This window comes from Nyctereutes procyonoides, unplaced genomic scaffold, assembly GCF_905146905.1.
Source record: "Nyctereutes procyonoides isolate TBG_1078 unplaced genomic scaffold, NYPRO_anot_genome, whole genome shotgun sequence".
Taxonomy (NCBI): Eukaryota; Metazoa; Chordata; class Mammalia; order Carnivora; family Canidae; genus Nyctereutes; species Nyctereutes procyonoides.
The window spans coordinates 32,597,767-32,659,169 of NW_026575133.1; the positions used below are offsets into that span (position 1 = coordinate 32,597,767).

The 61,403-nt window shown below is 64.0% G+C and overlaps 1 protein-coding gene across 1 annotated transcript; it reads left to right on the top strand.

Annotated features, from left to right (window-relative positions):
• The first annotated feature begins 10,011 nt into the window (after positions 1 to 10,011).
• On the top strand, positions 10,012 to 47,736 carry JAKMIP3 (Janus kinase and microtubule interacting protein 3). The gene is made up of 22 exons (XM_055346288.1): positions 10,012 to 10,146; positions 17,482 to 17,979; positions 20,390 to 20,605; positions 22,010 to 22,129; positions 22,670 to 22,816; positions 23,518 to 23,649; positions 25,662 to 25,697; positions 26,423 to 26,482; positions 27,734 to 27,862; positions 28,901 to 29,029; positions 30,704 to 30,787; positions 31,921 to 31,983; positions 34,379 to 34,477; positions 34,588 to 34,686; positions 34,937 to 34,990; positions 38,980 to 39,045; positions 39,680 to 39,748; positions 39,834 to 39,911; positions 43,456 to 43,659; positions 44,879 to 44,944; positions 47,054 to 47,123; positions 47,662 to 47,736. The coding sequence occupies exons 1-21, from the start codon at positions 10,012 to 10,014 to the stop codon at positions 47,102 to 47,104; spliced, it is 2,535 nt and encodes an 844-aa protein (XP_055202263.1). The 3' UTR covers positions 47,105 to 47,123; positions 47,662 to 47,736.
• Positions 47,737 to 61,403: the final 13,667 nt, after the last annotated feature.

Sequence of the window (61,403 nt, forward strand, 5' to 3'; positions counted from 1 at the left end):
TTTTCTTGTGATTTAAACTCACTTTTTTTCTTTCTTTGTAAATTATCTGAGTACTTACCCACTTCTCTTGTGAGATCTTAGTTTTTATCAGTGAGTTTCATGATCTCCTGATATAGTTATTAACTTTTTAATTGAATTTCCTGCAAATACTGCTTCAGCTTGTTTTTAGCTCCTTAATTGCACGACATCTGTGATGAGGAGATGTAAATTTTTAATGTAGTGGAATCTGTTGGCTTTTCCTGTTACAAATTCCTTTTATCTCCTCTAAGCCGAGGAAGGCCTCTCTCTCCCGAGATTTGAGAAATGTTCATTTCTACTTTCCCTGCTTTGATTTTCATCCTCAGTTCTCTTCAATCCACTTAGAGTTTCATTAGGAAGACAGTATCCGTAGATCTATTTTTCTTTGACAACTAGCCAACTAATCTAGTGTTTTTGAGTGAAGTCCTTCCCCTTCTTGTGGAACATCACAAGTGTGGACTATAATGTGGGGCCTGTTTCTGAACCATGTGATCTTTCTCATTCATGGGCATTCGCGAGATTGGGGTTTATCCTGCTTAGCAACATGGCATGACTTTGACTAGAGCAACCAAAAGTTATATTTCTGCAAGTCCCTAGTGCTGTCTCTGGGCACCTCGGTCACGAGGGTCTCAGGGTGTCACCGAGTGGGTCCATCTTCCTTCATGGCTGCAGCTGTGTGGCCGGCCGCTGTCCTTTCTGGGGGTTGAGGGTGGGGACTAGGGGGTCTGTGTCCTTGCTCCCTGGTGTTAGCAGAGCTCAGCTCTGTACCATGGGACCTTGGGGTCCATGTCCCTGTGCTGTGTGACCTGAAGGCTCTGTGCCCAGCGGTGGTGTCGACCCCTGACTCACCATCTCAGGCCAGTGGTGACGGCCACATCTTCCTCAGGCCGTGCCCCTCAGGCCTTCCCTGGGAAAGGGCCTCTGCCTTTAGGACTTGTGTGATTGGATCGGGGGCCACAGACCCCCTCTCAGAGTCTCAACCTGAACACGCCTGTGAAATCTCCGTTGTCTCATCAAGTCCCATGTTCACACGTTCCAGGGTTAGGATGCAGACAGTATTGGGGGACTAGTATACACCCCCCTCGCTGAGGGTTCCCTGTGTGTTCACAGGCTAACTACTGACCCTCTTTCCTAAATCAACACAGTAGTTCTGCTGGATGGAATTAGTCATGTTTCTAAGAAATCTTGTTTTATTTTTTAAAAAAATCTAAAAAAAAAAATTGTTTCCATGGATAAAATGGCAAGGAGCTGAAAATTTCAGGTTTATACTAACAATGTAAATATTCTGAAAAAAAACACTAATAAAGGTACTTTATGGGTGTATTTTTATTTTATTTTTATTTTTAAAAGATTTTATTTTTTCATGAGAGAGAGAGAACAAGCAGGGTGGGGTAGGGCAGAGGGAGAAGGAGAAGCAGACTCCCTGCCAAGCAGAAGCCCAACACGGGGCTCGATCCCAGGATCCGAGATCATGACCTGAGCTGAAGGCAGATGCTTCACCCACGGAGCCCCCCGGTGCCCAGTGAGCATATTCTCAGGTGACAGATACGCAGTATATATTGGTTAATCAAGGTAGACAAAATCTCACTTAAATGTGAGCCATGTCAGTAGCAGGAAGTTCTGGGACCTTCCAGGGAAGTGCAGGTGCCTTTACAAGCGGTGGAAGCGGCCGGCCGGCCCCTGCTGAGCCCTCCACGCACCCAACAGCTCATCTGCCTGGCGTCTGCGCCACACGCCGCGCCGTCTCAGGGACACCGTTCTCAGGACGGGAGCTCCTAGCGCCAGCGGTGGCCCGCCCGCGGCATCCCCACCACGACTCCCACCAGAGCACAGAGGTTTCTGGATGCTTCCCTGAGGAACTTCCCTTTTACCCAAAAGAGCCATTTCTGGAGTAAAGCCCCCGCGGATTCAGGGCGGAGCTGACCTGTGCGCCCGCTCGGGTCCTTGTCCGCTGCTGCGCGGCCTCTTCCCCCCTCATTTCTCGGCTTCCATCAGACCCCCCACCCCACCCCCACGATCATATACAAGCTAACAGCCCTCAGTCGATCTGTTCTTCCACCCGTGACGGATGCCAGCAACCACTGCAGCGTTTCCCCCTAAATTATATCTGCAAAACCCTCGTTCTGAGGCCTTTTCCGTGAGCGACGTGCTTCCTGAATTTCTCTTCTGGCTGCGACAGGCGGACTGGCGCTGAACCGGTCAGGTTCTCCACGCGCGAGGGGGTAGGTGACAGGGCAGCCCCGTCGTCAGGCACAACTGCGAGCCCGCGAAGGGAGGAGCGTGCGAGGGAGCCCGTGGTGACGCCCTGGCCGCTGCAGGGATGGACATGGGCTCAGACGCAGGTGCCAGCCTGTCGTGGGGCAGGGACCGGGGCGGGGCGGGGGTGAGGGCCACTCAGGGGGAGCCTGGGAGTCTGGGTGAGGTTCCCGGGGGCCCGGCAGGGTCGCCTAATGCAGGACAAGGGGGCCCCCATCGTCCCAGGCTTGTGCCCGACCAGTGTCCTCTGGTGTGAAGCGCTCGTTGGACTCGTGTGTCCGTGTCCCACTGGCTTGTCTGCCTTCCCCCGGCCTCCCAGCATTCTCCGTGTGTCCTGGGCACTGTCCCTCGTGCAGGTGCATCCTGGACGCCTCTGCCAATGCTGACACGAGCCTGTTCGCGCCCCTCGGTCCCTCGGGCGGTGGGATTTCTTCTTGTCGCGTGGCCGCGGTGCTCCTTCCCGGGGACTGTGCTCACGTCCTGTTCAAGGCCTCGGCCATCCCCGGGCTCTGGACCTCTGGCTCTTCCCCTGAGGCCTGCTGCCCCACCTTCCACGGTTACGGCCGGAGCCCCTGCACAGCGACTCGTCCGCGGTGCGTTTTCCCTTGTGGACACGCGGTTACTGAGCGCTGGGTAGGCAGCCGACCGTCCCCGCACTCGGCGCTGACCCTGGATCACGCGTCCACAGCCACACACGGGCCCCCCTGCTCTGGGCTGGCCGGCCCGGTCATGCTCTGCTGTCCTTCTGGCCCCTGTGGCCCTGGACAGGCGCCAACGCCGACGAGTGCAGCCCCCAGGTCCCCTTGGCTGCCCTCCAGGCGCTGTGCAGGACTCCCGGGACCAGCCAGGCCCCGTTGGGACTCGCAGTCCTGGCCGCTGACTGCAGCCCTTCGGAGCCTCCGTGGACCGTGTGACCTTTACTGGCGCCGGGGACACACGCGGGCAGGGGCGCAGCAGGACTCAGAGCCAGGGCGCGGGCTCGTATGCGCTTTTCCACAAGAAAACGCAAACCTCTTTGGAAACGCTGGGTGGCCCCCCCCCCCCCCCGACCGCCAGGGCCCTCCAGCCGCGGTAGGAAGCCTCGTTGCTGGGAAGGAGAAGGAACGCTGACTGTCCCTCTGTGTGACCACCTTCTCCTGCACCTGCCCGTCTAGCGTCTACCTAGTTACCTGCTGCATCCGCGGCCTTCGTCCCTGTGCCCGGAGTGTGGGGGGAGCGAGCCTGAGCCTCAGTTTCTATGGCTGTTTCTCTGACTGTAAGGATCAACTGCCCTGTTTGGGGGTCACTGTGGTCTTGGTCTCAGGCTTGGACTGGGGGCTCAGAGGCTGGGTCCCGTCCTGGGCCGATGCCACCCCTGGGGCCCCGAGCCAAGCAGTGGCCACCAGCCTCCACCGGGCTCGGGCGCTAACACGCCGGCGGACACCCCCCGCCCCGCCCCCGACACTGTGCTTTGAAAACCTGACACTTCAGTTCAGTGGCTGCCGGGTTTCAGAGCCAGAGAAGCTGTAAACGAGCACAAAGATTGGAAAACATTTAATTTTTTCATTTAAACTCTTTCTGTATTTGGGGCAATAATGCAAGAAGCCGGTGTGATGAGGACAGATGCCACAGGCCGACGGGAGTGGCATCCCCAACCCACTGGGGAGAGCCAGGCTTCGGGGTGGCCTCCGGGGCTTCTGGGAGCAGGCCCCCGGGGCTACAGACCACGTTCCGGACCCGCCGACCCACCAGGACCACCAGGCTCCCGAGAGAGGACGTTCCTTGTCAACAAGCCCGGACCTTCCCGGGAACCAGTTCCGCGGGCTGAGGGGGCTCCTGGGGCAGGAGGGGCTCTGCGGGGAGCTGACCCCAGGGTGGCCCTTCCTCCTTGTCGCCCTGACTCCTTTGGCAGGGACGCAGCCTTCCCCTCGGGGTGCCTGGCCTGAGCTTGGGGACGCAGCCCCCGGGGACGCTCCCGCTCACCAGGCCTGACCGCCCTGCCCGGAGGGAGTGGGGCACACGGTGGGTTTGTTTTCTGCCCTGAAATCCCGTTTCTGGCCCATTTTACAGGGAACCCTGCGAGGTATGAGCTCAGCCTGAGGGCCCGTTACTCAGGAGGCCGGTGGTCTTCACACAGTGAGATCCGTCCTCACAGGGGATGGGGGGGACCTGGAAGGCTGTGGGGGGCGGGGGTCACGCCTCGTCTGGCGCCAGTCACAAGCTTCCTTGTAGTGGAGCCCGCCCGCCCACCAGGCCCTGCCCCGAGCCTCACCTACCCCTGCCCCCGGGACCCCTGGGCACCCGCACAGGGAAACCCCCGCGGTCCGACCAGATGACGCAGAGGTGCCTTTCAAATGCGACTTTACTTTTTATATCTGCCAATGGATCGGAGTTTGTGGCAGGTGCACAGCTGTAACCACTGCAGCGACCACTCAGTCTGCAAGACGTGATCGCAACCTCGGTTGCCGTAAAAACTTACATTTCCATTCATATGTATTTTGTCGTAAAGATGTAAGAAGAGTGATTAATTGAAGAGTTTAAAACAAGCGAAAAAGGGCAGCCCGGGTGGCTCAGCGGTTTAGCGCCACCTTGGGTCCAGGGCCTGATCCTGGGGGACCCGGGATCGAGTCCCACATCGGGCTCCCTGCATGGAGCCTGCTTCTCCCTCTGCCTGGGTCTCTGCCTCTCTCTTTCTCTGACTCTGTGTCTCATGAATAAATAAATAAAATAAAACAAGCAAAAAAGAAAAAAAGCTTAACGTTGGGGGTGGTCGATGAGAGAGGGGCGGACCGCGTGAGCTTCCACGGAGCAGGGTCGTCATCCTGTCTGGGCTGCGCTTCCTGCGGCCTCGGGCTCTCGGGCCCCCTCCGGGCTGTGGTTGTGCTGGTGGCCCTGGTTGGGCTCAGACACGCGCTCTCCTCTCCGAGCTCCTGGTCTGGATCTTTCCTCCTGTGCTCGTGCTTCCCGCCCCTGCCGGCCCGTGGGTGTTATTGGGGTGCTATCGGCTCGGTGCTCTCACGTCCGCGCCTGCGGGGCCTGCGGGGCCTGCGACCTGTGGCTGCGCTTGTTTAAAGTGTTGCTTGGTTTTCCCCGTCACTGGAGTCCTGCTGCCCCGAGTCTTTGCCGCGTGTTTTCTCCGCAGTTTAGTGATTGAGTGATAATTGACGGCCGGTCATTTTGATTGGACGCCCAACCTTGTGAGTTTTATATGGTTGGGGCTGAATTTTTTTTAAAATTCTTTAAATTTTTTAAAAAAGATTTTACTTGTTTTTTGTTTAGGGAGCACAAGCAGGGGAGGCGCAGAGGGAGAGGGAGCCGCAGGCCCCGAGCGGAGCGTGGAGCTGTGCTCGATCCCCGGGCCCCGAGGTCACGGCCTGGGCCGAAACCCAGTCGGAGGCTCAGCCCCCTGAGCCTCCCAGGCGGGCGCCCCTCCTGTAAATGTTTTGGGGTTTGGTGCTGGGCCGCGTGTGACGGGCGAGGCCGGCTGGGAGGCCCCGCACACAGCAGAGTCCGGCCGGGCTGCGAGCCCCGCAGCGAGGGCGTCCGCACTCACCGTCCTCGAGGCTCGCCAGGCCTGGGCTCTGTCGGGAGGCGGCGCCGGGCCCCCCAGGACGCGCTCCCGCCGGACCCCGGCTTCCTCACCCCGAAGAGCTGGCGTTGGGTGGGCGATCTGGAGGTTCCCTCGTGAGCTGGGGACCCGTGTTCATCTGTCTCCATCCTGAACGGTGGTCGGTCAGGTGGCGGCTCAGGGGTGGGTGTGTGGGGTCCTGCCCTCGGCCGTCGGGGACGCCCCCACCCCGTGACCCGGACTCCCGAGCTTCTAGAGATGCACTTCGAGTCGAGCTGAGGCCTCTTTGCCCCCCGCAGACCCTCCGTCTGTCCTGTGGCCGCCCCGTGGTCAGCGGTGGGACAGGCCCCGCGTGCTTGAGGGTCTGCCATGGTCCGGGGCTGTCCCAGGGTTCACGCTGATGGTGGGTGCGCCCCGGGCTCCTTCACCGCCGCCCACCCCCGGCCCAGACCCCAGGGCTGCTCCCCGCTCCCCGCCCCCCACCCCCACCCCCAGTGCCACTCGAGCCTCCAGGTCTCCAGGTGTGGACCAGACTTGCGTCTGCACATGCGGCTGGCGCCGCGTGGCCGCTGATCCCCTCTCCAGGGGTCTTCACATTTCCCGGGAAAAGTGAGTTCTGATGGGGGAGCTGGGTGTTGCGAGGTTACCCCAGGCCCTCACCCGGCCTCCCCCCGGCTCACCCTGGGGGCCCAGCCTGAGAGGGGGGCTCCCTGAGACGACTGCCCCGGGGCCGAGAGCCTGGCAGGGCCTGCTCCCGCGGGCGTTTGTCCCCGTAGGGTTGGACGGGGCCCTCGCGCCCTCCCGCCTCCTCGCCGCCTGCACCTCGCAGCCCGTGGACGTGATAAGGGCTGGAAGCGTCGGCACCTCCCTTCCTCTCTGTAGATAAAGGGTTTCACCGGGAAAGGACCCGAGTCCCACACCATGGGCTTCAGGAGGTCGAAGCCCCTTCGTGACGCAGGCCGCCGGCCGCGTGTGCACGCGGGAGGCTGTCCCGGGTCTGGGCTCCTCCGCCCACACGGTGTGGAGCGCGAACCGTGGGCTCCGCGTTGGGGAAATCCCGGAGGCCAGCCGGCGGCTTCCTCGTTAGCGGGTCGGCGGCTTGGAGGTTGTCGGGCGCGGGCAGGGAGCACTTGCTCGGAGAGCGGAGCTCCCCTATTTACTCCGTCCTCGGAGCCCCGCGCAGGTGGGCGGACGGTGTCAGTCTGACCACGTAACGACCTCCCGACAGAGGGTGACACACGTGCTGGCAGCGAATCAGCGTCAGTCTGTGCACGAGCCTGAGACGTGACCGTGACCTGCCCGCTTCTCCCGCTCAGCCGGGGTCCCCCAAGAAGGTTCGTGACTCTGACTGGGGGGGGGGGCTAGTCAGTCCAGCAAATATTGGGGATGCACAGCGTTGTCACGCGGATCCTGCCCCCATGGCCTGTGGCCGTGGGTTCCTGGGCGCCCCCTCGCCGCACCCCTGCAGCACCTGCCGGCTGAGCTCCGAGACATGACAGGGAGCCGGAGGCCTGAGGGGTCTGGGGTTCAAGCAGTGTTGGCTGGGCCCGCCCGTGACCGGGGTGGGGGGCTGGTGCAGCGCCCTGGGGTGACCTGCTCTGACCCCACCCTCCACCCCCAGCCCCTGCTTCCAGCGGTCGCTGAGTCTTCCAGGCAGGGCTGAGTGCTCAGCCCAGAGCACCCAGCAAAGGCCACCCTCCCAAGGTCCCGGTCTCCCTCCGGCCGCCCCTTCTGTCCCCCAGGGTGACAGGAACCATGGGGCATCCATGACCTGGACGTGCTCCTCACAGCTGGTGCTTTCCCGGGTGTGGGCACGGAGGGAGAGCTGGGGCGCACAGACGCGGCTGGCTCGGAGCAGGAGACCCGGCGCTTGCCTGGTGCCACCTCTGCCGTCCACGTGGGTCTGTCCCCGTAACACAGGCGGCCAGATGCTTCCTTCCACCAGACTCTCATCCCCTGAAGGCTTAACGCTGATTCATTAGCACAAATAGGATCTGGGGTCAGGCGTGAAAATCCCCTTCCCCTCGGGCAGTAATCCCATCAAGCGCTCCAGAGGAGGCCTCCAGAAACCCCCTGGGTGTGGACGATGAGGCCCGCCCCCCCCCCCACCCGGTGCCCTCAGAGGGGCCGGGGATTTATCTGGTTCCTACTCATCAACATAATAATAAAGTCAACATGTTTATCCTATTTGCCCCCAAATTGGTGTCAGGGAAAGATACTAAGTCTGTGTCTGGGGAGATGTCAGGGAGGGCTCAAGACCTCTTGGTGCATCGAAAATTCTCAGTGCAGGGTGCTCAGTACCAAGGCGGAGGCAACTCAGCTCCTGGGGATCCGGGTGGGGGTTGGGGGCAGGACCCTGAGTCCGGGCAGGAGCCTACCAGGTCTGTGCTGAGCCTCGCGGGAGCGTGTTCCTGACGGAGGAAAGGCGTGGAGGGTGTGGGGTGGGTGGGGGCAGACCCTTCGGCCACCATCCAGCCTGGGGGCCGATCCCAGGACCCTGAGATCATGACCTGAGCTGAAACTGAGAGTCAGACCTCAGCCCGCCGCACCTCCCGGGCGCCCCCCACCCCCGGGTTCCCCCGCCCAGGAGGTCTCGATGACCAAGGCAGGAACTGGGGAGCTTTTCCTCCGGTTGGGACAAGATTTCTAACTCTCTATGCCTCGCCCCACCCGAACCCGCGCTGCGCACCCCGACCCGCCGCAGGCGCAGTGGAGGCGGCCCGCGGACCGTGGGCACCAGCTCACCTGCCGGGCCAGAGCCGCTGGGACCCGTTAAAGCGGCGCTTCTTCCAGGGGCAGCGCAGGCCTTGCCTGGGGGGGCAGGAGCCCAGGGGTCTCTCCCGCCGCCCGTGAGGACTTGAAGGCAGGAGGGAAGCATTGCAAGCCGGCGGAGGACCCTTTTGAGCCGAGCTGGAAAATCTGCACGACAGTCCCCGGGGCGACCCAGAACGTGTACCCCAAACCGAGAGCCAGGCCTCGGGCCCCGTGCTCCGGGGAATGTGCTCTTCGTCTCCCGGGCAGGTGGCTGTGAGCAGAGGGCCTGGGTGCGGGCATCTCTTCTCAGGCCGGGGCCGCTGAGCTGCGTCTCCACGATCTCTTCCGGCCTCAGTCTCCCTCCTCCTTGGAAGACAGCTGCCTCCCGCGTCCCTCCCCTGGCTCCGCACCCCGGGCCGACCGGGAGCCCTCTTCCCGGCCTTCCCCGTGCACGTCCATCGGAGGCTTTGACCCCATTCTGTGTCCCGAGGCCTCAGGGACTGAGCCGGGAGGGAGGCCAGAGGCCGTGGGGACTCAGTTGGAGGGCCCCTCCCTACAGGTGACACCGTCCCAGCCTGCGTCCAGGCCCACCCTCTGAAAGCTGCACTTTGACCTGATACCCCAGGTCACAGAGGCACCTTCCCGACCTGTCAGCTGGGGCGGCGCGGGGCACAGGCCCCTCTGTGGCTCGGGTCCCTGTCCTGGTGTCTAAGCAAGAAGGAAGCCTTGGGGGCCAGGGACAGCCTTGTCCCCCCGTTCGTGCGGGAATGGAGCACAGGGTTCCTGGGTCGGAAGTGTGGAGCACGCCCCGAGCCCGCCTCCTGCTGTGGAACAGGCCCACACTGTCTACGCAGTCGGCTGGGGGGCCTGCTTCGCACACCCGGGGCGGGGACGTGGGGAAGGCAATGCAGCCTCCGGCCTGGGGGGCAGCGGGAGTCCCCCCGTGGTGCTGGGTGATGCTGCCCCGGGCAGGGTGCCCGCGCGCCGGGTGGGGAGGGTGTGCGTTCACCTCCTATGTTGGCTCAGGGTGAAGGTGCGCGTCCTCCAGGGGGACGATCTCGGGTCCCGGGAAGGGTCCGGAGGTCCCGGCCTCCACTCCACTGCCCCAGAGGCTCCTGGCTCACACCCACCACCACCTCCAGGGCCACACACCCACGTGTGAAATTCAGCCTCTGCGGTCTGGGGCTGGGGGCGCGGCGTGCAGTCCCCACGGCATCCCCAGGGCAGGAGACCCCAGCCGTGCCCCCGGCCCCGGCCGCACACAGCCCACCTCCCACCCAGGGCACAGGCCAACCTGCTCACCAGGTGTGCTTTCCCTCCAGGTGAGCGAGAAGATGTAGCGGAGCTGCTGCGAGGCGCTACCTGCCCCAGCTTGCTGTGGACAGCCGAGCACAGACGAGCGGCCCACCCCGGGCACCCCTTGGGCCACCCTCACCATGTCCAAGAAGGGCACGGGCGGCCGAGGCAAGGGGGACAAGGTGGAGGTCCTCGCGGCTCTGCAGGCCGCCAACGAGGAGCTGCGGGCCAAGCTCACCGACATCCAGATTGAGCTGCAGCAGGAGAAAAGCAAGGTGGGCCCCCCCCAGGCCCCCTGTCCCCTCCCTTGTCCCCACCCCTGCCCTCCCTGTGTCCCACACCTGCCCCTCCCTGCATCCCACCCCCGCCCCTCCCCGCATCCCACCTCCTACCCCCCACCGTCCCACAGCTTCCTGGGCCCCAGGGTCTGCCCAGGACAGGGCATTGTGGGGTCATTGCCCAGCTGGTCCCAGGGTGGCCAGGGGCTCTAGGGCAGCTGGGGGGACAGGCAGCTCTGGGAAGAGGCCATGTACGGGTGGTGACCGCCCTGCTCCAGTGCCTGGGCCAGAGGGACCTCGGCAGGTGGCACCTCCTGGGGAAGTGTCCCTCCCGCTGACGGGTCACAGAAACATCCCCACCTGCATGGCCCCTCTGCGTGGAGGAAACAGGCTGGCCTAGGGCCTCCAGGGGGTGTCAGGAGCCCCCGGGGCACAGCCGGGTGCAGCCCGGGTGAAGGTACAAACCTCGGAGTCCACCTCGTGCTCCTAGAGGTCGTCCCACCCGCGGCTGCAGGCCGGGCCTCACAGTGCTCGAGGGTCAGCACCGGCATAAGGACAACGGGCCCCTGGTCCCACTGGGTGAGCGTGTGGTCCGTCCAGCGCTCCGAAGTGCGGACGTGAGACTGTGGTGCTGGTCCCGCCTGCAGGCCCTGCCGGTGCCCCCGTGGCCTACACCTTCATGGTGCTTTTAGCAAAGCCCCCCAGTCCCGCAGCAGCCCGGGGGTGGGGGTGCGGGGAGCGTGTGTGCTCCCGTGGTCAGCCCCCGAGGTACACAGGCTCCAGGTCCGGCCCCTCGCTGCCGGGCCAGGGCCCTGGGGCTGCCTGCTGAGGGCCTCCAGCCCCAGCCCTGTTATTATTCATGTTTTGGAAATATGTACCCGTTGGTACAAAATTCAGAAGGAACGAAGGAAAGGCCCTGGTCCCCCCTCTGGAGGGTTTGTGTTCTGGGTCCTCAGTGCACCTGCCAGGGCACAGATGACAGCGGGCCACACGCCACGGCCTCTGGCCTCCCTTCGGGCCCGCACGCCGACTCGTGGGGGCTCCACGTGCAGCACGCGGATGTGCCCAGGGTCCGGCCTCTGCCCGCGGCATCCCGGCTGTTTCCAGGGTTCGGCCGACACCGCAGCCCTGCGGTGAGCACCCTTGTCTGCACTTGAGGCCGCCAGCAGGGAGGCTCGCAGACTCCGCTCCTGAGGGTGGGCGTGCGGGGCCCGGGTGTGTGTGCGTGTGTGTGCGTGTGCAGGGATCACACCCATGCTCCCCGGAGCACACGCTCCACACACATCGGTTGCCCTGGCTTGGGAGAGGCCTGAAATCCCGTCTCCACCGGCAGGGAGGCCTCTGAGGCTGCGGCTTCCAGACCTGGCCGCACGTCAGCCTCACCCGGACCTGGGGCGCCCGCCCTTTGGGCCTCACAGCTCGGCCCGTCCTCACGGTCCTGCCTGCTGCCCCTGCGCCTCGGGGCCGAGCTGCAGTGTCGGGTGCAGGGAGCAGCGCCCCATGGCCCCACCAAGGGGTGCCCGTTGCGGGCAGTGCTGCAGTTCCTACGGGGGCTCCAGCCTGTGCTCAGCTCTGGGTGCCGCTCAGCGCCCCTCGCAGGCCGGCAGGGCTCCGGGGCTTGTTTGTTCGCTCTTTTTATTTTTAGGATTTATTTATTTATTTTAGAGGGCGCTTGGAGGGGGGAGCAGAGGGAGACGAGAGACCAGCTGACTTCCCACTGAGCGTGGGGCCTGTCGTGGGCTCCATCCCACGACCCTGAACCCCAAAGTCGGCCCCTTAACCGGCGAGCCACCCAGGCCCCCAGGTTCACCGCATGCGTCCTGCATCTGTCCGGGCGCCGAGCTGGGAGCAGGACGTCCGGGGGGTTGGGCCTGTGCTCAGGCCTCTTCCCAGGTCCCGCCTGCGCTCTCCCGTCGCCCCCAGCAGCCAGTTTGGTAAATAAAACTCACATCGGATCCTGAGAAGGCATCTCCCGCCGACGCCCCGGCCCCTGGAGTCGAGGCCCCGGGAAGCCCAAGGTCTGTGCGCTGGGCCCGGCGCAGCGACCCTCGGAAATGCCGCCAGTGTTGGCCACGACGTGCGCGCCCTGGTCATGGGGGGCGGCGCGAATTCAGTCATCACGACTGTCAGCAGCTTTGTCCTTATCAGAGACCTCTACCCGCCCCCCTCCGCCCCCCGCAGTGCATGTCCCTGCTGTGGGCTCGGGAGGGATCCGCATAACCGACCCAGACTGCGGGGTTGGGGGATGCCGTGGAAGTGGCCGAGGAGCGGAGGGCCTGTCCCGACCTCACGGCAGAGGCAGGAGGCAGCGGGGGCGCCAGCAGGACCCTGGCCCCACCGCGAGCCAGGCAGGCCGTGAGGCGCTCCCCCCACCCCACCCCCAGCACCTGGCGCCCACCTTCCTCGGGAATTCCCAGCAGAATCCTGGACCCGCAGCCAGGCTGCAGCCCCCCCCCCCCCCAGAGCAGGTGCCTGTGAAGCATGGAAAGGCGCCAGGAACGTAGCTGCGAGCCCAGCGCCTCGGATTCGGCCCGATGGTTCCTTTATCAACAAGGGACACTTGAGTGAATGGAGACTTGACAGCAAGGAACGACGTGATTTAAATAAAAACCGGCCCGTCCCGCTGCGCACCCTCTGTCCGGAGACTGAAGTGGAGCCATCTCTGGTGAAGAACCTTCTGGAAGGAGGGAGCCGGCTCTGCAGGGAGGCCTCTGGGGAGCTGCGTGGAGATGAACTCAGTGGGGCCGGGTGCTGGGAGCACGGACGCGGACACCGAGGTGGACACGAGCTCCCACCAGGACGCGAGGCTCCGGCTCCCATCTGGGCACAGAGCCGCCCCTGCTGCCCATGCTCTCAGGGTCCCACCCACAGCCGGGCCCCAGCTTGTGAATAGCACCGGAGCCGGCGGGAGGAACGGACACGCCAGCCTCACGCCTGCTGTCAGGAAGTGGCTCCAGCCCACAGGATGCCACTTGGGAAGCGCCAGGCGCCTGCGTGACCCCCAGGCCTCGTCCCCGTGGAGGACACACCAAGGAACAGGAAGCAGGTGGTGGGACACATAGAGCCACATGACCGCCACGCTGGCTGTGGTGCCATCAGTCCACGTGGCAATCAGGAAGGGCCTCTCAGAAGAGGTGGCCCTGGACGGAGACCCTGATGCCTGGAAGGGCCGGCAAAGGCGGGTCTCTGTAAGGGCACCCGTGATGCAGCGGCAGGAAAGGCGGCCCGAGACCAGGCCATGGAGGGCCATGTGGGTGGGGTCGGAGAGGGCCAGGAAGCCGGGAGGGCAGGGGCTGTAGGCGGGGCCCGGGGGCAGGGTCGGCATCGGTGTTGCCCACGAAGGTGTGGGGTGGGTCATGGGGCTCACCCCAGACCTCCCGCAGGTAGTAGTCTTCTGTTCTGGGAGTCCCAGCACCGTGGGCGAGGGGCTCCCGGGGAAGCTGCGGGCCTGTCCTCGCTGGGCAAGACGCAGACGTAAACCTCACGCGCATAGAGCCTCCGGCCGTCATAGAAGTGAAGCAGGAAGGGCCCCCAGCTGAGCGGAATAGCGAGCCGGGGAAGGAGTGCCAGTGACTGAAAGAACAGGGACGACGACGGAGCATTCCGGAACCCGGCCCAGCCCAGGGAGAGGCCACAGCAGCTCACGGGAGCAGCGGGGTGTGTGGGGTGCGGTCCGCTACCGCATGTGTCCCTCGGGAGGGAGCGCCGGGCTGCTGGTGGCTGGGTGAGCGCCCGGGCCTCTGCGGACAAGGCGGGCGAGCGCACCTGCCCTGCTGCCGGCTTCGCCCAGGACCTCGACCGTCTCTAAGGATGACTCCGAATTACTTCCTGGAAATACAACCGGAGAGAAAAAGCTCCCTCCCTGCAGAAAACGAGCATGACCTGAGGTGCCCACAAGCCGGGGGGCCGGGTCCCAGCGGCGCCATTGGCCCATTTGAGTTAAAATTCCATAAACCTCCGAGCAAACCTTTGAGAGCCGTAAGGTTTTGTGGCGTCATAAAGGGTTATGGCTGCTTCGGTCCACGGACAGGTACGGGGCCGAGTGCGGAGGCCCCTGGCCTGAGCGCTGGCCCCCCGCGGGCCCGGGGCTACGCTGCCTGGCGTATTTTACACGGGCCTTTGCTCGGCAGTTCATTTGTTTATTTTTAAAGATTTTATTAATTTATTTGACAGCGTGAGCAGCGGGAGGAAGGGCAAGGGGAGAAGCAGGCTCCCCCTCGGAGCAGGGAGCCCGACGCAGGACTCGATCCCAGGACCCCGGGATCATGACCTGAGCCAAAGGCAGACGCCTCTCCCACGGAGCCCCCGGGCACCCCGTTTCTCTGCAATTTTAACCAGTAACACGATCTCAACCCCTAACGCACACCTTGGGTCGCCGGCCTACGTTCCTCGGCATGAGCTGCTAGACTGCAGGCGCCTCCCGTCCTGCTCTGGAGGAGACGGTCTCCTGGCGCCCCAGCCCGGCACCTGTGTGTCTGCAGCTCCAGCCTGTCATCCCTCTTAGGGGCCTCCCGTCAGAACTGCGGACGGCGGCCACCCCGTCCTGGGAGCGCCTGCCCGCCGCCAGGCCTGTGCCAGTCACGGGCAGGGGCCGTCCTCGGGGGCCGAGGTCTGGCGGTTGTGCCCATCACTGTGGGCCCTCTGTGTCCACAGCGGGTCTGGGCCACCTGGATGGCCGGCTGGGGGTGGGGGTCCTGCCGGTGTCCACGTCGTCCCCAGCTCCACGGTGCCTGCGAGGCCTGCGGGCCGCGCTGAACGTAGTTTCCTTCTGAACAAACCCCGAGGATGGCGAGGCTGCGGGAGCCGCCTGTGCTGTGGCCTTGTTGGGCGAAGCAGAGGGAGAAGGGGGAGACTCCCCGGAATTCCTCGAGGGAAGATCAAGCGCTCAGAGAGCGGGCTGGGGCCCCCACGGCTGCGGGAGGCGCCTCACAGACAACCGCTGGGAAAGGAAGAGGGAAACGTGGGGAGTCCTAACTGGGGGGGCCGTGAGTGCCGCGGCCCCTGTATGCCCCCGATGGCGTGTCTCCTGCAGGTAAAGGAGTAGTTAGGGGATGTGCCCGTCCTGTCCCTCGGTTTCCTTGACAACCAGATCCTCCGTGGGAGGGGACGGGGGCGCAGAAACTACACAGGGAAACTTGGACAGAAGCCCTGGTTTTGGGTCGGAAACACACTGGAAATTGGAAACGTCCACGGGAACCTAGAGGCGTGTCCTCTCACACGCGGGGAGGCAGATGCTGTGTCTCGTCCACGGGGAGGACCAGCTGGGACCCGGCACAGCCCTGGGCCCGCTGTGACCCCAAAATACTGCTCCCCATCGAAAGAAGTCAGGGCGCCTGGGGAGCAGTCGGGGCAGGAGGTGAGTGGACGGGCCGGTGAGGCCCAACCTGCCGGAGAGCAAGATAGCCAGGCTCACGGCGCGTCCGAAGGCCCCAGCCCCCTTGCTGGCCGCAGATGGACGCTCTGAGCCTCCGTGAGGGTGACACCAGCAGGCACTAAGCCCGCCACTCTGCTTAGACCCACACGTTCCTAATGAAACAAGTAACTGGGCTCCTGCCGGGCCGCCCGGGAGCCTGCTGGTCCCTTGAAAACTGGGTGAATGGAGGCGATGAAGAGGGACACCTGCCTGCCCTGCCCCCCCCCCCAGCAACCCGACGACCCCTGGTGCCGACGGAAGACCCACCCTGGATGCAGGAACCGCTCAGCCCTGCGACGTCCTGAAAGGCAAAGCCGCGGCCCCGCTGGTCAAGAGCCCGGCCCGCTGAGCCGCCAGCAGCGTGTGGCCACGTCAGCCAGACTTTCACGAGGTCCCCGGAGGCTGCGGTCCGTGGGGAGGCAGCTGGGCTCTCAGGGGGAATATTCCTAACCGCTTGTTACAAAGCTGCCGTGTGCTCCTGAAGCAGGGCTGAGGGATGCAGGGCAGCGGGGCTCTGCGTGCGGCCCCCTCACATCCTACTACTGTCGGCCTGTCTGGGGACAGGAGCCTGAGTCGCTCCTGCGGCTGCTGTGAGGCTTTCCGCCAGCCACCTCCCCACCACCTGCGAGCTCAGGGCCACAGGCCAGGCCCCATTCCCGCATCCCCCACCTGGGGAGCCTCGCGGTTCAGCCCACACCAAATGCGGAGGATGGCCCCGCTGTGCGTGCCTCCCGGGGATGCTTGCTCAGACGGGGCGGACACTACAGGCCCGGAGACAGGGATGAATAAGGCACCTGGGGGTGGGGGTTGCTGTGAGGAAGGGGCACGATATGGTGGGGTCAGCGTGTGGAGCAGGGCTGGGCATCTGGGGGCACCGGCCGGTCTGCGGGCACTTGGGCAGGGGGTGGGCAGTGGGCCTGCCCGGGGTCAGGGGTCCAAGCGATCACCCTTGGGAAAGGACCCCAGAGCTGCTAGCTGGGGTGCCAGCGGCCCTGGCAGGGAGGGTTGACACTTCCCCAGATGGCACAGCGGGTGTGGTCCATGGCGGTGACGCCCCTGGCTGGGCCTTTACTCTGAATGCGCCGGGTGCAGAGAGGAGGGCTGGGCAGGGCTTGACCCGCACAGACTTCCTCCCTGGAGAGTGGGTGGCGGCAGGTGAGTCGAGGTGGGGCTGCCCGCAGTGGGGAGCAGTGGGGCCCAGCTCTGGAGCTGGGTGTGAGGGTGGGATGGCTTTGCAGGGTGCATGAGGGGAGGACGGGATTGGGGATGGTGACCCCACACGAGGTGCTGTGGACGGCGACGGGGAGCCCAGAGGCAGGTGGGAGGCGAAGCGCCACCTGGAGTGCTGGACCGGGGGCAGGTGAGCCACGCTCTCACCCCGTATTAGGTTCTGAGCACCGACTCGGTGCCACGTGCAGGTGCTGGGGTCATTCCACCGAGGTGGAAGTTCTAGATGAAAACAAGAGATTCAGACCAAAATCTGAGTGTTTCCAAAGATCTAGACGTTACATGTCACCTAGGGAGCGAGTGCCTAGAGTGGCCTCCCCATGGCCCAGAACGTCACAGAAGGTGAGTGTGACAGCCTGTCATCCGTGCCCGAGGCACCCGCACCTTCTTCCCGGTGATTCGTTGGCGAGGCGGCCGGCGGGCGTTCCCGGCACGGTGGGTCCTGGTCGGGGGCGAGGCGCAGGGCAGATCTGCGTGGACCCCATGTCTGCGATCTCACCATCCCTGTGGATGCCTGGGCGCGCAGGTCCGTGCTCTCCACCCGCAGGGCTTGACTCAGTTTCCAGAAGGAGCCGCTCTCGGGGGAGGACGGCCCGCCTCGCGGAAGGAGCCCCGAGCTTGCCCACGCGGTCCCTCGGCGTCAGCAGGGGCCGAGGCGGTTCACCACCGACGGGCTGGCTCTTGTCTTCCAGGTGAGCCGGGTGGAGAGGGAGAAGAACCAGGAGCTGAGGCAGGTGCGGGAGCACGAGCAGCACAAGAACGCCGTCCTGCTCACCGAGCTCAAGACGAAGCTGCACGAGGAGAAGATGAAGGAGCTGCAGGCCGTGCGTGAGGCGCTGCTGCGGCAGCACGAGGCCGAGCTGCTGAGGGTCATTAAGATCAAGGACAACGAGAACCAGCGGCTGCAGGCGCTGCTGCACGCCCTGCGCGACGGCGCCCCCGACAAGGCCAAGATCGTGCTGCTGTCCGAGGCCAAGGAGGAGGCCAAGAAGGGGTTCGAGGCGGAGAAGATCAAAATGCAGCAGGAGATCTCGGAGCTCAAGGGGGCCAAGAAGCAGGTGGAGGAGGCGCTGACCATCGCGGTGCAGGCCGACAAGATCAAGGCCGCGGAGATCCGGAGCGTGTATCACCTCCACCAGGAGGAGATCTCCCGCATCAAGAAGGAGTGTGAGCGGGAGATCCGCAGGCTGGTACGTGCTGGGGGGCGCGGGGTGGGGGTGCGTGGGAGGGAGACCTGCAGGCTGGGATGTGCTCCGGGGGCTCCTGGGAGGGGCACTGGGGGTGGGGGCGCTGGGGGGCAGGGGGACATGGGGAGTGCGAGCAGGAGATCCACGGGCTGGGATGTGCTCTGGGCCGAGGGGTGCACAGGAGGGCGCTGGTGGGGACGTGGGGTGCGGGAGCTCCCAGGCGCAGCAAGGTGAGCCCAGGAGGCCCATGGGGGAAGGTCGGGGCCCCGAGGCCATCCTGATGTGGGGGCCACGTGGGAAGGCGCCCTCTCGGCCTGGACCGCAGGGAGTTGCCATCCTGTCAGGACAGGAATGGCCCCAGTGCCGCAGCTTCATCAGGGGCGTCAGGGTGGCTCAGGTCACCTGCTGCCGGGGGCTGTCACCACAGAGTCAATGTCCTCAGAGACCCGGAGCTAAGCCATTGAAGAGAACATTCCGGGTTTGTGGGGGGCCGTGCCTGGTTCTCCCTGTCCCTGGGAGCCTGGACCCCCTCGGTAGTTTGAGGCAATGGAGCTCTACCTTAGAGCCCCGTGTCCCCAGTCACGGCGTCACCAGGACCTCGCTGGCATTGCTGGTCATGCTCGGGGCCCCTGGGATCCCCTTAATGGGATGCAGTGATCTCCCCACCAGCAAGGCTGTGCCCCAAGTTGGAAGCAGGCCCCTGTAGGTGCGGTGGGGGCCCCACAGGACCGGACGAAGCTTTTTCTGCCCCCCAACAGGCACCTGTGTCGTGCACCTGCAGGCCTGCCCCCCTGCACAAATGGGCGATCCAGGTGGAAGCTGTAGGGTCGTGGTCTCCTGCGTGGACACTGGTGCCTGCAGAGCCCTGTGGTTTAGGAGGACCCCCTGGCAACACCCCCCCACCTTTACAGGATCCAATCCTGCCCCCGCGTGGAAGCCCCTTTCCCTGAATTTCCTCTGTGGGCGGGTCGCCTCCCTTGGCCGCAGGACAGGACACCTCCGCTGGTTCTTGGGGGGGGGAAGTCTGCCTTTTGGTCCAAACCAGCTGCTCAAAGAGCTCATTTTGGTGGGATCTTTGCGTAGAGACGCTCATCTTCTGGTTTCCCGGTGAAGGAATAGCGATGTTTCCGGAGCGTCTGCGTGTGAGCGTCAACGTTAGGCCCCGGAGCAGAGCTCCTTGGTGATACGACTGTATTTCCCCGGCCCCTTTGTTTTCCCTAATTCCGTGTTGTCTCTTCCGGCGTCTCTATGCGTGCGAGTAGTTGGGAATTTAGCAATTAAGGATTTCTTTTATTCTGTTCAGTTCACCACTGGCCTGTGAATTCTGTGATCCGGGCTAATTTCCACGCTGACTTCAGCACATGGCTGGTTTATTAGCTTATTTGACCCTTAAACAGCAGGGGAAGCACCAAGACATCCCGTCCTGTCCTGTTGTTTATGTTTTAAACAGAAGCGTCTCATAAACCTGGGGCCGTTCACCATAGTGAGGGCCCCCGGCCCACCCGACTGAAGAATGGGCGGAGAGGGTCTGTGTTGTCCCCGCTGGGTGGGGGGAGCCCAGATGTGGGGCTGGGAGGCAGCTGGCGGCTGGTGCAGAGGGCTCCTGGCCATCATCGGGGGCTGAGTGCTTCAGGGAGAGCGGGGAGGCCGTGGACCCGGTGGCCTGCAGGGGCCTGGGTGGCCCGGGTGCTCCTGTCCCCCACTCTGGAGCCGACTTGTCCAGAGACCCCCCTCCTCCAAGCCTTTGTTCAAACCAAGATTAACTAAAAACGTAGCTTTGCCTGCAAGCTGCGGGACGGCGCCTCTGCTGTCTGTCCACGTCCACATGTCCAGCAAGGAGAGGCAGGCTGCAGGACGCGAGCATTGGCTCCAGCTCCCTGGGCCGGTGCCCCTCGGAGAGGAGAGGAGGGCATCGAGAAACTTCTGCTTCTCTAACCCACAGCCTGCCTGTGGAGGGCGGACTTTGCTCCTCACACCGTCCCACGGTTGGGGCTCGGGGAACTCGGGGGACCCCTGCCCTGCCCAACACACGGGAAGGCAGGAGCTACAGATGGCCCCGTGGGCCTGCCCGCCAACGCCAGGTCCAGCGCTGGACGGGGTGGGCCCGCCGGGCGCCCAGGGACGCCGGGAGGGCTGCGCGGACTCCAGGAAGGAGCCTCGGTTGCTCCAGCTTGAACTGAAGCAGCAGAGCAGAGGCCAGCCGGGTGCAGGGGGCGGTGGGGGGGGTCGCTTCTGCTGCGGCCTGAGCCCTGGGGCTCCCGTCCTCGCCCTCGGCCGCAGGGCTGCTGCCATGGGGACCCTCTGTCACCATGGGGAACCGACGCGGGTTCCAGGGGTTGCTCCCTCTGTTTCTATGGTAACCGCAGATCTGTACTCTGCCTGCCTGTGTGATTGTGTTCTGTTCTCCTTGTAGATGGAGGAGATAAAATTTAAAGACAGAGCAGTCTTCGTGCTGGAGAGAGAGTTAGGGGTTCAAGCCGGGCATGCTCAGAGACTGCAGCTCCAAAAAGAGGCTCTAGATGAGCAGCTGTCCCAGGTCAAAGAGGCTGATCGGCACCTGGGCAGCCCCAGACGGGAACTTCCTTATGCAGGCGGTGCAGGAGACGCCTCAGACCACTCGGGAAGCCCTGTAAGCACCTCCCCATGCTTTGCCCGGTGACCCAGAGTCACAGACAGCGCTGCACGCGGCTATGTGGCCCCGCTCGGGCAGCTCCCCAGGGAGTTGAGAGCCTAGGTCCAGAGACCAGAACCAGAACCTCCTGCCCTGGGGATGCTGACCATGTCTGCAGCCCACCAGCCAGACCCCGGACCCCTCGGCTTATCTGGCTTGGCTGGGAGGGCAAGCAGGCTTCTGTCTCCTTCCCCCCTTGCTAACGGGGCACGGCACTGGCCTTCACTCCATCCACCCTCCCACGGCCCCCCGAGGCCTCGGGCTTCCAGCTGGAGCCCACCTGCAGCTGCCAGGCCCCCAGGGGGCTAAGGTTCCTTGCTTGCTGGTGCCGGTTCCTGCCGCGGGCTGGCGGGATGAGGCCGTACGGCCCCCATCTCCGTGTGCACGGGCTCCTGGCTCTCTGCTCGCCCACATCCCCACCAGTCGCCCCCACCTGCTTTTTGTGTGACCATGCCACCCTTCTGCTCCTCTTCAGGCTGCCGTGACAGCGTGGGGGCTGCCACCAGCCACAGGGCTGTGACATCCTTCATTCCTCATTGCTGCTCCTCATTCAGAGCCCTCTGGAGTGGTTCTGGGTAATCTGGGGTGGGGGGACTCTAAATTCCATGAACCCTCAACGCAGGTCCTGTGGGGCCCGCTCCCTAGCCTCTCCTGCACCTGCTGAATGAGGAACCCTCCCTCTGTCCTTCCTGGACGTGCATTGTTTGCTTTAAGGACAAAATGTCTGAGCTGAGCCAGCCCGAGGACAGTGACATTTCAAGAATAGAAAATGATTTTTACAATCTTATTATAAATGGCCTAACTGAATTAAATCTTGCTCTGGCGCTCGATAGATTGTGTTAACTCCAGAGAGATTCTGAAACTGGATCAGAATGTTTTCATTGATTTTTGAATGAGTTTCCAGAGGTTTCCAAAGTGACCTTATAGAACCCCAGTGCGAGGGAGCACACTTCTTGGGAAGTCACCTTTTGAAAAGTCTTAAGTTGAACATCTCTTCCCGTGCTCACAGGATCACACTAGGGAAACCGCGTCCCCACCTCTGGCACAGGGCAGACCCCTGCCCGACGCTGTACCAGCAGCACCCCGAGGGGGCCCGGAGCACCCACACCTGCGGTGCCTGCATTTGCACGCCCTTGCCTTCCACCTCCACACACTCATGGACATTTCTGCTCCTCTGTTCTGTCCCCATGTGCGGTTTGCTGTGCCCGTGGTGGCCAGCCGGCACTCACCCACCCACCCGCCATGTGCAATCACGGGCGATCACGACACAGAGCTGCTTTGTTTTCCACGGTGTGCTGGGATTTGCAGAGGTTTTTATGCCTGTGTCTACGAACAGTTATTTGCAGTTGATTTTTGTTTTAGGAACAGCAGTTGGATGAAAAGGATGCTCGGCGCTTCCAACTTAAAATTGCAGAGCTGAGTGCGATCATTCGGAAGCTGGAGGACCGAAACGCCTTGCTGTCGGAAGAAAGGAATGAGCTGGTGAGTGGCAATGGGGCAGGGGCACGGGGGATCTGGATCCTATGGGTCTGGGGTCGGGGCGGGAGGGCAGAGGCGCCCACCTCCAAAATTCCCTTGTGGAAAGGAGTGATGGTGCCAAGGGCAGGGCTTGCCTGCAGGCCTCTCAGCCGTTTCAATAAAACTTTATGAACAAAACCTGGTGGGGGGGCCAGATGTGGGACACAGGCACGGGTGGGATAATCCCCGTTCCATATTATTGAGCAAAAAAGTTCCCTCAGTCCTGTGGTTTGTCTGGGATGAGTGAGGCCCTCGCCCCTCGGTGGAGCCATCCCGATCACTCCTGGCAGGCACTGGCATTTCCAGGTGACCTCTGTCTGAGTGGGAGCTTCTCCAAGGGCCTGGCCAGTTCGTGGCAGCTCTTATGGGCAAAACAGAGCCTCGGCCCCATACCCCTCCCTTGCTCTAGCCAAAGCTTGTTCTGGTCAGTTTGCGACTCTGTACAGGGACTGTTGGCTCCAGTCACACTTAAAATCATGCTGAGTGATTAATTTGGTCTTTCAGTTAAAGCGCTTAAGGGAAGCTGAGAGCCAATATAAGCCCTTGCTGGATAAAAACAAACGCCTTACCCGGAAAAATGAAGATCTGTCCCATACTTTACGTCGGATGGAAAACAAGTTAAAATTTGTCACGCAGGAGAACATAGAAATGGTAAGGGGCCCTGACGGGTCCGACCGGCCCGTGGGATCGCTCAGGCTCCCCAGCGATGAGCAACAGCCCCCCTCCCCACTTGTCACCTGCAAAGCTTGATAATAAGGTCCCCATCAGGCCTCTGGTCTCACATAGTCTGTGGGGACAGGAACCAATGCGGAGCCTCCCTGGGAGAGGAGAGCACTGGAGGGAAGAGGTCGTGGGCACCGCCTGGGCAGAACCCGGCAGGGAGGTCACTGAGCAGGTCAGCCCCAGGCCGGCGGCCCCACCAACACCAGAGCTCGGGGGCACCTGCGGACTCCCAGGAAGAGCGCAGCCCACCTGCATGGAGGGGGAGGGGCTCGCAGACCAGCAGCCCCCCAGCTGTGGGAGGGTCCCCTAGTGGGGTGTGGCAAGGTCAGCTGGTGCCCCCGGGCCCCTTCTTAGTTCGGCCACAGTAATTCAGCACGACCGTAGTGGGGGTCACCCCCTCGCCCCCTCCCGCCGCCCCGTTGCTGCAGAAATGCCTCCTTCCCAGGCTCAGCCCGGTGGAGCTGGCGGGGTGCGCCGGGTCAGGGCGCCAGGTCCGGGGTGCAGGCTCGCCCCGCGCGCCCCCAGGGCCCTGCAGAGGGGCCCCTGCCCCCCCCCCCCCGCCCCAGGGCGAGCCACGGGCAGAGAGCCCGTCCCTGCACCCCTGTGACGGGGCCTGGCTGGCTTTGCAGAGACAGAGAGCCGGGATCATCCGGAGACCCAGCTCCTTGAACGACCTGGACCAAAGTCAGGACGAGAGAGAAGTTGACTTCTTGAAACTTCAGATTGTGGAGCAGCAGAACCTCATAGACGAGCTCTCCAAGGTGCCCGCGCCCCCTGGGTGGTGCCCTCCGCCTGCCCTGCCTCCCCAGCCCCCTGGCAGGGCTGCGGCCCGCCCGCCCTGGCCCCGCCCCTCCCATCCCAGGCCCCGCCCCTCCCGTCCCAGGCCCCGCCCATCACCCCGCCCCCGGCCCCGCCCCTCACCTCAATCTCCGCCGGCCACGCCCTCGGCCGCAGGTCCGCCTTCGGCCTCGCCCCTCCCGTCATGGGCCCCACCCCTCCCACCATGGACTCGGCCCCGCCCCCACCCTAGCCCCTCCCCTTCTTGCCTCATGCCCCGCCCCCCAGCCTTTGACTTGCCCATCAGCCCCTCCCCTCAATCTCCACTGGCCACGCCCTCGGCCACGCCCACGCGGCCTTTCAGCCACGCCCCCACCACTCCCCTCCCATTTCCCTCGGTCCCCGCCACCCCCCCCACCCCCCCACCCCCCGCCCCGTCGGCCCCGCCTCTCGCCCCTCAGCCCCCCCACCCCCCAGCCTCTCCCTTTCCCCCCCTACTCCCTCGCCCCTCCCTTCCCTCCCCTCCCTTCCCTTCCCTCCCCTTGCCCCCCCTTCCTCCCTTCCCTCCCCTCCCCACTCCCCCCCTCCCTGGGGACCCCACCAGGATCAGGCCTGCGGGGTCTCCTCATCACTCTGGCCCCGGGGCATCCAGGGCAGCTGCCGCAGTGTTGGTTCCCTGGCTCTGGGGACAGGGGTGTCACCTGGGGGCTGAGCACACAGTCCCCCATTGTCAGTGTGCAGGTGGGAATCCGCAGGTGCGGGCAGGGGCGCGGCGCCTCCTCAGGTGCTAAGCCAGGGCCCATCCTGTGCCCCCGGAGGCCTCTGGTGGCTGTGGGCATCTCACACCTGCTCCTGCTGTCTCCGAGGAGCCTGCCCTCTGTGTCCCCTTCTCTCCTGAGCACACCTGCCCACCCCACTGCAGGGCCGTCTCACCTCCAGACCCCTCACTCAGTCACATCTACAAAGACCCTATTCCAAATAAGGTCCACATGCAGGTGCTGGGCATGAGGACCTCTACACTGCCCTGTCCCTGTCCCTACACCCCCCTCTACACTGCCCTGTCCCTGTCCCTACACCCCCCTCTACATGCCCTGTCCCTGTCCCTACACCCCCTCTACATGCCCTGTCCCTGTCCCTACACCCCCTCTACATGCCCTGTCCCTGTCCTACACCCCCTCTACATGCCCTGTCCCTGTCCCTACACCCCCTCTACGTGCCCTGTCCCTGTCCCTACACCCCCTCTACACTGGCCTGTCCTTGTCCCTACACCTGCACCAGTTTTGCAAGTAGTCCTGCATCAAATCCTCCTCCAATTACTCTGCTTGGGGGCCTTCTGCCTCTTGTTGGGGTCCACTGGGATCATTTCTGCACGTCGCCTTGGTCATTCTATGACCTTGGGGGGCAGCAGAAGGGACAATAGCACCTCCTTGCTGGTGTGGCTTATGGCCCAGAAGTGCTGGCCTGGCCTGGCTTCTTGTTGTTTTAGTAAGTTTAATGCCCAACGTCGGGCTTGCACTCAAGACCCTGAGGTCAAGAGCCACGTGCTCCGCGCACTGAGCCAGCCAGGCGCCCGGGGCCTGTCTCGTGTGATGACTGAAGTGGCCTCCAGAGTAACAGGAGATCGTACTGCCCAGCACGGGCTGTAGGACGGGGTCTCATCAGCACAGCCCTCCCCGACCGGCCCGAGAGTGACCGTCAGTCCCCACGTGTCTAAGAATCTATGGGCCGGGCGGGGGGGCGGGGGGGAGGATGGGAAGAGGAAGAGGCCTTGGTCCATCGCAGTTGTCCGCCATTGCAGATGCCGAGGGTGGGCCCGAGCCCAGGACCCTGGGGGCTTCTGCAGGTCTCACGGTGACTTGGGAGGTCAGCTTAGGGAGGCAGGACCATGAGGCCGCGTCAGATGGCCCTCGGCAGAGAGTGGGAGGCGGTGGGTGCCCTGGGTGCCCTGGGGAGCAGACTGTGCTCCCAGCTCCCTAACAGGCTGTTCTGTCCCTAGACGCTTGAGACGGCCGGCTACGTGAAGAGCGTGCTAGTAAGTGATTCTCCCTCCGTCCACACCCGCTTCCCGGGCCCCCTGGTGCTGGTGGCTCCTGCTCGTCCACACAGAGGCGCTACCTGCCCAGAGGCTTTGCAGGGATGACCGGGATGCCCACCCCTGAGCGTCAGCTAGGTGCCCCTCGGGGCCTCTGGTGACACCTGCAGGAGGAGCACCCAGCTTTGCTCGTTACTCAGGGACGCGGCCCTCCCTGGGGCTCTCACCCCCACACGGTTTCTCCCCGGCCCGCGTGGTCGTGGCTGCTGAGTGATCAGGGCCATGGAAACGCAGTGGAACTCCCTGGGGAGAAACGGGTGTGTGGTCTCCCCCCGTGTCTGCAAGGTCCATCTCCACATGCGTGGGGACACCGTCCCCAGACACCTGCTCGGACAGTACGGAGTAGGGTGGCTCCATTGCGCTTGGAGCCTGCTTCTGTGTGCATGGCTCAGCGCCCACCCCGAGCCACACGCTGTGACAGGCTGGAGCACCCTGAGCGTGGCGGGGCGACAGCCCCCCATGTGGGCCACAGCCCCGCGGCACCACGCGCCCCCTGCACCGTCAGAGCCCGTGGCCCTCCATGAGTGGCGCCGCGGGTCGTGACCATGCAGGCAGGACGCCCACCTAGGAACCGCCCGCGGGGTCCCTTCCCTTCCGACGACCACGCGGGAATATCAGCAGGGCTGCTCGACCACTCAGGAAATCTCTGCCTCCGGTTTTTGCAGGAGCGAGACAAGCTTTTAAGATATCGGAAGCAGAGAAAGAAAATGGCCAAACTCCCCAAGGTAAAGTAGACGAAGTCGACGTACGCGTGCGCAAAGTGTGTGTTTTTAGAAGCCACTTCACGTGACTGAGTTTCTCTCTGGAGGTGAAGAGAGGATGACCTCATTATTTCTAAAAATTGCCACCGTACAGTAAGCAGAACGAGCCCCAAATCAGTACTCCATGGTTTTAGATTTAAAGCTCCTACCTTCTTGCTTTTCTAAATTTCCCAGAGAGGTTAGGATTCCTGACAGCCGGGAGGAGGGTTCGCCCGGGCGGCCTTCCCCTGCCCGCGTGGGGGTGAGACTCCCGTTGCCCTTGGCCGCGGTCCCGGCCTCCGCTGCACCAGTGTCCGCTGGCCCCCCGCCCCCCGGCCGTCGGGCAGACCTGCGCCCCGGGAGTCTGAAGCACAATCCTTTCCTTTTTTTTTTTTTTTTTTAAAGATTTTATTTATTCATGAGAGTGGGGGGGCAGAGACCCAGGCAGAGTGAGAGGCACGCTCCATGCAGGGAGCCCGACGCGGGACTCGATCCCAGGACCCCGGGGTCACGCCCCGGGCCGAAGGCGGCGCTAAACCGCTGAGCCCCCCGGGCTGCCCCACAATCCTTGTCGACAGCTGTAAGCTTTTCACTAGAGAACGTTCAGGAGATGTTCCCCGGGGAACTCTCTGCTTTATGCAAAATGCGTGTGTTTTCTTGTTTGACTTTTGAACGCTCGAGGGTGTCCTCACGCCGGCTGGAGAGGCTCCGGGGCCACCAGTGCCGCTCAGCTGGTCCCGAGAGGCCCGAGGAAGGGGGACGGGCGTTGGGCGCTCTCTCCCCTCAGGGTTACTGCAGCGCATTTAGGGAGCTTCTGGAGGCCGGGAGCCAGCCTGGCCGCGCACCGTCCCGAGGGCACCAGCTGGGGGAGGCCCAGGAGGGCGGGCGCTTCCATGAGGCAGGACTGGGGAGACGCCAGGCAATGGGACAAAGGCCAGAGCCATCAGGACGGGCCGGTGGCCAAGGGCAGGATGTTGGTTGACGAAGGCGTGGAGCGCCGGCCACAGTCCCCTCCGACTTTGGTGACCGACGACCTGCACGGCTGGACCGTGAAGGGGCCCGTTGGGGTCTTGGCAGAAGGAGGACCCAGGAGGCTCCGGTGACCGTCTGGGCCAGGAGTCAGGGCGAGTGTCAGGGACACCGGCAGGAGGGACTTGGACGGAGTGGAGGTGGACGTGGGGCGAGGAGGGGACGCGGGTCCACGTCTGGGCTGACTCGGTTCCTTTCGGTCAGAAGCCGGTGGTGGTGGAGACCTTCTTCGGATATGACGAAGAGGCCTCCCTGGAATCCGACGGCTCCTCCATCTCTTACCAAACGGACCGGACGGACCAGACCCCGTGTACCCCTGACGACGACCTGGAGGAGGTAGCTTCCCCCGGGGCTTCTGGCCGGGCGGGGGCGGGGGCGGGGACCCCGTGGCGTGGGGGTGGGCTGGCTGGCCTCCCTGCTGCACCCCGGGCCTGGGATCCCGCACGTGACAAGTGCTCCCTGTTGCTTGCCGCCCGTGCGTCCGTCCCTTTGCACCCGCTCAGCCCTCACCCCGCCGCTGAGCCCGTGCCCATCCTATGGTGGTACGGGGCCTCCCTGCCCCTCCAGGGGCTGAACCACGCCGTGTGGGGAGCTCGGCACCAACGCCAGGGGCCCCGCCGAGGTGGACGTCAGGGCCACCAAACAGTGTGGAGCAGTGTTGCCTCTGACAAAAGCACAACCAGCCCGTCCTGCCCACCGTCCTTCTTCTGGAAGGAACCACCCCAAATGCAGGCGGCCGTCGGAGCCCCGCACGTGGGGGGAGGCCTGTGCTTGGCTGGGTCTGACCGGCTCGGCCTCTGGGGCCAAAGGTCAAGGAGTGGCCGGCAGTCCACGGCCGGGACAGGCCCAGAGGCGCTGGAGGGTGAGGCCTCCCCTGGCAGATGCAGGTGGGTGGCCCCGTGGCCATGCACCTGCTTGGAGACCAGACGTTGTAGCGCAGCTGCTCCAGTGGCCTCGGGGCGCGGGGGGAGCTGGGGCCAGGCTAGGGTTCCTGGACCCGACCACTCTGGGACACAGCCACCCTCCGTGTCAGAGCTAGGCCTAGGTCTTGGAGCAGCCAGCACGTTGGGGTACGGTGGCGCCCCGGGAAGGCAGCCACCCCCCCCCGTCTCCCTGGGGCAGCAGGTGTCCTCGTAGCCGGAGGAGGCATTTGGGCCTCACGGCAGGAAGGGAGCCTGCAGTGTGAGGTGGGGCGGGGGACATGCACTCGCAGGCCCAGGGCTCACCTGACACCCGCTCCGCCGAGCCCCTGGCCTGGCTGCCGGCCGTGCGGCTCACCCTGGCCTCCGTGTAGCCAGGGGGCCTTTCAGCCTGGGGGCTCGGGGCTCACCTCCGGGGCCGCAGGTAACGCCGCGTCTCTCTGCACCTGCCCAGGGCGTGGCCAAGGAGGAGACGGAGCTGAGGTTCCGGCAGCTGACCATGGAGTACCAGGCTCTGCAGCGGGCCTACGCCTTGCTGCAGGAGCAGGTCGGAGGGACGCTGGACGCCGAGCGAGAAGTTAAGGTCTAAGTGACTTCCACTCCACGACGTTCCGGCTCCCGCTGGGCTCCTCCCCGCTTGACCCCCAGCCTTGGCAGGGACACTCGCATCGCTTCACCTTCCGGGCCGAGCCCTCACTCCCACGGTTATTGTCGGGGCTGCTGCTGCTCGCTGAGGCAGTTAGAGCCAGTGGTCGGGAAGCAGCGCTGGCGGTCGGCCCGGCGGGGGTGGGACCTGCCAGGGCGGTCCCGGGTCGGGTGTGAGTGGCGGCCCCCCCGCCCCCCGAGCCGTGTGCGTCCCCTCCGGGGACTGGCTGGTGGACAAGGTGAAGCCTGCCCCCTTGCAGGCCTGCCAGTGGCGCCCCGGGGCAGCTCTCGCGTAGTCGAGGCGCAGAGACGGAGAAGGGCCAGCGCGGCAGCTCGGTTCTTGAAATTCGCTGAGATTATTCATTCATCTAATAAATTCCGAGCTCGGGTGCTGTCCCCACCTTGACCCTGAGCCTCACCAGGCAGGCCCTGCTGGGAGCAGGTACGTGTCCCCCTCCTGCCCCTGCTTCCCTGGACCCTGGGCCAGTGCTCATGCCCCGGCCACCAGAGGCAGGACACGGGGCCGACGGCCGGCCTCGCTAGGCTGCGCCCTCCCCTCCCTGAGCCCCCCCCCCCCCGCCCTGTGGCTCAGAGAGGATGCCCAGCAGAGGGAGATGGGCTGCGTCCCTGTAGACTGGAGGGCTCCCTGCCCAGCTGCCCTGGGGCCTGGGACCAACCGTGTCCCCAGCCACACAGGGCGAGGGGCCTGTCGGCTGGGTCTGAGACTCTGGCTGGCCGGCTGGGCGTGGACTCTGGGAACCAGAGCGCAGGGTCAGTGGGGTCCCCTCCTCGCTGCCCCGAGTCCCTGGGCCTACGCCCTGTTGGCAAATAGACTGCTGAGAACTGTCTCCAGCCTCGCTTCTGTCACTGTGGCCCTGGTCATGGGGGGGGGGCGGGTGTCAGGGCCCTGGGGGGAGGAGGGCCATGTGGGCCGGAGAGGGAGAGCCGGATCCGTGGAGCCACCCGGAGAAGAACCCAGGGCCGGGCGGGGGGATACCCTGCCCTCCTCAAGTTGAGGGACCCCGACCCCGGCCCAGCTGGCCCAAATGCTCTGTGGGTGCCGGGGAGCAGGAGCTTGGTCCGAATGAAGTGTCCTGTGGCTCAGACCCTCTGGGGGCACTGCAGGGGCATCTGCAGGGGCCGGTGGGCCAGGAAGGCAGGTGCACACAGAATGCGGAGCACGAGGGGCCCCAGGACTGGCAGGGGCGCCAGTGTGGGTGGGAAGGGCGGCTGGGCTGTGCCGGGCAGGTGGCCGAGCCCTGCCTGTGTCCTCAGTGTCGCCCCAAGGCAGGAACAAGCCCCGGGCAGCGCCCAGCAGCACTCTGCCACCCTCGTCAGCTGTTCCGACCCGTCAGCGGAGATTTCCCCTAATAACCTCTGAGAGTGAATCTTAGGGCCTCCCCGCAACCTAACTGAGGCTGCTTGTCTCGCACGAGCCCCAGCGTCCTCCCCTCTGCCCAGCTTGCCCTGCCCGCCAGGGGACGGCCACCTGCCAGGGGATGGCCCCTGCCGTTAGCGGAGGCGGAGGCAGAGGCCGGCTGGGGGCCTCCGTCCCTGTGGGCCGCCCTGGCTCGGAGAGAAAGTTTGACGTATGTGTCCTCCCGTGCTACAGACCCGTGAGCAGCTACAAGCGGAAGTGCAGAGGGCGCAGACGCGGATCGAAGACCTGGAGCAGACCCTGGCCGAGCAGGGGCAGGTGAGGGCGTGGAGCCCCGGTCCCGGGAGGCTGGAGTGGGGGCCGAGTCCCGCCAGCACGGAGGGGGCCTGAGGGGCACAGACCCTCGACGAGGGGGTGTCCGTGGGTGTGCGTGGGGCTCACCCTGAAGACTGGCACCCCAGTGAGACATGCAGAAACCGCGAGGCACACATATCAGGGGAAGGGCCGACACCTCCTCCAGCGGGCCTGACCTGCACAGACCCTGTGTCCCCTCCACCCCTGGAGGTGACCAGTCACGCCTCCACCGCCGTGGCCATCACCACCTCTGGGCTCTTCAAATACTGGGGGAGGGCATCCTCGCCCGTGGCCATGGGCCTCTGACCTGCAGGATGGCACAGCCACAGCTGGACCCCACACAGGGCTGGGGGACATCCGCGAAGGGCCGGGAGGGTGTGCATGGGGGAGCACCTGGCTCAGCACCGAGTCCTGTGCACACCCATGGTGGTCCTCAGTGTGGTAACTCGTGGGCGGGCAGCAGGATGAGCAAGGGGAGGACCCAGATGACACGGGGTCACGTTGCCAACACCCCCGCCTGAGCACGTGTGGCCCGGGATGCTGTGTGGGCACCTGCGCCCCTTTCCCTGAAACACGCAGGCTGGCTCGCGCCCCACCACGCTGCTGCCTCTCCGCCCACTCCCAGAGCCACCGCACTCGGCAGCCGGGCTGGGCACGGCCTTCATGGACCCCGCCTGGACTTGATGAGTGCCCGGGAGCGCAGCGGCGGGGTGGCCGGACACGTGCAGGAGGACGTGCTCCCACCGGGGTCTGACCTCGCAGGACAGCCCCCGAGGGAACCTGCTCCTGCCGGCTCCGTGCCAAGGTCCCTGGACCCAGGACATCCGCGTGGCACCACACCGTCCACGCGGTGGCGCAAGGGGTCCCACCGGGAGCCGGGCTGCGTCGCCGGCGCCCTGTCCAGGCCCCTCCCAGGAAACAGAGGGCGAGGTGGTGGCTTTCACCCGCACGTCGTGGACGTCATCAGGGGCCGTTGCAGAAGCCGGGGGGCGGGTCCTCTCGTTGAATCCTCCGTTCTGCTGGGTTGTGGTTTAACCGTTGGCTTCGCGGTTCCCCCTGGCGGGCCTTTATTTCTCCGATTTAATTCTGTTTTCAAGGACATGAAGTGGATTGAAGAGAAGCAAGCGCTGTATCGAAGAAACCAAGAGCTCGTGGAGAAGGTAGGGCCCAGGTCCCGGCCCGGAGCGGGGAGCCCTGCGCCCGAGGGGGCGGCCGACCCTCCGCCTCTGCAGCCGGCCGGCCCCGCGTGCGTGGCCGCGTCTGGGCTCGTGTGGCCGCCGAGGCCCAGGGGACGCCGGGGCAGCCTTGCCCTCTCGAGAGCGCTGGCCTCACCCCCCAGAGGCCTCGGGGAGCCTGGGAACCCTAGTCTGGGGAGAGGTCCGCTGCGGGTCACGGGCGCCGGGCCTCAGTTTCCCACACCGCTGAGCAAGCGGAGGGTGTGCGGCGGAACCAGGGCTTCCTGGCGGTGGCCCCGGCCGTGGCGCTCCTGGCTTCGGGCTCACGGGAGGCTCCCACACGCCGTAGTCCCGAGTCTGTGCCCCCCACTGGGGCTCTGCTGGCCGTTCCCGTGGGTCCCGAGCCCCTGCCCGGAGCCGCCCGGCCCGCGCTGCCCCCCGGCGCTGAGCGTCCACTCAGGGCCTCCCCCACCTCGCCACCCCGCCTCCGCCGCTCCTGGGGCTGTGCTGAGGGCGGCGCTGGCAGCCTGCAGGCCGCGGACGGTGCACGGCTGTCACATGGCCCCCGGGCAGCTGGGGATGGGGCGGGAGCGGGGGCGCCGTGTCCGAGGCAGAAAGGCCAGCGGGGCTCCGGCTGCTGTGGCCATCGTCACGCCGTCGTCACGCCGCGGGGCCCTTCGCCACCAGCCACCCGTCCGGCCTGGCAGAGGGCGGGCAGCCACAGCTCACAGAGAGGAGCCGGCTAGCGCGTCCCCACCGGCCCTAGGGGCACCCCGTGACCCTGCTCCCCACTCAGCGGCAGCCTCTGACCCAAGCCCGTCACCCCCCACTGAAGCCATCGGTCCCGCCCGGGTCCCGGCTCTGGCTGCCGTTAGGTCTTGAATCGTGAGTGACACCTGCAAGCTTCCCGTGGACCCTCCGGGTCCGTCTTGAATCAGGACAGCTGTTTCTGGGGTGCTCTTGTGCACACGTACACTTGTGTGCGAGGAAATGCACGTGTGCACACATAACATTCACATGCATACTCACTCGTGTGCACATGTGTTCGTGTTTTTCTGTACACACCCTGAGCACACTTACACACTACGTGCACACTTAAAGGCTCACTTGTATACGTAGCACCCACATGCACATAAATGCTTGTGTTCCTCAAAATACACGTATGCATAAATATTTGTGTGCACACAAACTCATTATACACTGTTCTGCACACTTACATGCTTCAGAGCACACACATTTGTGTGCACACAAAGATGCTTATATGCACACTGAAGCACTTCCGTGCATAGACACTCAGGTACGCAGACATCCATACACACTTGAACATGTGTGTGCGCACACAGATGCTCATGTACATGTACAAACACTGTGCACGCTTACAATGCTTAGGTGCACACTTTATTTGGGAGAGAGAGAGAGAGATACAGAGATAGTGAGAGAGAGCGAGCACGGGTGGGGAGGAGAGGGAGAAGCAGGCTCCCCACTGAGTAGGGAGCCCGATGCGGGACTCGATCCCAGGACCCTGGGGTCATGACATGAGCTGAGCTGATGGCAGATACTTCACACCGATGGTGCCATTCAGGTGCCCCGGGTGCACACTTTAAACCTGTGCTCTTCTCTGGCTACCGTGGACACGGGGTCCCATCCCGGGTGGGGGCTGCCCCATGGCCTTAGCTGTGCCGCATGGGAGGGACCTGCCCCTAATTGCACTTTGCTGGGTGCTGAGCCTCTGGATCCGTCTCCACCGAGCGCCCCTGAGCTTCCAGGCAGGGCATTCAGCTCCCCATGTTCAGTTCAGGGGGGATGGCCCGGGCCATGTGCCCCAGCGGACGCCCCTCTGGCCCACCCTTCCCTGTCCTCAACGGGCCACGTGCCCCAGGATGCATCGCGCTTACCCTTTGGAAGGCGTGCGTCTCACACGTCAGGTTTACCTGCTCCTGACTCTGTTCAAACAATCCCCTCATCAGTAACGACAGCTCTGGAAGGGCCCAGGCAGCCGCAGCCCATGGCCGCGCCGTCGGACAGCGAAGCGCCTTCAGGCCCCGGGCCAGCCTGGGCTCCAAGCACGGTTCTGGCCACGGCGGGGCCGCACGGGGGCCTCTTACCTCCTCTCCCTTGACGGGCCTCTTCTCTTCCCATCTCTGCTCAGACCGGGCTCCGCGCCTCTCCGGGGGCTTCCAGGGCTCCTCACCCCCTGCCCGCACCCCGATTAGCCAAGGGGTGGGGACTCGCCCTTTCCCACTAGGGTGGACCCACGTGGACTGAAGCTGGAGGGCGGGCCCTGGGCGCCACGGCGGGTCAGCTGTCCCCACGAGAGCCGGAAGCCGTCAGGAAGGCCGAGGAGTCGCCCTCACGTGACCTCACCTGCCTTATTTTACAGATTAAACAAATGGAAGTAGAAGAGGGTCGGTTAAAACATGAGGTCCAGGATGCGAGGGACCAAAATGAGCTGCTGGAGTTCCGGATCCTGGAGCTCGAGGTGAGGTGCAGCACGGGTGCGGGGTGCAGGGGTGCGGGGTGCAGGGGTGTGGGCGCTGGGTGCGGGGGCAGAGGCATCGTCCCCATGCCCAGTCTCCTGCTCTGTCCTAGGAGAGGGAGAGGAAGTCGCCGGCCATCAACTTCCACCACACCCCCTTCGCGGAAGGGAAGAGCCCCCTCCAGGCCTACTGCGAGGCCGAAGGCGTGACGGTAAACTGGCCCCTCTCCGCGCACCCATCCCCCTCCACCCACCCACCCATCCTCCTCCGCCTCCCTTCCCTGTGCACCCATCCCCCCCCCCCCCCCCCGCACCCATCCTCCCTCCGTGCACCCATCCCCTCTCCGCCCTCCCATCCTCCCCTCCCCTGTACCCATCCTCCCCCCTCTGTGCACTCATCCCCCCCGGCACACCCATCCCCCCGGCTGGCGCTCACCTCCCGTACCCCTGTGGTTGCTCTAGGACATCCTGGTCACAGAGCTGATGAAGCAGCTGGACATCCTGGGGGATAACGCCGTAAGTGTATGTCGCTCTCCTGAATTGTGCATGCCTCCTCACGCCAGCCCTCGCCCTCGCCAGCCCCCGGGTCCGGGGACCCCCATGAGTCCTGCTGTGCATGTCACCGCTGCCGCCCGCCCGCGCCCCCCTGCGGCCACAGCTGCTTGGGCCGGCCCCTGGAATTCGGGAGCAGTCCTGCCCCTTTCTCATGTCGTTCCTTAGCCTGGCTGGGTGGCCACTAGCACCCTGGGCTCGGGGTTCCGGGCCTCCGCGCTGCAGGATGGGGAAGCCTCTGCTGTGCACACCCGTTTCCGCCAGCAATGCTGCTTCTGGACACACGCTCTCAGTTTCCGGAATCCCTGCCAGTCGTCAAGCTTTTCCACACCCTGATGGGGGTGGGGCTGCAGCCCCTTCCGGTATCTTAGACATCCCAGACCTCAGGGCTTCCCATGTCCTTGGTTTGGGGGGAGAGGTGGAGACCATAAATAATCTGCCAATCTTGTCTCGGGCACAATTCCAACTTCTACAGCAAACTCCTCGAAGGGTGCTGATTACGGAGTGACTACCCCGTCGTCCTCCATCCATCTGTCCTTCCCTCCACCTCTACCCTCCAACCATCATCCCTCTGTCCATCCGTTCATCCTTCCTCCATCCTTCATCCCTCTCTCTATCCTCTGTTCATCCATCCTCCATCCCTCCATCCATCATCCTTCATCCCTCCCTCCATCCCCATCCATCCATCTTGTCCTCCATTTATCCATCTATCTATCCATCCATCCTCCATCCTTCATCTTCCATTCCTCATCCTCTATCCATCCATCCTCTATCCATTTGTCCACACTCCATTTTCCATCCATCGATCCTTCATCTTCTTCTTTATTCTCTATCCATCCATCCTCTATCCACCCTTCATCCATCTTTCATCCTCCATCCATTCATTCTCCATCCTCCATCCATCCATCCTCTGTATATCCATCCTTCACCATCCATTCATCCTCCATTATCCATCCACCCTCCACCTATCTTTCATACTCTACCTACATGTACTTCATTATCCATCCACCCATCCATCCATCCATCCATCCTTCATACCTCCCTCCATCCCCCATCCATCCATATATCTTCTATCCTCCATTTATCCATCTCTCCACCCAATCTCCATCCTCCATCCATCCATCCACCCTTCATCTTCCATTTTTCTTCCATCAATCCATCCTCCATTCATCCTCCATCTATCCTTCATCCCTCCCTCCATCCTCCATCCATCATCCATTTTCTATCCTCCATCCATCCATATCCATCCATTACCCATCCGTTCATTCATCATTCATACATCCGTCCTTCATCCTTCATCCATTCATTCTCCATCATGCATTCATCCATCCACCCTCCATCCATCCATCTATCCTCTGTCCATCTTCCATCCATCTTTCATCCTCCATCCACTCTACACTATCCATCCATCCACCATCCATCTTCTGTCAGCCCTTTTTCCATCATCTTGCCTTTGTTGAGTTCCCTGCCCAACAAGCAGCTCATCTGTGCTAGAAGGCAGCCCCACTCCACCACCCAGAAGTTTTTCCCCAAGGTATACTAATAAGTATAGTCTACAGCTTGTCCTAAGACACCTTGGGCTTCCCGTCCTGGTCACTACTCTTGAGAAAGAACCAGGCACTTAGTCAAATTAGTACACTTCATGAAGTAGAAGATGACAAAAAAGAGGAAAAAAATGCATGCAAACACACCCCTCCACACACACACACACACACACACACTCACACACTCACACCAAAACCCAGGTGCTCACACATTTTCTCGGGCCAGGTTGTTCTCGCTGGCAGTTGTGACATGCAGGGCCCTGAGTTGGCAGGGACGCTTCTCTCCTTACCCACTAATAGCGTGGGGAGGAGGCTCCACTGGTGCTATCTGCCCCCTCCCAGACCCCGTGCTCTCTCTGGGCTGTAGGTGGAGGTAGCATTAGCCAATAGCAGGGATGGGGTCCAGCCCTGAGTTATCAGGCCCCATCATGGGCTCTTGGGAACCATGTTGGTTAACCTTCTGATTCACAGCTGGAAAAACTGAGGCCCCAGAGGACACCTGCCCAGGTCACAGAGCTGATGTAGGATGAGCCTAGCTCTGTCCAGTTCAGTTCAGGGCCCCTCCCCAGCTCTGTAGCTGCCTACTCAAGAGCACCAGTGGGCAGGACTGCTATGGAACCGTCACATGGCCTCAGAGCATGAGGACAGGGGCTCTCAGGGACCAGAGGACACACCTTCAGGTTTTATGCTCAGGTGACCCTGGGGAAAGCTCGGCAGTTCTTACTGACTGACGGGCCTAGAGGGCGTCCCTTCCGTGGTCACAGATGAGCATGGGGCGCACTTCACGTGCATGTCATGACCCAGGACTGTGCCCCATAGAGCCTGAGCCCACAGATTCATTCCTGGAGCTCGGAGTGGCCCAGCTGAGGAAGCAGGTGACAGAGACAGCCTGGGCCCTACTACCTTCACAGCCAGGGCATACGAGTCCTGTGGCTGCTGGGCACAGACGGCCCCAGAGAGGCCACAGCCTCCAAACTGGCTACGTGGGTACCTGAACCCCATACCTCGGTCTGCTCAGGAGTCAGGGCCCTTGGAGTTGAGCAGGGGCTGGCAGGGCAGAGTGGTCGCCCATCCTCCCCGGCAGGGGACACCACTCACCACCACTGTCCCTGGGCCGCAGAGGCACCGGTCACCCAGGGAAGGAGGAGCAGAGGCCAAGAAGGCAGAGCAGAAGGCACTCTGCCCAGGCTGGGGCATCGGGGTGTCGTCACCTCCTGGCCAGGCTGCTCACCCAGTGGGACGTTGCAGGTCCTCCAGCCCAGTGTAACCTTGTCCCAGTAGGTTCTTCCCGAAGCCACTGGCTCGGCCTCCCTGGTCCCTTTAGGCCTTGGGAGGAGGGAGCACACCTGACCGCCTTTCCCAGGAGCCGGGGGTGTGAGGGGTTCCTGCCAGCCCCGCTCTGTGCTGTCGGGGTGCCCTGTGCCCCCAGGGCAGAGCTTGCCTCTATGCCTACAGCGCTTGGTCACTGGCTCCCACCTCTGCTGACTGCTACAGGAGTGGGGCTCCGTGAGAGACCCTGCCTTTGGGGGAGCTCACACCCCAGATGGAGGGCTTTCCGAGCAGACTGGCCCTGAGCCAGGGGGTCCCGGGATGTAGGGGGCTGTCCTCCACCTCAGGGATCCAGCAGGCTCTGCCCTGCTCTGCTCTCTGCTTCCCAGGACTCCGCCCCCCACCAGCTCCCCACAAGCCGGGCCCTGCCCGGTGCTCATGCAGGTGGCAGTCAGGGTCTGAGCGGGTAAAGTGCCTGTAGCCTCGAGATGCTCGTGGGCCCCAAAGCCAGACTCAGCCAGACCACCCGGGGGGCCCCGTGGAAGAGGCACGAATACGACATGCAGAGAAAAGGCAAGGACGCCAGGGACCCGAGCCATCTCACAGCCAGGAATACTAGGTCCCCGCCCCACGTCCCTAAGCGGGATTCTAACCAGTACTAGTGCAGGCTGCGTAGGCAGAGGGCTGGCTTACACGAAGATGTGGGCGAGGGACGCTGGGGACACCGTATCCCCGCGGCCTGTCTCAGGCCGCCCCACCCCACTGCCCCAGCAGGACTCACAGTGTCCTGAGCACCTGCAGTGGGAGGGCGGGAGGGGGCACATCAGAGTCACCAGGTGAGAGTAAAGGGGACTGAAGAGCCCAGGAGGCCAATTCAGTAAGAGTGACCTTACCTGTGACCCCTGTGCCCCTCATCACTCTCACTTCATTCACCCCCATCCGGCACCCAGGCACCCCCACTCCCCCCACCAAGTGCCCCCACTCTCCCCCTACCAGGCACCCCCATCCACCCCCACCAGGCACCCCGATTCATCCCCCCACCAGGCGCCCCCCACCAGGCACCCCTCCTCACACCCTCATTTCAATCTGGGTGCCTCTGCAAGCCCCGCCCCTGACCACCCCTGTCTGCTTTGGGTGCAGAATCTGACCAACGAGGAGCAAGTGGTCGTCATCCAAGCTAGGACGGTCCTGACCTTGGCTGAAAAGGTAATGGCAGCTGGTGGCCGCTCTGGGGACAGGGCTGGGCTCCGCTGGGAGAGGGCGCCGTCCTCGGAGGAGGGGCTCCTGGGGCGTGGGGTGGGGGGTCCGTGAATCCTGTGGGCCGCGGGAGGTCCCACCCACGCGGGGCACACGGCACCCGCCACCCGTGTTTATAACAGCAGCCAGACTTCGTCTCAAGGCCAACTCTGCCTCAGTTTCCCTCTCCTAAGGCCAGGCAGTGGAGTGGGGCTGTGCACCACTGGCTTCCTGTTCACCCCACCAGGACCCTCCCCTGGGGGCTGTCCGGCCCACCCGGGCACCTTGCCCACAGCAGGCCCCGGCCCCCCACCCCCAGCCGGAGCCTGGGCGGCCCACGGTCAGCGCCTGGACCTCCAGCAGGAAGGAGAGGGCGTCCTGGGGGCAGGGTGCAGGGGATGGGCCCGCGGCTGAGTGCTCAGGTGCACCTGTTCCCGCCGAACCCCCGCTCACGACCCCTGGCCCGGGCACCGGCCGCCAGCACACAAGCGCACAGCGCCCACCCCGCCCACGCCTGGGCCATCCGTGGCGCCCGGGGACGGTGGGGTGGCTCTGGTGGCCACCCGAGAGGTCACCGTCACCTGCTCTCTCGGTTTGTGTCCAGTGGCTCCAGCAGATCGAAGAGACCGAGTCGGCCCTGCATCGGAGGATGGTGGACCTGGAGAGTGAGAAGGTTGGTGGGCGCCCGCCTTGTGTCCGCAGCAGGGCGTCGCCAGGTGGGTGCCCGAGGCCGACACGCAGGTCCTCTTGTGTTTCAGGAGCTGTTCAGTAAGCAGAAGGGCTACCTGGACGAGGAGCTGGATTACAGGAAGCAGTCCTTGGACCAGGCTCACAAGGTCAGGCGCGGGCGGCTGCCGGGACCGGCCGGGGGCGGGGGCCTCAGATTTGGGGTAGAAATGGGGGAAACTTGTGTACACACCGGCCGCGTGTTCAGGGGTTCGGGCCTGCCTTTCTGTCTCCGGGTCGGCGAGGTCCGAGGAGGCCTTACTGCGCCGGCAGCAAGCACCTCGCCCCGCGAAGGCAGGACTCAAATGGATATTTAAGATGAGTTGAGAAAATAGGATTCAAAAAAAAAAGAAAGAAAAGAAAAAAGAAATAGGATTCGTTGAAACGTCCTCATCTATGAGTTAATCGAGCACAGTTGAATGTTTGTTAGAGACGTTCTTGGGGGTTCCCCTTGTGTGCACCTGCTACTCCGAGCCTGTAAGTTGTACCCGCCTTTGCCCGCGTGCTTGGCCTGTGGGAAGCCGCTGTCCTCGCTGACACCTGGGGGTGTCCCCACTGGGGGTTAGCGCAGGGATCTGGAGTCCCTGTAGACACGTCTGTGTCGCTGAGACACGGTCCGCGCTGGTACTGGTTTGAGAAGTGACCTCTCGTTTGCGCTTGGGGCTGGCTCGGCTTCAAGAGCGTCCCGGGCTCGGGTTACCCCGCGGAGGCGCACGGCAGGGAGCCCCCCTGGAGGCGGGAAGCCCCCCTTCCAACAGCATCACTTACACCCTAAGCCGATGCCACCTCCCTGCGCGGTGCTGCCCCGCGCGACTTTGTCTCCCTCCGGCCACGGGTCCGTAGAGCAGAGCGTGTCAGGGCACAGTTCAGGAGAAGCCGTCCAGGGCCCCTACGGGCGGCCCGAGGATCGGCCAAAAGGCCAGGGCTTTGGAAGTGACCGTGAGGCCAGGGACGGCCTGTGTGGTAAGTCGGGGTGTGAGCGGCCGCCCTCTGGGTGCTTCGGAGCACGAGGTCGCTGTGCGGAGGGCGCGGGGGGCTGCCCAGCCTGGAGGGGGGCAGCGTGAGGTCTCTGTGACCTGCACCCGGGCCCCGAGAGGCGAGGCTCTGCCCCCACTGAGGGCGGGCTCTGCTGCTGGTGACAGTGGTGGTGACGGTGGCCACTCGCCAGCCATCGCCGCGGGACACCTACGTGAGCAGCCATCCAGGGGGTGGTGGGGGGCAGTGGCCTCAGAGAGCCGACCCGGTGCTCACGGCCCTTCCCAGAAACGTGTGCCAGACCCACATTTCCGGCCCACGGTGTGGGGGGCGAGGATGCTCGCAGTATCCGGGGGCAGGTGGACAGCCCTGAGCGCCCCCACCGATGCTCCCCGTGCTCCGGACCTGCATCCCAGACAGGTGCGCGGAGGAGGGGACGGCTCCCCGCTGGGCCCAGGGGCCCCACTCAGGATACAGCTCAGTGGCGTCAGTGCAGAAGAGATGGGGCGGTGTGGGGGGTCGGAGACAGGGCCGCGTAGGGCACACACTCGCACCCGCATCCCAGAGAGTGGGGCGCCCTGGGGGGCTGCAGGGCTGCGGACGCCTGCCCAGGCACCACACCCTCCCTGCTCTGTGGACGCAAGGCCAGGGCTGGGGCGTCAAGGGGAGACGATGGTCCCGCCCTGGGGTGGCCACCTGGCTGTTCCTGCCCGAGGCCTCCGACGAGGCTGTGCACCCAGGGGAGCCCCGCAGGTGGCCAGCGGCTGGACTCAGGGTGGGGGCAGGTGGGCCGGGCACCTGCCTCCAGCTTCCTGTGAGGCCTTTGTGCTGCTGATGCTGATGCTACAGGCTAAGCGCCCCCCCCCCTCCGCTGCATTTATTTATTTTTAAATGCTTGGGCTTATCTTCTGCTCTAAGAAGTGGCTCTGATGAGGACTTGTGAGCTGGTTGTGACAGCTGGGGACAGGTGATTTTGTGGCTGTCAAGGACGATAAAATCTAAAGTCGAAAGGCTTTCATTCTTTTTCTTATTTCCTAAAATGTCTACTAAAGCTCAAGGACTTTTCATGATCATTTTGCCTGAAGAGAAAGAGCCTTCATTCCTGAAGAGGTTGCATCTTTTGATGGGAGGTTGGGTTTCTTGTAGTTTAAGATCGTGGTTTGTCCAAGGAGCCCATCAGGGAAATTTCCCGAGGACAGAGCTACGAGTGTATTCCAGACCAAACTGGTAAATCCGGAGGAGTTTATAGCAGGGTCAGCACGCGGGCGGCTGAGTTGCAGCCCAGGGGTCATCTGGCTTTGGTTCCTGGTGGCTTCTGGGTCGTGCACTGGATTTCCTTAAGGTGCGGGAGCCCCACGCCCCCCGCAGCCCTCTCCTTGTCAGCGGCCTGCTCACGGCCCGCGGCCCCGTCGGCCTTCTGCCCCTGCCTGGGGGTGGGGGCGCCCAGGGCCTGGCTCCCACTCGGCCGGTCAGCTTCTCTGGGGTGTTCTTGTTGGGGGAGGATCTGTGGGACTTGAGTCCTTCCCCTAAGTCTGCAGTGAGCGCCGAGGCTCCTGGCTCTGGGGCAGCAGGAGTCCAGGGACCGTGTGAGGCCTGGACTCTGGAGCCCCCTGCGGGGTCTGGGCCCAGGCTGTCCCCAGCGGGACCCTGTGCAAACTGACCCGACATGTGTCGTGACCTGGGGCTAATAGGAGCTGCTGCCTCATGGGGGGGGGTCTTAACCCAGGTTGGGCTGAAGGAACCGGCACCAGGAGTGCAGGTGTTCTGGGGGTTTATCACCCGGACGGTGGAAGTGATGAAGCCGCGAGCACAGTAGGCACACGGGGCCCGCGGCCGGTGCAGGTGAGGCTTGTTGGAGGTGGCAGGGGGCAGCGCCAGAGGGGGTGCTCTCCCAGAGTGGGGGCCAGGAGAAATCCAGGAGTGGGGCCAGGACGTGCTCCCTCCGAGGCCCCAGGGGAGGGTCCTTCCCGCCTCGTCCAGCTCCTGGGGGCTCCAGGTGTCTCCCCGCCTCTGCCTCCCCGCTCACGTGGCTCCCCCCGCCCAGGCCTCTGGGACTGCCTCCAGCTCCTTCTCCTTGTAGGGACTCGAGCCAATCCCTTACGACCTCCTCCTAGCCCCATTCCCCCTGCAGACCCTCCTTCTAAATAAGGCCAAGTTCCAGGGACCAGGTCCCGAACCTACCTTCTTGGGGACACGATTTCCCCACCACGGGTGGCACTGAGGACCCCAGAGTGGCCTGGCTTCCCCCGGGGAGCCGCTGGAAGTCCAGGACACCCCCCGCACTTCTGTCCTTACATCAGACAAAGCCCTGTGAGCGCTGCCCTTCTTCCCGCGGAGCCCCAGGCTTTGAGGAAGGCCGAGAGCCGAGGAAGAGGCCTCCCCCCGCGGGCCCTCCGCCGTCCCTCGGGCCGCCCCCTACTCTGGTCCCCGGTCTCCCCAGCGTTAGCATGAGCCGGGAACCTGCCCCTGAAGGGTCACTGCACTCGCAAACGTTAGAAGTGAATGCTCTTGGCCTAATTACTGCGGGACTGGGTTTCCGCTCTCCAGGCGGTCGGGTAAGCGGGTGGAGGAGGAACCAGCCTCTGTGCGGGGTCGCCCGCAGCCCCCGAGGCCCCAGGGGTCAGGCCCAGGCCGTCCTCTCACCCGCAGCCCACAGTAACGCCTCCCTCCCGCCCGCAGCACATCCTGGAGCTGGAAGCCATGCTGTACGACGCCCTGCAGCAGGAGGCGGGGGCCAAGGTGGCCGAGATCCTGTCGGAGGAGGAGCGCGACAAGCTCAAGGTGGCCGTGGAGCAGTGGAAGCGCCAGGTCATGAGCGAGCTGCGCGAGCGGGACGCCCAGATCCTGCGGGAGCGCATGGAGCTGCTACAGCTGGCGCAGCAGGTGCGCCGTGGGGGGGTCAGTGGGGTGGGGGCCCGGGGGGGGGGCTGGGGCCAGCGGGGTGGGGGCCGAGGGGGGCTGGCCGCCGCATCCCAGATTCGCAGGCCGCGCCCTCCCAGGGGTGCCCTCCAATGGCCACGCCCCCATGATATACCCTCTAATGGCCACGTCCCCACGTCCCCACGATGTACCCTCCGATAGCCACTCCTCCAGGGTGTGCTCGCCAGCAGCCACGCCCCACAGCGGGCTCTGTGCCAGGCTACCTGCCCCAGCAGACCAGCCTCTGGGTGGCACATCCCCTCTCTTGGGACCCCTGGCCGCGGGGTCTCTGAAGTGCGCCCTCCTTCAACCGTAAGGACGAGGGGAAGGTGTGGTCTGGGAAGCAGCAGCTCCGGGGCTGGGGGCAGCCGCTGGCCTTGCCCTGACCTTGGGCACTTTAGGACCTCAGGCCCACGCGGCCTGTCCATCTCTAACAGTAGGTGAGGGACCCTGGCACACCGGACAGCCTTGGTGTGGCAGATCTGCCCCCGCCCTGTGTACCGCGGGGCCTGGAGGGGGCCTCTGCGCACAAAGCTCAGCTTGCAAAGTCAGATAAATCAGCAAACAAGCTTTACCATGAGTATCCGTGGGCGACGTCTGACCGGAGACCAGTCAGCTGCCGGGACACTCGCTGCCAGGCTCGGGGGGTCAGCGCCAGGGCTGCTACCCGTAGGCGCGTCCTTCCATCAGCCAGGCTGCGGCCAGAGCTCGGCTGCCTCCGGGGTCCAGGCGTGGCATGCGTGTCCAGAGGGGGCGCGTACAGGGCATCTAGTGGGCCCGGCATGCCGAGGTGAAGCCTTGGCGTCACGCACCGCGAAGTCCTCCCTGGGCCTGGCTCCGTGACCCTCGTGGCGGCTCTTGGTGCTGCTGTGGTGGCATTTGGGGAGGGCGTGAATCGGTTCCTTGGGGCTCCAGCACGTGGTTTATGATCTGAGGTTGGAGGGGGCGGGAGGAGCAGAGCGGCTGGCCGGGGAAGGCTGTTTCCAGCAGGGAAACTGAGGCGAGCCAAGCTGCCACCCTGCTCAGCCATGGCTGGCGGGCAGCGAGCCGTCTCGGGGAGAGGAGACCGAGACCTCTGGCTGCTCCGGGCCGGCGTGGCAGCGGCTCTGTGACGGTCGTGGTCGTCCGCCGCCTAAGTGAGCGAGCAGCTTGGGTTCTGATGTTCCCCCTTTTACCGTTGCAGAGAATTAAAGAGTTAGAGGAAAGAATAGAAGGTCAGAAGAGACAAATAAAGGAACTGGAAGAAAAGGTAACAGGCACGCGGCTTTGGGGGCTTGTTCTGTCTCCTGGGTGCGCGGAGAGCTCCTGCGTGGCCGTCAGTGCGCCCTGGGGCGGGGGCGCTGGCCAACGGGAGCGGTTCCAGGACCGAGGCCATGGCCCCCTGGGCCACCTCGCAGGGGCCGCGTCCCGTCTCTCGCGGACTCAGTTTCCCCGCTGTAGCCCTGGGAACTGCGCAGGGACCTCGGGTCCTTGTCGTGCTGGTGGCCGTGCTGGAGTACAGGATCTCTCCACCTTCACCTTCTCCACTCTCCACCACTAAAAATCAAATTCCCGAAAGCCTGGGTTTCCCTCTTGGAAGCAGGCCGTCTGTGCAGCCCCGGGCTCTGGTTTCCGGTCCTTAACGCACTTCCTTGGGGGCTTAGGACACTCGGCGCCGCGTGCAGTGAGTTTGGGGCCACGCAGCTTGGGGCTCGGGGCTGGGCTGGCTGGCGCTTTTCCTGGAGCCCCCGCCCTGCCAGGCGTGGAGTCACAGGTGCTCTGTCCACTCACAGTGACAGCCCCACGTGGGGCTCCCCAAACTCAGGTGCCCCAGAGGGAACCCTGCCTCTTGTGGGGTTTGCTCAGTTTGGGGCAGTTCTTTTTGTGATTTACGGATGTTTCCACGAGAAACACAGGGAGGCAGAGACACCTGCAGGGGGAGAGGCAGGCTCCCTGCGGGGAGCCCGATGTGGGACTCGATCCCAGGACCCCGGGGTCACGCCCTGAGCCCAAGGCACACACTCAACCACGGAGCCCCCCAGGCATCGCAGGTTTAGGGGTGTTTTAATATCTCCGTGGTCACGCTGATGTCCGGTCTTGGGTCGGTCCTGCCTGTGGGTGGATCTCCCCAAATGACCAGCTGCCTTCCCCACCGAGAGAGGCCGCACCTCCCTGCCTCGTCTCCCCGAGGAGCCCCCAGGGCTACACCTGCTCAGCCCAGGTCCCCCCAGGGGCAGCCCCCCCACCCTTGCCCCCTTCTCCGGCCTTTGCGGTGTCTGCCTAGCGGTCGTCATGGTAACTGTGCAGACCTGGACTGGGGTGCGGGGAGCGCCCTGAGCCGCCCCTAGAACCCTGCAGGGAGGAAGCAGAGAGCTGTTTCTGCAAATAGGATTTGCTTCCCTGTGGACGCTGACGCGCTGGAAGCTTCCACTGGGCCCTGGGGGGCGGGGGGGGGTGCTCAGGGCGCCAGCCTCACGGCACATGCGCAGTCTCTCCCCCGCAAATAAACGTGTTTCCCTTTGCGTCTTAACGCAAGAGCCCTAGTTTGTATTAACTCCTTGGATTTTAAACCCTGGACGTGAATTCCTTTGATGTGAATTCCTGGTTCCCGTGGCTCTGCCTTCCTGTCCCCGAGTGGGCTGGCGCCCCTCCCCACCCCAACCCCACAACCCAGGGGCGGCCTCGGGCTCCCACCTCTCCAGGCTACCGGCTCTTCACTGGTGGGGGCACCAGGCCTGTCGGGGCGCTGGGTTAGCCCGGCCCTGCCCTCGGACGTCCCTCACCAGACCCCAGCCTCAGCTCCCGCAGAGGAGGGAGCAGGGGTGGCGGGTGGAGGGCGCCCAAGGGGTGTGGGGGCAGCCCTGTGCTCCGGGGTTCCCCAGGATGCCCGCACCCTCGCACCCCTAGCACCCTCCTGCCCCCCAGCATGCCCCGCACCCTTCTGGCCTTCCCCTCAGGACGCCCAGCACCCTCTCGGGGCCCCCCCAGCATGTCCTGCACCCTCCCTACCCCAACAGGCCACCCCGCACCCTCCTGCCCCCCAGCACACCCGGGACCCTCCTGGCCTTGCCCCCAGGATGCCCAGCACCCTCGCACCCCCCCCAGCACAGTGCCCCACACCTTCCCCACACCCTCCCGCGCCCCCAGCATGCCCCACACCCTTCTGGCCTGTCCCCCCAGGATGCCCAGCACCCTCTTGGGGGCCCCCCAGCACCCCGACACCCTCCCTACCCCAGCACCCCACACCCCCGGCGAGCGCACCAGGCTCCGTGCCCGGGGAGGCGTCTTGTTCTGTCTGTGTCTCCTTTCCGCCAGAGCTCTACAAACTCTTTTTCTCTCTCTTCCCCTCCACGTCCCCGCCCTCCCCATCCCTTTTCAGTTTCTATTTTTGTTCTTATTTTTCTCCTTAGCTTTCATTCTGTGGTCTTAGCTCGCCTGGCCCCGACCGGGTGAGTATGTCCTGGGCTGGCGCTGGCGCCTTCTGGGGACGGTCCCGGCTAACCCCGCCCCCCCCACAGGGCTGCTGTTCCAAGGTCCCCCCCTGCAGCCTTGAGAGCCCTTGGGCGGCCCAGGGCCAGGATTTGGGGGTCAGAGGGTGCGAGGGAAGGAGAGGACCCGGAGGGGGCCTTCCCCCGGGTAGAGGCCCACATGTGCTCCGAGTCCCTGCGGCCCTCTCTGTCTTGTCGCGCTCCCCTGTGGCCTACGCTAACACTCGCCCAGAAATGCCCGGGCCGCCCTGAAGCCGCTCGTGCTCCCCGTGGCGTCGTTACTGTGGCTTTGCCAGGGCCGCACGCTGCTTCCCTCCGACAGGCTCGGCCCATGCCCGGCCCTTCCCAGGCTGCGGGAGAGGCTCCCCTGGGGCAGCGGCATCCTCCCCCTCCCCCGACCCCACCTCCCCTGCCCCCCAGGCCCCCTCCAGCCCCCCTCCAGCCCCTTCCCCTCCGGAGGAGCCTCCCTGACGTGTGCCCCACGTCTCCTTTCTTCCAGCCCCCAGAGGAGCCAGACCCCTTGCCCCCAGCTGGACCAGAGAGCAGCGGGGGCCCGGGCGGCAAGATCCCACGCCCCGTCTCGTCCCTGAAGCCCCAAGAGGATCTGGTGTCTGCGGACCCCGTCCTGTCGAGGAAGAGGAGGGAGAAAGGGGGGCGTTGAGCACCTCTGAGCGGGCCACTGTCCTCTTTTGAGCCAGTTTTAGAACTAGTTTTCTGACTGGGGCTCCTCTGGAAGAGGCCTGGTCTTGGCTGCCGGACCCTGGGTCCCTCCTCGGGACGCAGCCGCCCAATCCCGGTGACAGGGATGCATAAGTTCCCTGCTGAGCAGGTGCAAAGAGCCGCTTCTGTGCAGGAGCGTCCACAGCCCTACACTCCCACCTCACGGCCCCTTGATAGCGCAACACACGTCTCAGATGGACCCGTCAGAAAGGACGCAGGCAGGCACCCCGCAAAATGACACCCCGAAGCCTGTGGCCGCAGAGGCGACCTTCATTCAGGGAAGCCCAGACGGGTCACGGAGGATGTTCCAAGGATGGTTCCCCCGACCCCTCGGGTGGCCTAGGAGGACCCGGTTGCTGGGGTCCTGCACACCTGCTGGCCAGCGTGTCCCTGCCTGGTTTATGACGCTGTCAGCTTGGGAACAGCGGCGGCTGCTGCCCCACCGTGCGTCAACCCCAGCCTTCCAGGCCAGCCTGAGCCGCCCGGAGCAGCGCGGTGGGACAAGAGGGCCTGGCTGTCCTGGGATGCAGAGCCCCAGGCACCGCAGAGGCCGTGGGCTGCGGCCGGCTGGGGGGGCCCGCGCTGCCCCGTGAGGCTAGGGCAGCCACGTAGTGTGTCCTGCAGACACGAGAAGGGAGCCCGACATCCCGGTGACACGCAGGTAAGTGCTGTGTCCGTCCACGGGAGGCCGGGTTTCCCCTCCCCGCTGTTCGGGGCCCTCGCATGTCACTGCCGCACCACCTCTGGCCTCGTCAGCCTGCTTAGGGCGGCGTGGTCCCAGCGGAGATGTGGGGTGCTCCACTGGGACCTGCCTGCAGTGGGAGCCCCGGTGTCTGTCCAGGCCAGTGGAGACCGGCGGGGCTGCTCACATCCCACCACCAGTCCTGCCCAGAGTCTGCCCCCCGCACCCCGAGGGCATCCCTGGGCGGGTCCTCAGGGTCCCTCCTGTGCTGACCCCGGGGGGGCCTCCTCGCCCGGACCCAGGACACTCCCCCAGGCCCCTGAGGGTGTGCCAGCGGATGTCCCTGAGCTTCAAGGTCCGACGGTGGCCTCATCTCCCGACGTGAAGGGCTGTCCCAAGGGCAACAGCCCCCGCGGGTCCACCGGCCGGCGCTGCCCACCCCGCCTTCCGGGAGGGCGCTGCACGGCTGAGCTGCGGTGCTTACGGGGGCCTGCTGAGGCGCTGCTGGAGGCTGAGCGAGGTGCTGGGCCCCCTGGGGCCGCTCGGGGAGCCCCTCCTCGTCGGGGTCCCTGGGCCTCAGACGCCGGGGTGAAGGGGGCGCCGGGACAACGGACGCTGTTCCACTGCCTGTTCAGAAAGGGGACGGTGACGGTCATTATCGCTCACGTAGTACGAGTGGCGCGTATTCCGTTGAAGAGGCGTGACGGCCTGTGGTCAGCCTGCCGCGGGCCCCGGGACGCGCGTGGCCCCAGGGCACTCCAGGGGTGCACGGGCTACAGAGCCACCTCTCAGGCGTCGTGGGGCGAGCGGCCCCGGCCCACACCTGCACCCCACCCACACCTGCCCTGGACACCTGCGGGCCGCGGCCCCGGGCTGCCTTCCAGGGCCGGCTCTGAGCGCCGCAGCTGGCCCGTGAGCCCCGAGAGGCCCAGCAGGTCCGACCCCCCCCCCCCCGTGAGATCCCGTGAGCAGTGGCCCCAGGGCCAGCCCTTTCTCTGATGGCGGGAAGGAGCCGGATGGGCTGGGGCGATGCTGTGGCCCAGGGTCACTCACCCCGTGAGATGTCGTACGTTCATCACGGGGGATGGTAACGTCCAGCACTTGGTGACGGAGCACCTGCCGGGCTCTGCCTCCGTGGGCCGCGTCCCACCTGGTAACTACCTGGAGCAGAGGCCCCCAAGGCCGCGTGTCCCATTTCTCCGTGTGCTTCTGTGCACAGTGGTTGGCGCCTGCCAGTGGCCTCCCCGGGCCTGGTGACCCCTGCTCCCCGGCGGGCCTCCCCGGGTCCCGGTGACCGCGACTCCCCAACGGGCCTTCCCAGGTCCTGGTGACCGCGGCTCCCCGACAGGCCTCCCTGGGCCCGTTCCTGCTGCTCCGTTCCGTTCTCTGGGGAGCCCGTGCCCGTCCCGCCATCGCTTCCTCCATCCAGGTGTTCACGCCAGCACCTTTAATCCACTCTCTGGGTGACCGCCCACCGTTGCTACTGTCCCACCTGCACCACCGAGCACCCGCCCACCCCGGCTCAGCACCTCCTGACCTGCCCCCCCAGGGTGCTCCCGGGTCAAGCGTCCCTGCCCCAAGGAGTGCTTCCTCCTGCTGCCAGGGGGCGGGGGGTGTTTGGGAGCCGACCCCTTGGATAGTGGGGGGCGGGTCATGATGTCTAGGCCGCCCTGGGGGTGCAGCGTGGAGCTACTCAGGCACCCCCACGCCCGTGCGTATTTCTGCATCTGTCACACATCCGTCCATCCATCCATCCGTCTGTCCATCTGTCCATCATCTATCGATCCATCATCTATCTGTGGATCGTCCGTCACCTGGGATGAAGCCGTGAGTCCACAAGGTCACCCCAATCCCAGGCCGACCAGTCAGGATCCGTTCCAGCCCCATCTGTGACTCCTGCCTTGGCCTCCCACGGTGCACACGCCTCGCCAGCCCGTGCACGGAGTGTGCTCACCGCTCGCCCCAAAAGGAGGCTCTGCCGACCTGGTGACCCCACACACAACCCTTTCCTCGCTGGCCCTGGGTCCCCACAGGGTCCGTCTCTGACTCAGCCTGGCTCCGTCCCCCGCGGTGGCCGTGCTGTCCAGCGCTCAGGCCCGCAGCTGATTTCTGCTCTAAGTCCATGAGCTTTGGGTCTGGGCCTTGCAGCTCTCGGGGTTTTGGCACACGCGTGTGCCCCCAGTGCTGATCCAGCACCATCCCCGCAGCCTCAACTCCCTCTGTGCCCTCTGCAGGCACCCACCCCCACCCCTGTAGTCACTCCACCCCCACTCCTACAGTCATCCCCCCATCCCTGCAGTCACCCACCCCACCCCTGCAGTCATTCCTCCTCCTGTAGTCACCCCCACCCCTGTAGTCACCCATCCTCACCCCTGCAGTCATCCCCCCTCACCCCTGCAGTCACCCACCCCACCCCTGCAGTCACCCCCCACCGCTATAGTCACCCCCCACCCCTGTAGTCACCCACCCCAACCCTTGCAGTCACCCATCCTCACCCCTGCAGTCATCCCCCCCACCCCTGCAGTCATCCCCCCTTACCCCTGCAGTCACTCCACCCCCACCCCTGCAGTCACCCCCACCCTGCAGTCGCCCCACCCCCACCCAGCCCTTAGTGTTGGACCTAAGGAAACTGGTTCAAATCACAATTGTTTTCTCCCATGTTTCCTTCTACATCATGTGACTTGGTGTCTGGCACTTCTATCCAAGACTGGTTCCGAGTCCATTTTTGCACATGGGGCACGGGCTGGGTCAAAGCACACGTTTTGCCCGCGGTCGTCCATCCCTTGCTCCGTCCACCCCTTTGTGAAGAGCTCTTCCTCTTTTGGTGACAATCCCAAGTCCCGCTCCGTGGCCAGCCCTGTCCCGGCTCGAGTGTCCTCCCCAGCCCCGAGTCCCTGCGCACCGGGAGGCAGGGGGAGGGAGCCGCTGCCCGCTGACGCCCCTGCGCCGGCTGCGCCCCTCAGCCTGGTCCCCGCTGGTTCCTGGGGCTGAGGCCGGGAGCAGTCCGGGGCTGTGGGGTGACACGTGTGACATTAACTGTCAGCAGACCCAGATTTACAGCCGGCGGCGAGCAGCTGCGCACCTCCCACGCCCGGTGGTGCGTCGCTCATGCGCGGCTTCCCCGTGGGCCTCAGAGGCCGCCGAGTGGCGGTGCCGGGAGCAGGGAGCAGCCGCTGTCGCTGTCGCTCAGAGCACATTCGTCACAGTTCCCGAGCCTTGTGCACATGTGGGCAGGAAACTTCATTTAAAAAAATATGTGTGTGATTTCTCCATCATAACCCAGTGGAACTTTCTTTTTTCAAATGTGTTTGTTTATGGAGCAAAAGGCAAGATGCTCATGTTTCCCCGTAGAAGGTTCATCCGAGTGAGCCGCTAGCTCCTTGAGGCTTCTTGTCCCGGGGTGGTGGCTGAGCTCACAGGACTGCTGTCCTCGGGTGCTGCTTGTCCGTCGTGGGGGCAGGGACAGGGTGCCTGCCGGGTGGTGGGGCCCCGGACGCTGCCGGCCCCCCAGGGAGCTTCGTCAGCCTGAAATGAAGGAGGATCAGAGCCCGCAGTCAGACGTGCGCCTGTCGGACGTGTGCAACCTCCGACTCCCGTGAAGCCACGGCGAGGCCACACTTGTGTGTCAGAGCGAGCCCGCGTGGAGGTCACTGCTGCTGCAGTCGTGTTGGGCCCGGGACCGGCTCCCGTCACACTCCGGCCCGCGGTCTGGGGATGGGCCGGCCGTGCTCCGTGGTTTGTAGGGTCTGTGGACACGGACTCCGAGCCACAGCCCGGGTCTCCCGGCCCGCGTGCCCGGGGCGGGGCGCTGCCCTGCGCGGCGCGTTGAGGCAGACACGTGTGTTTGTGAAGGGCCTCGTCACCGTCTTGTAAGTCCTCACACAGGGAGGCATCGTGCTTCCCGCGGTCGTGTGGACGCGCTCTGTGCTCGTTATCCCCGTGCTGGGCCTCACGCGTGTGCGTGTGCGGGACCGCTTGTGCGTGTCTGACCTCTTCCTGGGTCTTTCCGGGGGCGCTGGCGCTTGCTCTTGCGCAGCTCGTTACTGTGGGAGATGCTTCGGGGTGTCCCCCAGGAGTCGCGACGCGGGGCCCGCGGGGCCCAGATGCTCAGCCTCAGGAGGCCCCGCCGGACTCTCTCCTGGCTCGGGTTGGGCTCAGAGCAGTTTGTTTTTGCTCCTCGCTTAGAATCCCGTCTTTACCGCGTTGCATAAGGTTTTCTCTGACCATCTGAGGCGGAAATTGAAGAGGCGGCGCGCAGCCAGCGGCCTCCCCTCCGCTCCCCGCCCCTCGGGGCTCTGCTGCCCCGTCCATTCCTCCCGCCCGGCTCAGGCGGAATGTCGCCATCTCGGGGAGAGCCGTCATGGACCTCCCCACCGCAACGACCGTGAAGCCACTAGGAACAGACGCCGGTATAGCGAAGTCAGCGTCAGAGGGGGTGTCTCCTTCCCGGGCTGAGAGCAGCTGCTTTGGCCTCGATTGGAGACAAACTGAGAACCGATGGAGAAGGAGGCATAAAGTGTGTGCACGGGTGTGAGCCCCTGTGCATGCCTGTGTACTCTGCGTGTGGGTGGTGTGTGTGCACGGTGAGCGTGTACTGTGTGTAGTTGTGCTTTGGGTGTGCTGTGGGCGTGTTCTGTGTGTGCTCTGTGTGCACCGTGTATGTTGTGTGTACACTGTGTTCTGTGTGCAGTGTGTGTGTACACTGTGTGTGTCGTGTGTGCACTGTATGTGTCATGCGTGCACCGTGTGTGTTGTGCGTGCACCGTGTGTGTGTGCACATCTGTGCAGTTGGGTGAGCGTGTGGTCAGGCGGAGACCTAGGAGCCCGGGCAGCGGGGAGGGTGGCCCAGGGGCAGGGTGCGTGTACAGGCTGTGTAGCTCATGCGTGTGGACGAGCACCCTCCTCTCCGGCAGGGGCGGGACTGCATGGCTTCTAGGAGCCCTCTGGCAGTTCCCTGAAGGCCACGCTCCAGGCCCTGGTGACTCGGGGCTGATGTGGATTTGGAGGGGCCCTGGGACTCAGGTGGTGGGAAGGCGGCGGTGCTGTCCGTGCAGTCCCGGCCGGTCCCTGTATGTGACCACAGCCCTGGAAGTCGCCTGCACTGCGCCCCTGCCCCGCCATGACCCCCAGCTGTCGCACTGTGTGTGATAACCGGGGCAGGGCCTTATGGGGGGGCCACCGGCTGAGCGGGGGGGGAAGCCCAGCACTTGGGGACTGTGGTGCCTTGTCACCCTGCACTTCCACCACCCCCCCAGGGCCGAGGCCGGATCCTCGTGTGTCCCCGAGAACTCGGTGGCCAGGCTGTGGGTCCAGCGCCCTCGTGGCACCCGCTCTAGGCTTGGGGACCGGGTGCCCAGCCCTGCAGCAGCCTGGTGCTGCCCCCCTGCCACGGACGCCACGAGGGGCTGGGCAGGCCGCGTGGAGGAGGAGGTGAGAAGCAGAGCGCCGGGGCCCTGCAGCCCAGCGCCCCGTGCCCGCCTGCCCGGCTATGGGCTGCAGGGGCCACTCCCGGGTGCTGCCGGGTGTCGGGGGACCGGAGAGCACTGCGCCTGCTGCCCGCGGCCCGAGCCAGCCGGGAGCTGTTGCGGAGGAGCAGCGCCCTCCGGCCAGCCTGCCTGACCCCTTGTCCTGCTGCCGCCCATGCCGGTTCCCCGGGCCCCACTCCTGCCCCCGGCACCCACCCCGCCTCCTATTCTCACCCGCATGGGCAGCTCGGCCGTGGTCCTCTCTGCCCCCCAGGGCTCCCTCTGGCTTGGCCTGCTCCGGGGACCCCACCCGCCCGCCCAGGGGACCCCGGCCCTGCGGGCTCCGGGCCAATGCTCTGGCCCCCTGGCGGAGGGGGCTCAGCAGGCACGGGCCCCTCCATTCCCTTGGCTGCTGCCCTGATGCTCCTCCACGGCCAGACTTCACCCCCGGGCACCGGGCTGGGGCTCAGGATCCCGGGGACTGGGGGAGGTTGGTCCTGAGAGGTCGGGGCCTCGCGTGCATTAGAGGCTCCATCCAAGACATGCGGCCAGTGTGGACAGATGGAGGGTGGCCTGGGGGGCTCCTCTGGGCCCTCTGGCCTCATCCAGCCCGTGAGGGAGACAGGAAGTGTCTGGACACGGTGAGGCCAGGGCCCCATCACCTGGCAGGGCTCCTCCGTGATTTCAGGTCTGTGGCCAGTGGAGCCCCTGCCGTGCACCCCCCCCCCCCGGCCACAAGCTTCAGGGCTGCTTCCAGATGTGCAGGGTGGACTGAGCAGGGTGTGGGGGGGTGAGAAGTAGTGCCAGGGCAGTCCCAGACACCCCAGATGAGGGGTGTCCCGTCCCCTGTGCCCCCTGGCTCCCTGCCTGCCTCCACTCTGGCTGCGCCATCCGTCTCTGCTGGCTCTGCACCCGGGCCCCCCTTGGCCAGTCGGTGTGGTTTGCCCACTTGCCAGGGTCCTCGGGGTCAGTGGTGCAGGGTCGCCGTTGGGCCCAGTGGACTGAGGCCGTTGGAGAGGAGGCAGGACCTCGCCTCCCCAGAAATGGCCTCCCAGCCGGAAGGAACCCATGGCCGCAGCCCACCCCGGAGTGCCCGGTTCCAGGGTGGAATCCCACAGATGCTGAGGCCGTGGGCCTTGGACCCCACTGACCTGGGGCCCCATGAGCCTCGGATCCACGGGCCTGGGACTGCACAGACCTGGGACCCTATGGGCCTGGGACCCCACAGACCTAGGACCCCATGGGCCTTGGACCCCAAGGGCCTCAGACCCCATGGGCCTCGGAGCCCACAGACCTGGGACCCCACGAACGTCAGGACCCATGGGCCTCGGAGGCCACGCTGAGAACTGAGTTTCTGCAGGGGAGGGGCCTCCACGGGTACCACTGAGCCCCCGGGGTTGGGACTGCGAGCAGACCGCTTTCTACCTTGGCTGGGCGTGACGTCGTCTTGGGTCTGACTTTCCTAAAGTGACACTGTGGCGTGCTCTGGGACTTATGGCCTCCAGCGTGTCTGCGGGGGCTCGGGGGAGGCTGCCCTCAGGAGACCCAGCAGGCCCGGGTCGGGTCCTGCTGCTGGAGGTCCCCTCTTACTCAGCACTTCCGTTCTCGTCACGCCTTCAACTGATCGCACGAGGCCCACCCGCACGGGCTGCATTCGGCTTTACTCGCTTGTGGATTCGGATCCTCGTCTCCGCTGGGAGCACCCTCACCCACTGCCACGCCCCAGGTAATGCCAGTAAATGTCTGGGCGCCGGTGGCCCATCGAGGTCACGCGTGACATTAACCCCCGCAGCATTCGCGAGCCCTGGGGCCGCCCCTCACCGGGGACCCGCCCTGTGACAGGGCCGCTGCCTTCCTCGTGTGCTTACCAGGCAGCCGCGGAGTCAAAGCCGCAGGAGGACACCCAGAGCAGGGCGCCGTGTGAGTGTGGGTGGCCCCCGAGGGCGAGCCCGGGGTCTCCGAGGGGACAGAGCGGCCAGAGTGGGGGGACAGCCGGGCTGGCGCCGGGCGCGTGTGCGAGGTTACGGGAAGGCCCTGCGGGGAGCCGGGAGCGGGGGGCCTGGCCAGGGCGTCTATGTCTCGATACTTACCCCCATCGGAGCTTTGGGGGGGAAGACCTTGGCCCCGAGCAGAGTGAGCTCCGAGCTCACGTGGACGGGCTCTGGTTTCCGCGGGTCACTCTGGTCTGCGGCCCAGGGAGCAGGGCCTGGGCCGCCCGGTGACCGTGGGGCCGGCGCTCGCCCACCCCCCGGCCCGGCTTTCCTGGGCTGTGCGGTTTCCGCGGGCCTGGGCCCCTCCCGTGGCGCTGCCATCTGCGGCTGGCGCCCGTCCCAGGGGGCTCCTCCGACCCCAGGAAGACGTCGTCTCTCCTTTGCCAACAGCTTTCTGATTCCCAACAGTGGGGATCCCGGCGGGAGTTCCCGGCACAAACACAGATGGCGGGAGCCTGTTCCGCGGGCTCTGTTTTGACATTAATCCCGATGCTGTCTCCTAACCCGCACGTGCGGATCCGTGCGCCTCTTACGGTGGCGTCCCCTGTGGGGTCCCGCTCCGCGGCTGTCGGCCGGGTGCCCCCGTGACAGTGCCCTGCTGCTGCCCACGGGGCCCCCTCGTGTCCTTCCCCCGTCCATGCTCATCGTCGTACTTACGCAGCGAATGGGGCTCGTGACCTCGGTTATCAGCTCATTCCTGAGTTTCGTCGCTGACCCTCAGCGCGGCCCGATGTGAAGGTTCAGTCCATGTCTCCCTCGTCGTCTCCTCACCCCCATCACCCCCATCACCCCCATCGCAGTCTGTGCGCCAGACTCCGCCCCCCGGGCCCTGAGCTGCTGGGGGGGCCCACCCTGTGCTACGGGCGCCTCCCACGTCCCCCGTCTCTCCTGCCACCCGGTCTAACCCGCGTTACCGTCCCTGGACCGGGCTCTTCTGTGACCTGTGAGCCCCTCGGGGAGCTGCGTGTGGCAGAGGTGTCCCGGCTGGCTCACTGTGGAACCCCCGCGTGGCCTGTGTGGACGCTCAAGGGGTACCTGGCCCCCAGGACACACTCAGATACATATTGGCTGCGTGAAGAACCGGATAAATGAACGGCTGCTCATGGAGGCCAGTCTCCCTCGGTCCCCGGGAGTGGGAAGCAGAGTGTTCGGGGTCTCCAGGAGGACCCACGTGCTCTGCGACTCCCAGGATGATGGGACCCAGCACCGGAGCCACCGTGGCTGAGATTTGGGTCAGTGATGTAATCAGGATATGCAGCTGGACCCGGACAGAGTCCGGAGGGGATCCAGAAGCACATTTCCTGGGGTCCTGCCTCCCACGGGGGCCGCTGCGGCCGTCTGTGTGCAGCGTTTGTCCAGGGACATCTGTTTGAGACTCGGAGTTTAGGGGTTTTGTTGGGGCCACCCATTTGGGCAGCCCCCATGCGTGGAAACGTCAGGCCCTCAGGAGGAAACAGGTGTTTGCCACAAAGTACGCCCTTTCGTACAAGCCGTCAAGGCCAGTCCACCAGCACCACCTTGTCACCCGGGGACAGTTTCACAGGCGAGGCTCCCGAGGCCAGTCGAGGGCTGACCTTGCAGGCTCCGCCCCTGCTCCACCCTCGCTCTGGGCTGGGGGCCTGGTGGGCAGTGCCCCGTGGGGCCGTGAGACCACCGTCACAGCCACGAGGTGATCTCACACTCACCTGTCTTGTGCTTTTATGACTCCTGCTTCGATGAGCTCTCGTGGGCTGCAGGGACTTCAGGAAGTTGGGTCCCAGCCAGAGGAGGGACGTGTGGGGACACCGTTCCCCCCGAGGAGTTGGGCCTGGGGGCAGGAGGCACTTGGGAAGCCTGGAATCCCGAGAGCAGATCCGTGCGTGTGCACGTGTGCGCGTGAGTGTGGGCGCAGAGCTGTGCTCACGGACGAGGGCAGAGTCACCCCTGCCGGAGGGAGCAGCGAACGGCGAATGTTAGCAAAGTAGGGCCGGGCCGGCTCAGGAAAGGGAATCAAGCGACCACAGGCGACCAGATGCCGTTGTCTTGTTCCTTCCACTTGGGGGAGTGACTTTTTAGGATTCTCTGTGTTATTTTCAATGAGATGTTTTCTGTTTGCGTGTGTGAGGTTCATGCTGCAGCCGGTTACCGTGTGTCTGGGAGAAGCAGTGCCTGGGGTGGGAGGGCAGGCGGGCAGGCGGGCAGGGCCCCTGGCTCTGGTCGGCCGAGAACTGTGACTTGGCGGGTGCCTCTTCTCCGGGAGCCTCAGCTTTTCTGTCTGCAAAATGGGAGGGCTGGTCCGGCCAGCCCCTTCACCTCTGGGTGCTTTGGGGGGAACCTACTTAGATACGAATCCAATCGAAGGGACAAGGAACAATGCGTCACTCTAATTGTCCAGAGGTTCCCACTGGGAAGTGTGCGGCGTGGGCCATGAGTGTGTGTCTCCCCCCCCATTACATTTCCTTTCTGCTTTGGGGCGGGGCTTCCTACTTAGAAAGTAGATTAAAAACCCCAAACCGAGAGAATCCTTTGTAGCGTCTCCTAGACTGGGAACGTGTGGGGTTTCTAACATGCACAAGCCCAGGGGCCCTTCCCTGGGTGCCCCCACCCCGTCCCCGCCCCCACCCCAACCCCCCCGTGTGGAGAAGCCCGAGCTGCTCCTTCATGACCCGTTCCAAGCAGTAAAGGTGTGAGAGGTAAAAGGAAGAATCAGTACCTAGTAGAGGCCTCCTCCCGGCTGCGGAACGGGAGGACGTGGACACTGGGTATCCGGGTCGGCAGCTCCCCGTACGTGGCGAGGGAGGCACCGTGGCTGGTGCTGGAGCCACTGTGGTCTCAAACTGTCCACGTGCGGAGCCCACGCTCCATCAGCGCCCTCGCCCGGGGCGCCTCTCCAGACCCCCCACTGCGAGCCTTGCCCCGCGAGGGCCTCGGAGGGCTCCCGCTAGAATAAAGCTTTTGTCTTCGCTCTTTTTCAGAAAGGACACGGCACATGGATGAAGCCCGTTTTAAGCCTGAGGTCCCTCGCTGCCGGGTGCTCTGGCCCACAGCCCAGGGACGTCTTCCAGCACTCGGACACAGCCCGACTCCCGGGCGGGAAGTGGCGCTTCCATCGACCCTGCACCCTGGTGGTGCAAGGTGTGTGTGTGTGTGTGCGCGTGCGCGTGCATGTGCGTGAGTCCCTGTGTATGCACTCGTGCACGCTCAACCAGGAGACAAGATTTTAGCTCTTTTGAGACACCTGGAAGTTGACGTGCTGGGTGGGGACACCTGCAGCCAGGTGAGAATGTGACCAACGAATGGCACAGTATGAAGGGAAAGCAAACTGCGTTTCTGAGGGTCCGGAGGGAGGGCCGCCTGGTCCGCGAGTGTCAGGTTCATTTCATGTCTGCGTCTGAAGACGTGTTCAACTGTGGTGCGGACGACCGACGCCAGACCAGGCTCGATGCCCCAGGTTGAAATCGGGGGAAAGCTTACGGGGTCAGACGGGTCTGCTTCTCTGTAGCAGGGGCGGGATTTCTGCTGGGCAGTGGGGGGGATGGCTCCCTTAACCGACACTCGCCCCGGAAGGACCGTCCTTCCTGTGGTCACGAGAGCCGCAGTGACTCACTCACTTGGGCAAGATACGGGCAGGCCCACTGCTTCTCTAGCTGAGGCTGCCGCTGGGGTTTGCAGACCGGGTCTGCGATCTTGTTTCGCCCTCTGTGCATAGTCCTGTCTCATTCCAATGACTCCATCCTCCCGGCACACGTTGTGTTCAGAGCTGACTGGCCAACAGTGGCCTTGATAGAGCCTCAAAGCCCCCGCGGGGCTCTGGAGCTGGGTGGAGCGTGTGGTGTAGGTGTCCAGAAACTCCGTGTGGGGAGGCGCTGTGGGGTTGTCTCCTGTGGGGACCCAGCAGTAGCAGCCGAACGGGCTGGCCGTTCAGGAGCTGACGATGTGCACTTGAAACCCAAATTCACGTCCCCTGTGTGCATTTGCATCATCATGATTTTGCATGTTGAACATACATGTGTCTGGAGCTCTTCCCAGGCCGTCCGCACACTTGCCAGACACTCTTATCACAGCTCTGTAGTCTGAAAAGGGTGTTCTATGCGGGACACGTAGCACGTAGATCTGGACCGGTGCTTGCGTGAAGCTGTTAAGTGTGAAAGTACATAGTGAAAATGGCTCAGTGAATGAGTTAACTAATATTCCGTGTACCAAGCTGCATTTGTACCCTTGCCATGTTCCTGAAAGAAGCCCTCATGTAGCTGCAATGCCCGTTCCTCTCTTTGGAGGTCACTCTTTCTATTCATGTGTCGTAGGCACCTTCTTTTCATCTGATTATAAAATCCAGCATTTCAGGACTGGGCTTTTGCCAAAAAAGAAAGAAAGCAAGAGAGCAAATATGAGCGTTTGCCACTGATTTCCTGCTAGTCCACTGGGCATCTGAAGAATTCAAGTGTGTTAAAATCACAAGGATTTTTTTAAGCCCTGGAGCACACCTTTTATGCCAAACCAGCGGGCTGCATTGAATTTCCTGAAAGTATCTGGGCTCTGTTACTGCAAAAACTCCTCAAACAGAGGAAGTCTGTGTGTCAATGCCACTCTCTCATGGGACAAGAGGAGGGACCAGAAGTTGCCAGAAATGTTTATTCTGTAAACCAAGATGTGGACATGTGTGCAGCGTAACAACCATCAACACGATCACACTGTGTACACAATACCCAGAACCACCGATGTTTTCGTTTTGTCTACACTAGAATCCATGTAAATTGCAGCTCCCTGGTTGACACGGATGTGCGAGTGTGTGCACCTCATTTCCACGTTTCCACGGTCTGGAGTCCCAGCTGCTGAAGGGCGGTGGCTCTTCCTCAAAGTGCTCTGCTCTTGCAGAACCCGTAGCCTTCGGGACACCCCGCGTGCCTTACACGGCTTGTCAACACCGCGCTGGATATCAGGAACCGGAGGGTGTGCCGGGAGTGGGTTTGGAGGCATTGTGACGTCAGTCCACACTTACCATCACCCCATCACTGAAACCTTAAGATGGATTGTGTGTTTTAACACAGTAATGGATTTACATTTAGGCTCAGGAAAATCAAGTTGTAAATATGTGTATCAAATCATATATTTGTTTACTGTATTTTAAAAAGCTTTATTGTAAATTTATGCAAAAATGAACTAGGACTTGTTTTATCGTGGCAACACGCCAGCCAGTATCTATCTGTGTCCTCTGAAGCAGCTCCTTACTAACCACACTCTAAACATGTGATATTCTGTTCCGTGCTAAACAGTATTCACAGGCCTAAAATAGGTTTGTATCGTGGTCAACTACAAAATTTTGCACATATTTTTGTATTGTGATTCCTATGATATATACCAGAGAATTTTTACTCATTTGTAAATTATTGTACAGTTTTAATAA

Bases quoted from the DNA above. Each gene is read 5' to 3' on its own strand.
- JAKMIP3 (XM_055346288.1), top strand. From the start codon at position 10,012: ATGTCCAAGAAGGGCACGGGCGGCCGAGGCAAGGGGGACAAGGTGGAG. The intron at 34,478-34,587 runs GTGAGGTGCAGC...GCTCTGTCCTAG, and splicing joins TCCGGATCCTGGAGCTCGAG to GAGAGGGAGAGGAAGTCGCC. The intron at 34,991-38,979 runs GTAAGTGTATGT...CTTTGGGTGCAG, and splicing joins ACATCCTGGGGGATAACGCC to AATCTGACCAACGAGGAGCA.